At 37.7% G+C, this 72,089-nt stretch overlaps 2 long non-coding RNA genes across 2 annotated transcripts; both read right to left on the bottom strand.

Moving 5' to 3' along the window:
* Positions 1-29,661: 29,661 nt before the first annotated feature.
* LOC129050660 (uncharacterized) lies at positions 29,662-34,274 on the bottom strand. Its single transcript, XR_008514350.1, has 3 exons — positions 34,061-34,274; positions 33,729-33,893; positions 29,662-29,966 (listed from the first exon to the last, which is right to left on the bottom strand). It is a non-coding gene; the product is annotated as an uncharacterized LOC129050660 (long non-coding RNA).
* A 7,727-nt stretch (positions 34,275-42,001) lies between these two features.
* Positions 42,002-58,369, bottom strand: LOC129050659 (uncharacterized). Its single transcript, XR_008514349.1, has 4 exons — positions 58,263-58,369; positions 57,361-57,497; positions 43,209-43,344; positions 42,002-42,183 (listed from the first exon to the last, which is right to left on the bottom strand). It is a non-coding gene; the product is annotated as an uncharacterized LOC129050659 (long non-coding RNA).
* Positions 58,370-72,089: the final 13,720 nt, after the last annotated feature.

Below are 72,089 nucleotides of genomic sequence, written 5' to 3'. Positions count from 1 at the left end.
TAACACTCACCGCATGGCCCAAGGTTTCATTCCTTGGAATCTGTGAGGCCAAGAACCCCAGATCAGAGAACAAAAGGCTTGCTGCCATCTGGGAGTGGCTGCCACCATGTTGGGAGCGGCCCACCCCCATCTTGGGAGCTCTAAGAACATAGACCCACCCATAACATTACAGTGTACTCTTTCATTTATGCCATCTACAGGCAGCTTGTGCTTATCAGCTCAATCAGACCCTCTGCCTTATTGCAAGGGCAGGGGGATTTCTGTATCCTAAGTTGTTGCCCTAGTGTACCAGAAAAAATCAGGTCACACCTGGGCTTGGAGGATAGGTGCAAGGTTTTATTGAATGGTGGAAGTTGCTCTCAGTGAGGTGGATGGGGAGACACAAGGGGGACAGAGTGGGAATGTTGTCTTCTGGAGTTGGGCCACCCAGTATCCAGACTCTCCTCTGATTGCCCTCGACTGAATTCCACATTGTCCCACTGTTGATGGCTTGCCGGCATCTGCTGGTGTCTGCTCTTCGGCTCCTCTTGACATCTAGTCACTTGTGTGTGTATGCCTGCTAAGTTCTCTCGGGTTTATATGGGCACAGGATGGGGGGTGTGGCAGGCCAGAGTGATCCTGAAACATGTAACATTTGGGCCCAAAAACAGGAGTGCCTGTTCTCACTTAGGTCCAAGGGCACAAGCCCAAGGGTGGAGCCCTTGGCAGGGACCCCATCCTTCTCTACCCTTCCCATATCATCAAGGCCAGGATATTAATTTATTTTGTATTTATTTATTCATTAATTCATCCATTCAGCAAACATTAGATATTAAGCAGACTGGAAACAAAATTAAATGTATTATTGAGCACCACTGTATAACATGTACTGTTCTAAATATTATAGATTCGTTAGTGAGTCAAAAACAAACATGAGGGCTCTTTAAGCACTCTTTGAAGACCATCACTCACTTTCATTTATGTCCCCCCAAAATTCTTACATAGATCTATTAGAGGTAGAAAAAAGGATGTTCATGCCAGGTTATTTGTGTCTGCAGAGAGTTGGAGGAAATGCAGAGAATTACAGAGAAATACAGAGGCTTACAACATGGAGAATGGAGAGGTAAAATACAATGAATGAACATTATGACGAACCATGCAAGTGTTACAAACAGCAGATTGGCACACAGAGTAATGTAGACAGATGACAAAGGCACAGTGCTGAGTGAAAAGAATGAACTATTTAATAAAATAACTTTTATGTGATTTTTTTTTTTTCACTCTGTTGCCCAGGCAGGAGTGCAGTGGCACAATCTCGGCTCACTGCAACCTCTGCCTCCTGGGTTCAAGCAATTCCCCTGTCTCAGCCTCCCAAGTAGTTGGGATTACAGGTGCGTGCCACCATGCCCGGCTTATTTTTGTATTTTTAGTAGAGACGAGGTTTTGCCATGTTGGCCAGGCTGGTCTTGAACTCCTGTGTTCAGGTGATCCACCTACCTTGGCCTCCCAAAGTGCTGGGATTACAGGCATGAGCCACTGTGGCTGGCCCTTTTATGTGAATTTAAAATATGTAAGGACAAAACACCAATATTTTCTTGAAAAGAATACTTTTTTTTTCCACTGGGAATTAAAGTCTTTACTTAAAGGAAATCAATATGTATTAATAGGATTTTTTTCTTTTTTTTATTATTATTATACTTTAAGTTTTAGGGTACATGTGCACAACGTGCAGGTTTGTTACATATGTATGCATGTGCCATGTTCGTGTGCTGCACCCATTAACTCATCATTTAGCATTAGGTATATCGCCTAATGCTATCCCTCCCCTGTCCCCCCACCCCACAACAGTCCCCAGTGTGTGATGTTCCCCTTCCTGTGTCCACGTGTTCTCATTGTTCAATTCCCTCCTATCAGTGAGAACATGCGGTGTTTGGTTTTTTGTCCTTGTGATAGTTTACTGAGAATGATAGTTTCCAGCTTCATCCCTGTCCCTACAAAGGAAATGAACTCATCATTTTTTATGGCTGCATAGTATTCCATGGTGTACATGTGCCACATTTTCTTAATCCAGTCTATCATTGTTGGACATCTGGGTTGGTTCCAAGTCTTTGCTATTGTGAATAGTGCTGCAATAAACATACGTGTGCATGTGTCTTTATAGCAGCATGATTTATAATCCTTTGGGTATATAGAACACTATTTAAAAAATAGACAAATACATTAAAATGCTGCCTTGGTAGGAAGGACATGAAATGGAGAATGAGAAAAAGGCAATGAAATGAAGCAGTGAGTGTGTAAGTGAGCAAGTGAGACCTAAAAGAGCAGTGTTCAGTGGACCGATGATGCTAACATTTTATGTTTAACTTAATCAATGACCCAAGTTTTCTCATACCCAGGGTGAGTAGAGCTTTTTGAGCAGCTTTTTGTGTGTTACAATTTTTAGAATCTGCGGCATCTTAGATCATTTCTTCTGAGTGCATCTAATTCTGTCTCCAGTTTTCTGATATCCGTATATGTTTTCCTGTAACCATATGTGGAACAATACAAGCATACCTTGGAGATACTGAGAGTTTGGTTCTAGAACACTGCAATACAGTGAATATCACAATGAAGCAAATCAGGCAAATTTTTTGGGTTCCCAGTGCATATAAAAGTTATATTTACACCATACGGTATTCAATTAAGTGTACAATGGGATTATGTATAAAAAACCAATGTACATACTTGAATTAAAAATACTTCATTGCTAAAAAAAATGCTAACAATCATCAGAGACTTAAGTGAATTGTAACCATTTTACTAGTAGAGGGTCTTGCCTCCATGTTGATGGCTGCTAACTGATTAGGGTGGTGGTAGGTGAAGGCTGGGGTGGCTGTGACAATTTTTTTAAGACAACAGTGAATTTTGCTGCATTGATTGACTCTTCATTTCACTAAAGGTTTCTCTGTAGCACATACTGCTGTTTGATAGTATTTTAGCCAAAGTAGAACTTCTTTCAACACTGGGGTCAATTGTCTCAAATTCTGCTACTGCTTTATCAATTAGTTTATGTAATATTCTAAATCCTTTCTTGTCATTTCAACAATGTTCACAGCATCTTCAACATGAGTGCATTCCAACTCAAGAAGCCACTTTCCTTGCTTATGAATAAGGAGCAACTCTCTCTGTTCAAGTTTTATCATGAGAGTGAAGCATTTCAGTCACATCTTCAGGCTCTGTTTCTAATTCTAGTTTTTTTTTTTTTTTGCTATGTCCAATACATCTGCAGTCAGTTCCTCCACTGTAGTCTTGACTTCCCCAATTCATAAGGGTTGGAATCAATTTGTTGCAAACTCTCCTTAATGTTGATTTTTTTTCTTTTTTTGAGATGGGTCCTCACTCAGTTGCTCAGGCTGGAGTAGAGTTGCATGATCTTGGCTCATTGCAACCTCCACCCACTGAGCTCAAGCAATTTTTTCACCTGAGACTTCCAAGTAGCTGGGACTACAAATGTGTGCCACCACACTTGGCTAATTTTTTTTATATATTTGGTAGACACAGGGTTTCACTGTTTCTCCCAGGCTGTTCTTGAACTCTTGAGTTCAAGCAATTCACCTGCCTTGGCCTCCTAAAGTGCTGGGATTACAGGCATGAGCCACCATGCCTGGCCTAATGTTGATATTTTGACCTCCACCCATGAATCACAAATATTTTTAATGCCTAGAGTGGTGAATTTTTTCAGAAGATTTTCAATGTACTTTGCCCAGATCAATTAGATGAATAATTACCTATGACAACTATAGCTTCAAGAAGTGTATTTCTGAAAAGTCAGCATTACTCCTTGATTCATGGGCTTCAGAATGGATGTTGTGTTGGCAGGCATGGAAATAACATTCATCTCCTTGTACATCTTCATCAGAGGTCTTGGGTGACAAGACATATGTCAATGAGCAGTCATATTTGGAAAGAAATCCTTTATTCTGAGCAGTAGGTCTCAACAGTGTGCTTAAAATATTCAGTAAATCATGCTGCAAGCAGATGTGCCATCATCCAAGCTTTGTTGTTTCATTTCTAAAACACAGTCAGGGAATATGTAACATAATTCTCAAGGATCCTACCATTTTGGGAATGGTAAATGAACATTGGCCTCAACTTAAAGTCACCAGCTAAGTTCACCCCTAACAAGAGGATCAGCCTGTACTTTGAAGGTCTGAATTGGGCAATAGTTTCTCTTCTCTAGCTCTGAGAGTCCTAGGGACATATTTTTCCAATAGAAGGCTGTTTTGTCTGCATTGAAAATTTGTAATTTGGTTTAGCCAGCTTCATCAATGTTCTTAGCTAGATCATCTTGATAACTGCTGCAGCTTCTCTATTAGCACTTGCTGTATCACCTTGCAGTTTTACATTATGGAGATAGCTTTTTTTCCTCAAACCTCATGAACTAACTTCTGTTAGCTTCCAATTTTTCTCCTGTCACTTCCTCACTTCTCTCAGCCTTCATAGAATTGAAGAGTTAGGGCCTTTCTCTGGATTATGTTTTGGCTTAAAGGAATGTTGTGGCTAGTTTGATCTATTCAGACCACTCAAACTTTCTCCACATAAAAGTAATAAGACTGTTTTGTTTTCTTGTCATTGTTTGTTCACTGGAACAGTACTTTTAATTTCCTTCAGGAATTTTCCCTTTGCATTCACCATTTGGCTTAATGTTTGGTGCAAGAGGCCTAGCTTTTGACCTATCTCAGTTCATCATGCCTTCCTCACTTAATCACTTCTAGCTCTTGATTTTAAGGGAGAAATATAAGACTCTTTCTTTCACTTAAGAGGCCATTGTGGAGTTATTAATTGGACTAATTTTAATATTGTTGTGTCTCGGGCAATAATGAGGCCTGAAGAGAGAGAGACAAGAAACTGCTGGTGGGAGGAGCAGGCAGAACACATGCAACATTTATTAATTAAGTTTGCTGTCTTTTATGGGTGTTGTTTGGGGTGTCCCAAAACAATTACAATAGTAACATCAAAAGTGACTGATAAAAGATCACCATAGCAGATGTAATAATAATTAAAAAGTTTGAAGTATTGTGAGAATTACCATAACATGACACAGAGACATAATGTGAGCACATGCTGTTAGCAAAATAATGTCAATCGCCTTACTTCACACTGAGTTGCCACAAACCTTCAATTTATGAAAAAATCCAATATCCATGAAGCACAATAAAATGAGTTATGCCTAGGCTGGGTGTGGTGGCTCATGCCTGTAATCCCAGCACTTTGGGATTGATTATCTGCCGAAGAAGGCAGATAATATGAGGTCAGGATTTTGAGACCAGCCTAGCCAACATGGTGAAACCCCGTTTCTACTAAAAATACAAAAATTAGCAGGGCATGATGGCATGCCCCTGTAATCCCAGCTACTCAGGAGGCTGAGGCAAGAGAATCACTTGAACTTGGGAGGTAAATGTTGCAGTGAGCCATGACCACACCACTGTACTCCAGCTTGGGTGACAGAAAGACTCCATCTCAAAAAAAAAAAAAAAAAGTTATGCCTATATATGTGTGTTTCTGTGTGTATGAGTTTGTACACATATACATTTCTCTATTGTCATTTATTCAGCTCTTTTGATTAGAAATCCCATGGAGAAAAGGAGGAAATTACCAGGGGGAAAGAATTCACCTTTGATTTCTTTTTTTTTCTATGAACAATGATGATACCTATTATTTATTCACTATTTGCTATGTGACAATGTGCTAAACAATTTTACACCCACCACTGCATTAAAGTCTTCAAACTTTTCCACACAAAGCTACCATTGTACCAATTTTATGGATGGAAAGACTAAAAGCAAGATTAAGACTGAGTTTATGTAACTTAACATTTACTATAACATTGGTCAGTGGGGATTCTGATCCTGGTTGTACATAAAAATCATTTGGGAAACTTGAAAAAAGGCCATGTCAGCACCTCAAGATACTTTAATTTAAATAACCTACTTATTGCACATACTGGCATTTTTTTTTCTTCATGGGTTTTTTTTTTCTTTAAATTCTGGGGTACATGTGCAGAACATGCAGTTTTGTTACATAGGTATACACGTGCCATGGTGGTCGTGCCATGGTGGTTTGCTGCACCCATCAACCCATCACCTACATTAGGTATTTCTCCTAATGTTATCCCTCCCCTAGCCCCCCACCACCCAACAGACCCCAGTGTGTGATGTCCCCCTCCCTATGTCCATGTGTTCTCATTGTTCCACTGCTCAAGGAAATAAGAGAGGACACAAACAAATGGAAAAACATTCCATGCTCATGGATAGGAAGAATCAATGTCGTGAAAATGGTCACACCATCCAAAGTAGATTATAGATTCAATGCTAACCCCATCAACTTAACCACTGACTTTCTTCACAGAATTGGGAAAAACTACTTTAAACTTCATATGGAACCAAAAAAGAGCCTTCATAGCCAAGACAATCCTGGGCAAGAAGAACAAAGCTGGAGGCATCACACTACCTGACTTCAAACTATACTACAAGGCTACAGTAACCAAAACAGCATGGTACTGGTACCAAAACAGATAAATAGACCAATGGAACAGAATAGAGCCCTCAGAAATAACACCACACATCTACAACCATCTGATCTTTGACAAATCTGACACAAACAAGCAATGGGGAAAAGATTCCCTACTTAATAAATGTGTTGGGAAAACTGGCTAGCCATATGCAGAAAACTGAAATTGGACCCCTTCCTTACATCTTATACAAAAATTAACTCAAGATGGATTAAAGAGTTAAATGTAAGACCTAGGACCATAAAATTCCTAGAAGAAAACTTTGGCAGTACCATTCAGGACATAGGCATGGGCAAAGACTTCATGTCTAAAACACCAAAAGCAATGGCAACAAAAGCCAAAATTGACAAATGGGATCTAATTAAACTAAAGAGCTTCTGCACAGAAAAATAAACTATTATCAGAGTGAACAGGCAACCTACAGAATGGGAGAAAATTTTTGCAACCTACCCATCTGACAAAGGGCTAATATCCAGAATCTACAAAGAACTTAAAGAAATTTACAAGAAAAAAACAAACAATCCCATCAAAAAGTGGGCAAAGGATATGAGCAGACTCTTCTCAAAAGAAGACATTTATGCAGCCAACAGACATATGTAGAAATGCTCATCATCACTGGTTATTAGAGAAATGAAAATCAAAGCCACGATGAAATACCGTCTCATGCCAGTTAGAATGGTGATCATTAAAAAGTCAGGAAACAACAGGTGCTGGAGAGGATGTGGAGAAATAGGGACACTTTTACACTGTTGGTGGGAATGTAAATTAGTTCAACTATTGTGGAAGACAGTGTGGTGATTCTTCAAGAATCTAGAACTAGAAATACCATTTGACCCAGCAATTCCATTACTGGGTATGTGCCCAAAGGATTATAAGTCACCTTTGATTTCTAGCTGTTAGCAAAATAATGCCAGTCACCTTGCTTCACACTGAGTTGCCACGAATCAGGAAGGAATCTAGTTTTTGTGAGTCCAGTTGTTTGTGTAAAGTGAGGGATTCTTGTTATGAAAATAAAATTATAAACACATAATTATGATAAATTATAAATTTTTTATAGCTAACAAACAACACAACTATAAAAAAAATCCAGACAATTAACATTTTTAATTAACTAATGTCCTGAAAAACCTTTTTAATACATATTTATCTAAATTTTAAGGCTGTAAAATTTTTTTTATCATTTTTCTCATGTGCAATTATGTTTAATACTTTCTGTAGAATAACAATGTTATTCTGAATTTCCTCTGGCATTGTTAATCTAGGTTTGTTTCTTGTTGACAGAGTAGAAGAATTTTTTTCAGTTTCAAGACTCAGTTTTTGGTAGTATTCATCTGTAATTTTCTTTTTGGTTCTACTCAAATGCATTTCTGGCTCAGCAACAAGCCTACAAAGAACTCCAGTCATTCGCTCTCCCTATGTCCAGCAGAGCACAGAGAGATCTTTGCTTGCCTCAGCACCACCTGCCACTCTCATACTGTTCCACCATCACGATCCTGGGAATCTGAGGGACCAATTTGCCATAAGCTAGATGGTAGTGGCCCCATGATGATGCACAGCAGCATGTTATTGTTTTGTTGAAATCTAAGGTAGGGTTGGGATGATTGTTGAGGTACAATGGGGGCAGGCTGCTGATGGAACCAGACATAGATAGAAGTAGTAATGGAAGCCTGTCAGCCCACCTACAGTATCAGCACTGCCACCAGGAGCAGGTCTCCTGTTTTTCTGTTTATTTCTACTGCCTTGGAGAATAACACATGGAGAAATGGAAGATGCATATCTAAGTTGTAGGTTCTGAAACTTATGCTTCATCTGCTACATGGTAGATCTGCCTCTGTATAAACCTTTTTTGGATGGTTCTTTTTCAGGCTTTGTTTCTTTTGCCTTGAAGTCTTTCCTCCCTTTGAGGCACATTCCTGCTTATAGTTCTATACACAGCTAAACTGTTACATCATCTCTGGACACTCCTGCCAGAGTTAAGTGTAACATCCTGCAGTATTTTACTCATTTTTTAATCAAAACATTCACCATGGCATATTGTAATTTGTGTAATTGTATGTATCTCTCTTACTATATCGAGATGTTATTAAGGTTGGGAACCATCTCTATTAATTTTATATCTTCTGCCTCTACTACAAGTTTTGTCACATAGTAAGATTTTAACAAATAATCATTAAATGAATAATTAAAAGTTTTACCTCTAAGCACCACCACCTCTAAAGCATTTAACTCCTTTTCAAAGAATTATTCCAGTGTTTTGTAGTATCAAATTCTTAACAAACTGTACAGCAGAAATTAGTGTGTATTTTTTATTGTATTCACTAGATTATTAGCACATCATAGAAAAAAATCTAGTGCTTGATTTTTGTTCTCAGAATCTAACACAGCACCTGACATGGTTGGATAAAGGAATGATTTACTTTGTTAAGATAGAAAAAGTTAACATTTACTGAGTATGCATTGGGTACTAGGCACTGTTTTAGGTGCTTTACATGAAATATTGCACTTAATTCTTACAGTAACCTTGTAAGCAGGGATGTTATCCTCCCTTTCAAAATAGAAATACGGGGGCTCTCTAAAGCTATATGCACCAATCCTGTTGTCAGCAAGTAGAAAAAACAGAATACAACCACTAGCCAGCTGAATCCAGAAACCCTGATTATAATCAATTCACTACACTGCCTTTCAAGAAATCAATATTCAGTGGTTTGGGTCACTACGTGACTCACTTTTACTGCTGCCAGTGATGGCTACATATGCCTTATAACTTTATGTAAGTCACATCCAATAAAATATCTGTCAACTGGAAAGCTCAGAGCATCTAGTTAATTGAATTTTTAAATTAAAATTTAGTAACCATTACCTTGCCTTAATAAGTAGAGAAAACATAACATAATTGAATGCTTATTTTCAAATTTATAATCACTTAAGTTCTCAAGGACAGAATTTTGACTCTTAGTACTTTCAGGTATGCCTCTTTTTATTGTACTTCATTATATTGTGCTTTGCAGATATTTTTTATAAATTGAAGATTGTGGCAACTCATCAAGGAACAAGTACATTGGCACCATTTTTCCAATGGCATGTGCTCACTTTGTGTCTCTGTGTTATATTTTGGTAACTCTCACAATATTTCAAACTTTGTAATATTTGGTTATTAAAAATTAACTGTTATGATCTGTGATTAGTGATCTTTGATGTTGTTATTGTAATGGTTTGGGACACCCTGGACTGCACCCATAAAAGATGGCAAACTTAATCAACAAAGGTAGTGTGTGTTCTGACTGCTCTGATGACTGTTCTTCATCTCGTTCCTTCTCCTCAGGCCTCCTTATTCTCTGAGAAACAACAGCATTGAAATTGGGCCAATTAATAACGTTACAATGGTCTCTAAGTGTTTAAGTGAAAGGAAGTTTCCCACATGTCTCACATTTAATCAAAAATCAGAAATGATTATACTTAGTGTGAAAGACATGTCGAAAGACCACATAGGCCAAAGGCTCGGTCTCTTGTGTCAAACAACCAAGTTATGAATGCAAAGGGAAAGTTCTTGAAGGAAATTAAAAGTGATAATTCAGTGAACACATAAATGATAAGAAAGCAAAATAGCCTTATTGCCAATATGGAGGAAGTTTGAGTGTATAAATAGAAAATCACACCAGCCACAACATTCCGTTAAGCCAAAGCCTAATTCAGAGACACGTGCTCTTTAATTCTATGAAGGCTGAGAGAGGTGAGGATGTGACAAGAAACTCTGGAAGCTAGCAAAAGTTGGTTCATGAGATTTAAGGAAATAAGCCATCTTCATAATGTAAAAGTGCAAGGTGAAGCAGCAAGTACTGATGGAGAAGCTGCAGCAACTTATCAAGAAGATCTATCCAAGAACATTGATAAAACTGGCTAAACTAAACAATGGATTTTCAATGCAGACAAAAGAGCCTTCTATTGGAAGAAGATGCCACTGAGCACTTGCGTAGTTAGAGAAGAGAAATCATTGCCTGGCTTCAAAGCTTTAAAGTACAGGCTGACCCCTCTTGCTAGGGGTGAATTCAACTGGTGACTTTAAGTTGAATCCAATGCCCATTTACCATTCTCAAAATCCTAGGGTCCTTAATAATTATGTTAAATCTTCACCACCTGTGCTGTATACATAGAAAAACAAAGTTTGGATGACAGCACATCTCTTTGATGCATGGTTTACTGAATATTTTAAGCCCACTGTTGAGACCTACTGCTCAGAAATAAAGGATTCCTTTCCAAATATTACTGCTCACTGACAATGACACTGATCACCCAAGAGCTCTGATAAAGATGTACAGGACGTGATGTCATTTTCATGCCTGCTAACATAACATCCATTCTGCAGGCCATAGATCAGGAGTAATTTTGATTTTCAAGTTTTATGATTTCAGAAATATATTTCTTAAAGCTATAGCTGTCATAGGTAGTGACTCTAATTCATCTGGGTAAAGTAGATATAAAATCTTCTGGAAAAAATTCACCATTCTCAATGCCATTAAAAACATTTGTGATTCATGGGAGAAGGTCAAAATATCAACATTAACAGGAGTTTGGAAGAAGTTGACTGTAAACCTCATAAATGACTTTGAAGAGTTAAATACTTCAGTAGAGGAAGTACCTGTAAATGTGGTATAAATAGCAAGAGACCTGTAATGAGAAGTGGAGCCTGAAGATGTAAGTGAATTGCTTCAATTGAATGATAAAATTTGAATGGATCAGGAATTATTTTTTATGGATGATCAAAGAAAGTAGTTTTTTGAGATAGAATCCACTCTTGGTGAAAATGATATGAACATTGTCAGAATGACAACAAAGTATTTGGAGTAATACATAAACCTAATTAATAAAACAGCAGCAGGGTTTGAGAAGATGAACTCCAATTTTGAAAGAAATTATACTGTGGCTAAAATGTTGTCAAACAGCATATCATGCTACAGAGAAAACTTTTATGAAAGGAAGAGTCAATAGTTGTAGAAAAATTTTTGTTATTTAATTTTAAGAAATTATGACAGCCACCTCAACCTTCAGTAGCCACCACCCTGATCAGTCCAGCAGACATCAACAATGAGGTAAGACCCAGCATCAGCTAAAGATTACAGCTTGCTGAAGGCTCTGATGATTGTTAGCATTTTTTTTTTGCAATAAAGTGGTTTTAAATTAAGGCATGTATATTGTTGTTTAGACATAGTGCTCTTGCACACTCAATGGACAATGGCATAGTGTAAACATAACTTTTACATGCCCTGGGAAACTAAAAACTACACTGGACTCATTTTATTGCAATATTTGCTTTATTGTGGTGGTTTCGAACCACACTTGCATATCGCTGAGCTATGCCAGTGTTTTTAAAGAAGATAATTTTGGAATCAGTAGATTAGATAAATAGAAGTAAAAGGGAATATTCAGAGAAGTAGTTTCCATATATCAGGAAAAAGGTAAAGATCTGGACAGAGACAATTACAGAAAGGATGAGAAAAAGAGTAAGAATTTACAGGCTTTCCTAAGGGACATTTGAATGTAGTAGATGACTAGTTTCTTTCTGGAACTATAAGATGAGGAGGGTTAACGTTTTCTTTATACTTGGGGAGTTGATAACTTGTGGCATTGTGGAGACAGAATGATCACCCAAAAGAATGGATTTTATGAGAAAAATTGTGAGCTCAGTAGGTAGAAAGAAATATGGATTTAGAGACTTGGTGAGATATCAGGAGTGTAGATAAAGATGTAGATGTTATCAACATATGGATGGTAGTTGCAGCATTGCAAAAGGAGAAGATATATAAGAATAGTAAAGAACAAAGAGGGAAAATTCTAAAAAAAAAAAAAAAAGAAGAAGAAGAGAACAATTAAGGAATTCAGGGGGGAAATAAATAAAGCCAATGAATAAGTAAAGAAAAGTTGCCATAGAAGTTGAAACCGGAAATATTGTGTCACTTGAAGACTAAGGGGGGAGAGAGTTTCAAGTAGTGGATGGTTAATTTGAAAGATTTTAAACAAGGATCGAATATAATCAATTTTGCTTTTTAGAAACTGAACTAAATGAAAAAAAAATAAGAGAGAAAAGGAGCTGAATGCTATCATATGCTGAGAGAAAGGAATTGACCTCCACCAAGCTATAGAATTGAGGATATGAAGAAAAAAGAGGCAGAGAAGAGGTCACTTGGCTGGAGACTGATGGTGGCTAGATATAAAGACCAGAGAAGACAAGAGTCAAAGCTGATTTTTTGTTTCTGCCTTGGTGAATGGTTTTCTGTTAACTGAGATGGGGAATGGCAGAGAAGCTGGTTTGGGGAAATTTGGGAAGAAATAATGAGGTTTCATTCAAATTCATTGAATGTGACATACATGTCTTAAGACACTCAGGTGGGAACCTCCTGACAAAGACTCAGGAGGGAGTTTTGAGCTGGAGTTATAATTGAGAGTGGGAAGAACACAGGTTCTGGTAAACCGCGAGAGAGACTAGAGATTGCTTATTAAGAGCACATGAATGCTTGAGATAGAAAACTGACAGCTGTGTGAAAGAAGCGGAGCCAATGGGTAACCTTGAATAAACATTTTTCTAAATACCTTCATAAAAGGCAACCGGCAGGGTCACAGTGAAGCCATTTGACTTGGAATGTGTGGTGCTTATTAGTAACATATAAACTGAGGTAAGGAGAAGAAAGAATGTGGGCTGAAGAATGTTCCAAAGTTGGATTCAAATCCTGGACGTTTTCGTTGCGTGTTGTGGAACTTAGGGAAATTTACTTAATCTTGTTGACTTACAGTTTCTTTATGTGTAAGGTTATGATAAGAAGTTCTAGTAAGGCACAGATCTGCACAATGTAGGTGCTCAGTAAGGCTAACTTCCTCCATCTCTCACTTTCATTATAATACTTCTCTTGCTTTCTTTTTTTCTCTTTCTTCCCTGTTGCGTTTTCAATCATTTGCAATGAACACTGCTTTAGCTTATAATCTCAAATTGAAACACACTTTTTCTGTAGTTAAGGAATTATATCTTAGTCAGGATATGCAACCATAAATTGAAATAACTCTTCGGATACTCAGGTTAGCAGCACTCATTTGAGGACATCAATTGAATAGGCTCTGACACTAAGATGGGTCACCTAAAACACGAGGGAATGAGAGAGAGAGAAGGAGAGAAGAAAGGGAGAGAAAAATATTATGACAGGCTAATATGGTTTGGCTGTGTCCCCACCCAAATCTCATCTTGAATTCCCACATGTTATGGAAGGCACCCGGTGGGAGGTGATTGAATCATGGGGACAAGTCTTTCCTATGTGGTTCTTGTGATAGTGAATAAGTCTCATGAGACCTGATGGTTTTAGGAAGAGGAGTTCCCCTGCACAAGTTCTTTCTTTTGCCTGCCGCCATCCACGTAAGATATGACTTACTCTTCCTTGCCTTCCACCATGATTGTGAGGCTTCCCCAGCCACATGAAACTGTAAATCCAATTAAACTTCTTTCTTTTGCAAATTGCCCAGTCTCAGGTATATTTTTATCAGCAGCATGAAAACAGACTAATACACAAGCTAAATAAGTTCTGTTTTGTTATTTCCAAATAAGGACAATTTTAAAATGCTCTGAATACTATGTCCAGGGACATATTATAGAATCATTGAAAGAGCTAGTAAGGATCTTAGAGATTATGGAATCTGATATTTCTCATTTTGCTTTCTTTTGCAGCAGAACCTTCTTCTGGCAGATAAAATCTTATGCAAATTGTTAACAGAATTTCTCACATTGATGCAGGGATGGAAGCCACTGAGCCTTACTTTCTCAGCCTCCTTCAGCCCTCTACTTTGGATGGTCACTGAGGTACCATAGTGAAACCCTAGGGCTCTGAAGCATGAAATATGAAGTACATAATCATGCTTTTAGTCCAACTGCCTTAAGGAAGGAAACTGAGTCATATGAAGGTAAGTAGCTTGCACTAGATCCTGGCAGAGCAGTCTTCACTTCTCCCCCAGGGCTTTTGTTGGAGTGGCCTTTTAAAGCCTGCATTTTGAGCAAATCACCACCTTACCACTTTATTTTTGCAACCAGTGCTCCATAAAAATAAGAAAATATTCATAATGGAACTGCAGCCCCTCCATCTACAGGAAGAGTCCCAGGAGGATGACAATCATATGGGAAAAATACATAAAGTTTTCATTCAGGGGACTAACTAACCACCTGCCAAGTTCAACTAAGTAGGAGTGGTAGTTGGCCAGGGAGGTGGGCCTGAATGAGTAGAGTCCTTGAGGGCAAGCAAGAAGTAGAAGTCTCTCACGTGAAGATGTAGCACAGAATCCAACTGGGACTAAACTGCATGTCTGGAAGCCAGGACTTAATGGGCACACATTCATCTCTGGTACTTAGACAAGGAGACCGCTGTTGTTGGGCTTTCCAAAAGCCATCTGTGTGTGTGTGTGTGTGTGTGTGTGTGTGTGTGTGTGTGTCAAGGGAATAAGAGGTCTGAGCTATGCATAGTCAGGAGGCACCAAAGAGACATCGGGGACTTTGAGGATGTTTGAGGATGAGGTTTGCTGGTTTTAGGAGGAAGGAAATGATGTAACAACCAATCTTTTCTGGGTAAAATCTCAGATTTTATCCCAGTGGAATATTCAACTGATTTAAAATAATTTTCTGAGCATCTACTATGTCCAAAAAGTTGTATGATGAGCTTCGGATGATCAAAATAAGTTATTTTCTTTAAGAATTAGATACAGTGAGAGAAGTAAGCATGCAAGTAAAAACTGAAATAGTGGCTTATTCATTTGTTCTTCATTGTCTCATATGGTGCTTAGCTCAGTGTATTTACTTATCGAATGCATTTATAGCCCGTCTACATCTGAAAAAGATTTGAATCAGTCACAAAACACTTTTTAAAAGTATATTAATAGAAAGAAAAATCAGGAGCAGAACAGAAAGAGTAATATAATTTTGGGCTGCAAAAGAGGATTGCATTAAATTGGTTTCAGGTCATGAGTCTACCACTTATTACCTGTGTGAACACTTGGAAGTTATATAAACATTCTCTCCTTCAGTCTCTTCAGCTATAAAGTTCAGTCTTTTCAGCTTATGGATTGTTGTGAGGATTAAATGACAACACATCTAAAGTTGTGATCAATAAAGTTTAATTATTTTGCTTTGCTTTCTGGGAAATTTCTTCTATATTTCCTTCCTCCTGTTTTATGAAGTTCTAAATTGCTATTGAATCTTGATGCTTCTACTTAACTTCCAAGGACTATTTTGGGTATTAAAAGTGTTCCTTTTTTGTGTGTAATGTACTTCATTAATATCATTATAGTTTTTCTGAATATAGTAAGGGTCTTTCATTCATAATTCATTTTAGTTTTCTTCTATCTGCATAGACTGATTTTTCCAAGATTTTACAATCAATTTTTTGGTGGTTATTATCAATGAAATTATAGCATGGACTTTTAAACACATTTGACTGTACAGTAAAAAGTATTTTTTATTTCTGTACCCACTACACATCTCACTCATACGCACACACACATGAAAAGACAGGGCAGGAGAGAGAGAAATACACATTTGCACATCATTGGGGATTAGAACTTCATGTAACAGTATTTCCCTTACTATATGAACTATTAGACATCTGATCATCCATGACTAAAAATACTAATTGAAGGCTCTAAATGTGCTGATAGGCATTATTGACTGTGAGTTTCACTAAATTGACCTGGCTGGGTCATGCAGTTGATGATACATCAATGTTAATATTGTTAAGACTTTTCTCTTAGGCTCAGCACATTCTCAGGGAGGTTGCTACTAATTTCCTGCCTAGGTGGTCAAGGACTGGTTGCCAGAAGTTTGGAAGCACAGTGGGGAAAAATGCTCAGGATTTCAGCGTCCAAATGCACTTCCTTTATTCAATGCAATGTATCAAGTCTCAATTCTATTTGGTGAGCCACATCACAAAGACTGTTTTTACATTTTCAGAAAATAAATCTTCTGATTCTTGCCAGAGGAGGGAAGAAGTAGTTACCTGATTGTGTGGATTGTATGGAGTACTGTCTGATCTTTTTTAATTTTTGAGACAGAATCTCACTCTGTTGTCCAGGCTGAAGTGCAGTGGAGCAATCTTGGCTCACTGCGACCTACTTCCTGGGCTCAAGCGATCCTCCCACTTTAGCCTGCTGAATAGCTGGGACTACAGGCATGTGCCTCCATGCCTAGTTAATTTTTGTGTTTTTTATAGAGATGGAGTTTTGTCATGTTGCCCAGGCTGGTCTGAAACTTCTAGGCTTAAGCAATCCACCCACCTCAGCCCCGCAAAGTGCTGGGATTACAGGCATGAGCTACTGTGTGTGGACGTAATCTGATTTTTGTAGTTGATTCCTACCCAGATATTCAACTAATCTTTGTAATTTTAGCCCTATTCATTCCCTCTTTCAGAGTACTGATGTTACCAATTCCTGAACCTACTGGGAATTCCGCAGCCTCAAATTGATTTGGTTTTTAACTTTCACCCCATCAGCCTATGGTTTAGTATTTTCAAATCTCCCAAATATTGACCTCTCATCCATTTGTTTTTTAGACTTTATGAGTTTGCTTCTGATGTCCTCTCTGTCTGTCTCCCTATCCTTTGTGATTATGCCTAAAAACTTCTTTACTATCAGTTTAATGGAGTTTTGGAAGGGGTTGAAAGTAAATATGTACATTCAGTGCACATCTTTAACTGAAAATCCTTTTCCATCTATATGCTTAAGTAGCTGTGTGTCTTTGAGCAAGAATACGACAATAGTAAGATCTTATAAAATGATAAGATACTTTCCTTGGGTATGAAAAGTACCTTGCATAGTTTCTGCAACATTAAAAGCAGAAGTGACATTCAAAATATTTAACAAACATTACAGCATGAGCACTGGCCACCTAGATTCATCATGATTTTCGTTTCATTTCAAGACTATTAGAGTCTCAGGAGAAAGAAGCCTATTTCATGTTTCTTATTTTTTCTCCTTTTCCATGGCCTATTATTAGGAGCCAATCATTGTTTCTACTAATCTTGCAGATATAGGCAGTGGCTTTTCATTACACTTACTGATAATTCTTATAGATTTGTACTTTAAAAAACTGTTACTCTAATTTAATTTGGGCTTTATATCACTGTGGATATGCCTTTTTGAAAATGTCATTCTCTTATCCTGCTACCTGGTTAGGATGGGATAAGTCATGTAGAAAAAAAGCAAGGGGACTGGGTGTGGTGGCACATGCCTGTAATTCCAGCACTTTTGGAGGCTGAGGCAGGTGGATCACCCAAGGTCAGGAGTTCGAGACCAGCCTGACCAACAAGGTGAAACCCTATTGTTGGGAATAGGCCCCCAAAATCTGGTCATAAACTGGCCCCAAAATGGGTCAGAAACAAAATTTCTGCAGCACTGTGACATGTTCGTGGTGGCCATGACACCCACACTGGAAGGTTGTGGGTTTACCGGAATGAGGGCAAGGAACACCTGTCCCACCCAGGGCAGAAAACCACTTAAAGGCGTTCTTAAACCGGAAACAATAGCATCAGTGATGTGTGCCTTAAGGACATTCTCCTGCTGCAGGTAACTAGCCAGAGCCCATCCCTTTACTTTGGCCCATCCCTTTGTTTCCTGTAAGGAATACTTTTAGTTAATCTATAATCTATAGAAACAATGCTTATCACTGGCTTGCTATCAATAAATATGTGGGTAAATCTCCGTTCAAGGCTCTCAGCTCTGAAGGCTGAGAGACCCCTGATTTCCCTGATTTCTTCTAGAGCCGCTGGGTTAGGGTCTCCCCGACTCGGCACCATATCTCTACTAAAAATACAAAAAATTAGCCAGGCTTGGTTGCAGGCACCTGTAGTCCCAGTTACTCAGGAGGCTGAGATAGGAGAAATGCTTGAACTGGGAGAAAGAGGTTGCAATGAGCCGAGATTGCACCTCTGCACTCCAGCCTGGGCAACAGAGTGAGACTCTGTATCAAAAAAATAAATAAATAAATAAATAAAGCAAAGGGAACATTCATTTTGGGATCACTGAGCTATTGTCTCCCCAGCCAGAGCCTTGAGAGTGAGAATCTCCACTGGTGGAGTACATGGCGGTTACTCTTTCTCCAAATGGAGTGAAGAAGTGGATGAATTTGAGGACAAGGAATAAATGTTAGAATTTGGTAGGCACTTCACTACTTCTCCAAAGTGTAAGCTCTGAAAGAGTGTTAAGGAGAAATAAGAAAAGGAAAAACATCTTATACAATGTAATTTACACAACAGCATTGGGTTTTTCCTCACATTTTCTGGCTAGAACAGAATGCTATGTCCCCTTCAAGAGGTATTTTCTCTCTGGCCTAGTTACATGTTTCTTTTTCTTCACTACATTAACAGTTGTACAAGTACCTTATGCAATTTCAGTGAATTGTTGCTCAGATCAATCAATAAAGTTCCAGTACTGACAATTTCTCAAAGTACATACCCCTTAAAAGCCACCTTGTGAACAATTCTGTATAAGCCTCGTTTAAGGCTCCCTTGGAATTTAAGTACTCTGTAGGAACGATGATGCCTAATCGATTTTCCACAGCAAATTGACCCCCTCAGACCTTGGGCAAGCATTGGAGCTTGCCATAATAAACTGAAATGGGAGCCTTTAGGATAAATGGTTGTGGGGTTTGGGAGAGAAGATTCAGAGGTGCCGACCTGCATTGGAGAATGCTGACTCATTCATCCTCCCAAATAGCCAGTTAGCATAGAAGCTCTCATAGTGGTAAAAGAGATAACCAAAATGCCTGTATTCCTACTTTTGCTGAAAACTACAGGCCCTTTAATTCACATTTTCTTGATATTTTGCCCTTAAGATGGAGAATACAACTAGGTATGCTGATCATATTTTTAAATAAAATGTAAGATTTTTTTTTTTCCCATTACAAGAGGAACATACTCATCTAAAAAATTATAATATACAGAAAGGCCAAAACAAGCAGGGAACATTCTGCCATATTCTTAACATAGAGAAATAATTATTGTTTCTGTATATTTTGGGGAGTCCTTTTTCTCCCTAGAAGTAAATTTTTGAATATATATGAAAAAATACAGTTTTAAGCCTATTGTTCCTAGAATTTAATTGCTTGCTTTCCTCCAGCATAAGAAGAAGCTAATGAAAATTCATTATAAACATTGTATTTAATTACAGCCCAATACTTTATTGAATAGTTTGATTTAATTATCTTTTACTGTGGGATATTCAAGTTATTTCCAGTTATTTCAAATTTAGAATCTGATAAAGATAGTATTTCAAAGTAGTGGGCAAATGAAGATAATGTTCTGAACACCATCACCCCAAAATAAGCGCAAATTAGATTACCCTTCTTAACTTTTTTCTAAATAAATTCTAGATGGATTGATCATTTAATATTTAAAATGGTATCTAAAAGGGCTAGCAGAATATAAGGGTGAATTATTATATAATCTTGGTATAGAAGGGAATTTCTGAGAAACAAAGCAGAAGTCACAAAGAAAATATTTAGTATATTTAAATGCACAGAATTTAAAAGCTGCTTTTAATTATGGATACATACATACATAATGTTGAAGGAAATGTGACAAACCAAACTATCTAAAAAGCTCTTAGAAATCAATAATTAAAAATACAAAAAAAGACAAAAATGGTCTAAGCTTGATGCATAGATGATACACTACAGAAAAGATGACAAACATTTAAAATGTTCATATAGTAACAAAAGACATGTACTTAAAATATGTTGTTTTATCTAAACACTAGTAACATCTTATGCTGTCAGAACTGTGGGGAAATAGATATTTCCAAGGACTTATAGGAGTTGATATAACTTCCCTATAAGATACTTTAACAGTATATATATCAAAGACCCTAAATATTGGGTACTTTAAAGAAATTGGGCCAGGCATAGTGACTCACACCTATAATCCTAGCACTCTGAGAGCCTAAGATGAAAGGGTTGCTTGAGGCCAGGAGTTGGAAACCAGTCTGGTCAGCATAGCGAACCCTGTCTCCACAAAAGAAAAATTTCAAAATCAGCTGGGTCTGGTGGTGCGCTTATGCAGTCCTAGCTACTCAGGAGGCTGAAGCAGGAGGATTGCTTGACCCTAGGAGGTCGAGGCTGCAGTGAGCCATGATCGTGCCACTGCACTCCAGCCTGGTGACAGAGCAAGACCCTGTCTCAAAAAAATTGAGATAAAAATAAAAAAAGAAAGAAAAAAGTAATTGAATTCCTTGTATTTATTCTAAGCATGGAATTAAAGAAGTATCCATAGGTATGTACAGATAGATATTCATCTCCGTGTTGTATATAAACCATGAACAGTGGAAAGCAACCTAAATGTCTAGCAATACTAGATTGTTAGAAAACATATTGGCATGGTCTCATAATAGAAAGCCATGTGGTTCCTAAGTAAAACGATGTACATTTATATATTATGGTATTACAGAATTGAGGAGAATTATTATTTGTAAATGGGAAAAAACATTATTAAAGAAAATGTTATTTTATGGTTATCTATTTTTTGCATATATTTATGTTTCTGATCACTTGGAAAACAACTGGAAGAATCAGCCAGAAAATGTTAACAATGATTATTTCTGGGGAATGAGATTTTGGCTGATGTAACTTTACATACCTCCCCCAATCTATATTTTCTATTTTTTGTTTTATTAGAATCATGTATTTCTTAGTCTGTACTTGTTTAAGTAATGAAAATATGTAGTAATATTTCAACAAATACTGAAATCCATATGTTCTTAAGTATAATTATATTTATTATTTTTTACCTTAGGACACATAATTAGAATTGGGAAGTTCAGTTCAAAAGGTGGGAACATTCTTGAAATTCTTCACATATGTTGCAAATTGTCCTGTGTCAGCATAGCAACTCCAGAAACAGCAACACAAAAGTGCCCATTTTTACCATACTCTTGTCATCACTGGTGAAGTGATTATTAGTAAGAGTACATTTTCACATTTTAAAATGTTTGTTAACCAGTAGAATTTTCACTGTTGAAAATTATTTCTTGGAAGGCATATTTGAAAAAACCATATAAAGAGAGCTTATATTGTAGACAGTAGGTTTTTAGGTCATCTTAAAAGGCCACATTAATTCCTTGGCCTATGGGGTAATAGTTATTCTAGGAGGCAAAGCAAATTGGAAGGCTCAGGAACTCCCTCACTCCAAGAAAGATAATTAAAACAAAACAACAACCACCTCATCCTAAGGAAGAGTTCTTGAGTGCAGTGGAGTAATCTCGGCTCACTGCAACCCCTGCCTCCCGGGTTCAAGCGATTCTCCTGCCTCAGCCTCCCAAGTAGCTGGGATTATAGGCGCCCACCACCACACCCAGCTAATTTTTTGCATTTTTGGTAGAGACGGGGTTTCACTATGTTGGCCAGGCTGGTCTCAAACTCCTGACCTCGTGATCCACACTCCTTGGCCTCCCAAAGTGCTGGGATTACAGGCATGAGCCACCGCACCCGGCCGGGGATGATCCTGTTAATCCACCATTTAACACACCATGATTGCCCTGGAAAAGCAGACAGGTCTTGGAGGGTGACAGTGGACTCTCATAAACTTGAACAAGTACTTGTTCCGATTGCAGCTGTTGTGCCAGATGTGGTATCTTTGCTAGAGCAGGTTAATGCTGCCTCGGGACATTAAATGTGTCCACTGATCCTGCGAATACATTCTTTTCCATTTCTATCAGGAGGAAGGAACAGAAGCAATTTTCATTCACATGGGATGGAGCACATTTTACATTCATGATTTTGCCCCAGGGCTATGCTAACTCACTGGGCTTGTCATAATATAATCCAAAGGGATCTGGATTGTCTGAACATTCCACAGAATATCAATGTAGTTCAATGAATCAGAGGCATCATGTTTATGGGATCAAATAAGAAAGAAGTGGAAAGTACCTTAGAGGTACTTCAGAGAGTGGAAGAGAAATCTTAGGAAGCGTCCTGCCAAATTAATGACAGTTTTAGAGGTTCAGGATTTGAGGGTATGCCACAAAATCCCCTCACATTAAAGAACAAATTATTTCATTTTGAAATTTTCACAACTAAGAGGGAATCACAACATTGGGTAGACATTTCTGGGTTCTAGAAGCACATATTCCACACGAGAATATGGCTCTATTAATGAGCTCAGAGCAATAAAGCCCTCAGCACTTGATACAGGCTACAATGTAGGCAGCCCTGACATTGGGCAGTATGTCTGGATAGTTCATATAGCATTATAGATATCTATGATGAGAAAAAATGCTATGTGGAATTTATAGCAAGCTGTGGTTTAAAAAACTACAATACAGACCTTGAGTGTTCTAAATAAAAAAGTCATGTCATCTGCTGCAATGGATTACAAACCATTTGATAGAGAACTCGTAACATGCTACTGCACCCTGATAAAGACAGAGCTTGCCATCATGAGCCATTAAGCACCATTTGAACAGAACAGCTCATAAGAAGCTGGATTCTGTCAGGCCCACAAGTAAGGCATGTATCTGGGCAGATACAGCCGGAATAAGGTCACTGTGAGGAGCACCACACAAGACCTCAGGAGTCATATGGGAATGGAGGACTGAGACTGACCAGAACTGGCCAGCCTACTGATTAAGAATGAACACTTTTGCCTAGCAACAAAAAAAGTCCAGGACCAGACTGATTCACGGCCGAATCCTACCAGAGGTACAAAGAGGAGCTGGTACCATTCCTTCTGAAACTATTCCAATCAATAGAAAAAGAGGCAATCCTCCCTAACTCATTTTATGAGGCCAGCATCATCCTGATACCAAAGCCTGGTAGAGACACGACAAAAAAAGAGAATTTTAGACCAATAACCATGATGAATATCAATGCAAAAATCCTCAATAAAATACTGGCAAACCAAATCCAGCAGCACATCAAAAAGCTTATCCACCGTGATCAAGTGAACTTCATCCCTGGGATGCAAGGCTGGTTCAACATATGCAAATCAATAAACGTAATCCATCACGTAAACAGAAACAATGACAAAAACCACATGATTACCTCAATAGATGCAGAAAAGGCCTTCAACAATATTCAACAGCCCTTCATGCTAAAAACTCTCAATAAATTAGGTATTGATGGGACGTATCTTAAAATAATCAGAGCTATTTCTGACAAACCCACAGCCAATATCATACTGAATGGGCAAAAACTGGAAGCATTCCCTTTGAAAACTGGCACGAGACAGGGATACCCTCTCTTACCACTCCTATTCAACATAGTGTTGGAAGTTCTGGCCAGGGCAATCAGGCAGGAGAAGGAAATAAAGGGTATTCAATTAGGAAAAGAGGAAGTCAAATTGTCCCTGTTTGCAGATGACATGATTGTATACCTAGAAAACCCCATCATCTCAGTCCAAAATCTCCTTAAGCTGCTAAGCAACTTCAGCAAAGTCTCAGGATACAAAATCAATGTGCAAAAATTACAAACATTCCTATACACCAATAACAGACAGAGAGCCAAATCATGAGTGAACTCCCATTCACAATTGCTTCAAAGAGAATAAAATACCTAGGAATCCAACTTAAAAGGGATGTGAAGGACCTCTTCAAGGCGAATTACAAACCACTGCTTAATGAAATAAAAGAGTATACAAACAAATAGAAGAATATTCCATGCTCATGGGTAGGACGAATCAATATAGTGAAAATGGCCATACTGCCCAAGAATCAATGCCATCCGCATCAAAATACTAATGACTTTCTTCACAGAATTGGAAAAAGCTGCTTTAAAGTTCCTTATGGAACCAAAAAAGATCCCACATTACCAAGACAATCCTAAACCAAAAGAACAAAGCTGGAGGCATCACCCTACCCAACTTTAAACTATACTACAAGGCTGTAGTAACCAAAACAGCATGGTACTGGTACCAAAACAGAGATATAGATCAATGGAACAGAACAGAGCCCTCAGAAATAACACCACACATCTACAACCATCTGATCTTTAACAAACCTGACAAAAACAAGCAATGGGGAAAGGATTCCCTATTTAATAAATGGTGCTGGGAAAACTGGCTAGCCATATGTAGAAAGCTGAAACTGGATCCCTTCCTTACACCTTATACAAAAATTAATTCAAGATGGATTAAAGACTTAAATGTCAGACCTAAAACCATAAAAACCCTAGAAGAAAACCTAGGCATTACCATTCAGGACATAGGCATGGCCAAGGACTTCATGTCTAAAACACCAAAAGCAATGGCAACAAAAGCCAAAATTGACAAATGGGATCTAATTAAACTGAAGAGCTTCTGCACAGCAAAAGAAACTACCATCAGAATGAACAGGCAACCTACAGAATGGGAGAAAATTTTTGCAATCTACCCATCTGACAAAGGGCTAGTATACAGAATCTACAAAGAACTTAAACAAATTTACAAAAAAAAAAAAAAAAAAAAAAACAACCCCATCAAAAAGTGGGTGAAGGATATGAACAGACACTTCTCAAAAGAAGACATTTATGCAGCCAACAGACATGTGAAAAAATGCTCATCATCACTGGCCATCAGAGAAATGCAAATCAAAACCACAATGAGATACCATCTCACACCAGTTAGAATGGCGATCATTAAAAAGTCAGGAAACAACAGGTGCTGGAGAGGATGTGGAGAAATAGGAACACTTTTACACTGTTGGTGGGACTGTAAACTAGTTCAACCATTGTGGAAGACAGTGTGGCAAGTCCTCAAGTATCTAGAACTAGAAATACCATTTGACCCAGCCATCCCATTACTGGGTGTATACCCAAAGGACTATAAATCATGCTGTTATAAAGACACATGCACACGTATGTTTATTGTGGCACTAGTCACAATAGCAAAGACTTGGAACCAACCCAAATGTCCATCAATGATAGACTGGATTAAGAAAGTGTGGAACATATAGATCATGGAATACTATGCAGCCATAAAAAAGAATGAGTTCATGTCCTTTGTAGGGACATGGATGAAGCTGGAAACCATCATTCTGAACAAACTGTCGCAAGGACAGAAAACCAAACACGGCATGTTCTCACTCACAGGTGGGAAATGAACAATGAGAACACTTGGACACAGGGTGGGAACATTACACACCGGGGCCTGTTGTGGGGTGGGCAGAGAGGGGAGGGATAGCATTAGGAGATATACCTAATGTAAATGATGAGTTAATGGGTGCAGCACACCAACATGGCACGTGTGTACATATGTAACAAACCTTCATGTTGTGCACATGTACCCTAGAACTTAAAGTATAATAAAAAAATTCTAATTCAGTCAAAAATAAAAAAAATTTAAAAAAAGAACACTTTTTAGTCTTAATCCAAGACCCTGTCATCTATCACTAAAGATAGAATTACATCATTAAATAAGCCAGTACATGGTCCTGAAAATTCTTATGAATTAATTGTCAAACTTCTACTATTCAAATGAGTGGAGTCATTTTTGTAAGGCTTGATATATTAATTGTTTATATCATGAGAATGACTCTCAGTTAAATCTCAAGAGCTTTCATAAACCTTAGGGTGACACTGGCATTTAATAAGATGTTGGATATACTCCCTAACTTTAATATTCTTTATATACCTTCTTGTTTGATTCCTCCACCACAGTTATCATCTAACATATTATATATTATTTATCTTATTTATCATCTCTTTCTCCCACCAGAATGTAAGCTCAACAGGAGGAGTGATTTCTGTCTGTTTTGGTAACTGAAACTAAGACTGTACTTAGCATACAACAGTTGCTCAATAAATATTTTCTGAATGAATGAAAGATATATAGGAGTCTAGTGCAGTATCCTACTTCTGTCTGGTTAATAGGGTTATATTAGTACACGGAACCTGGAGGGAAATAAAATGAGTACTCCAGTTATAGCAATAACTGTGAGTTACAGCAAAAACTGGGAGAAGGGGAGAAGCTGCCTTATGAAGGTGTTAACTATTTTCTGACTCTTTTATTTATTTATTTTTTCTTAGAGACAGGGACTCGTTCTGTTGCCAAAGTTGGAGGGCAGTGGCATGATCATAACTCACTGCAGCCTCCAACTCCTGGGCTCAAGTGATCCTCCCACCTCAGTCTGCCTGGTAGCTGGGACTATAGGCATGCCACCATGCCCAGATTTTTTTAAATTTTTTGTAGAGACAGAGTCTTTCTATGTTGCCCACGCAGGTCTCAAACTCCTGGGCTTATGTAATCCTTCTGCCTTGGCCTCCCAAAGTGCTGGGATTACAGGTGTGAGCCACTGTGCCCAGCTGGCTTTCTGGCTATTTGTTTATGTCCTTTCTTGAGGGGACAACAGTGGTCCTGGTTAACCACAGACCCAGCTTTCAGCTACTTTATTTAATAACAGGAAAAACCAAAAGTAGGAACATTCTGACCTTTCAGGTGATTTTGAAGTTCTCCCTTTGGTGAAGGAACGCAGGTGCAGAAGCTGTTCCTACTAATTTGAGGTTGCAACCTTTGAAAGCCATGGATGTGAAGCCTGGACTAGCTTTACTCTGGATATTGGGAAATGCCCTTTCACTTTTGCTTTTTCTTCTCTGGTGTCTCTTCTTTGAACTGGTATATCTTTGCCCTCAGAGTGAGAGATACGTATTTGGTAGTAGAGAGATAGGTAGTGAGAGATAGGCTCAGGGGTGAACAAAGGGGAAGTTACAGTTTGGTCAGCACATAAATATGACAAAAATGGTGTGTGGATTCAGCCCAACTTGTTAACAGATGCAAGGCAGAATGGCAAAAAGGAAATTATTTATTATGTCCAACAGCATACCTAAAGGCAAAATAATTTATGGTGATGAAGAGACTATACATGTCTCAAACAATAGGAAATTAATAATGATGCTTCTGTACTCCTGGAATCAGACGTGAATTCAGCGATTCCTGGGAATTCCAACAGCTACTTCTTATCCACATTCAAATTAAATTTATATCAGCATTAAGCTAAGAGAAACTGTATCTGTCAATTTATTCTTACAAAGGGTCACATATCTACTATCTATCTTAGGAAATTCCTTGCCACGAGAAAGCAGTGGAAACATATTTAGGCGAGAATATTTTATTTAAGATTTTAAGAACTTGTTGAGGCTTGTTTTATTGATCCAGTCTGGAAAATCTTAGGCCGTGGCTCCGGAATGGCTCTTTTTAATTATATATATATATATATATACCCATATATATATACCCATATATATATATACCACACACACATATTGTTGGTGTCATGTCATGCAGTGTGAAAAGACAGCTAGAATTTGAATAGAATAGCATGCGGTTCAGAACATCCCACACTTCCTTCAAGGTAAAATTCACAGAATCCAAAAGTCAGTATTTTTGTGCTAGATCAACTCCCTCAAGTGGCAGGCTACAAATTCTTGAATTTTGACAAATTTGAAAAAAAACCTTATTTTTTAAAATACATATTCATATACATATACACACACATATGATATATACACATATATGTGTATATGTAGATATATACACATATATGTGTATATGTAGATATATACACATATATGTGTATATGTAGATATGTACACATATATGTGTATATGTAGATATGTACACATATATGTGTATATGTAGATATGTACACATATATGTGTATATGTAGATATGTACACATATATGTGTATATGTAGATATGTACACATATATGTGTATATGTAGATATGTACACATATATGTGTATATGTAGATATGTACACATATATGTGTATATGTAGATATGTACACATATATGTGTATATGTAGATATGTACACATACATATATACGTATTTTTTAAAATTAAATTTAATTCTATTAAATTCTGTTAAATTAAATTAAATTCTATTAAATTAAATTAAATCCTATTTTAAGTTCTTGGATACGTGTACAGCACGTGCAGTTCTGTTGCGTAGGTAAATGGGTGCTATGGTGGTTTGCTGCACCTATCAACCTATCACCTAGGTATTAAACCCCACGTGCATTAGCCATTTATCCTGATGCTCTCCCTCCCTACCAACTCCCTGACAGTGTGTGTTGTTCCCTTCCCTGTGTCCATGTGTTCTGATTGTTCAGCTCCTACTTATAAGTGAGTGCATGCAGTGTTTGGTTTCCTGTTTCTGTGTTAGTTTGCTGAGGATAATGGCTTCCGGCTCCATCCATGACCCTGCAAAGCACATTATCTTATTACTTTTTATGGCTGCATAGTATTTCCTGGTGTATATGCCCCACATTTTCTTTACCCAGTCTATCATTTATGGGCATTTGGGTTGATACCATGTCTTTGCTATTGTGAATAGTGCTTTAATGAACATATGCGTGCATGTATCTTTATAATAGAGTAATTTATATTCCTTTGGGTATATACCCAGTAATGGGATTGCTGGGTCAAATGGTATTTCTGGTTCTAAGCCTCTGGGGAATCACCACACTGTCTTCCACAATGGTTGAACCAATTTACATTCCCTAGGTGAGAATTTTTAGATAATATTGCATTCCATTTCCAAATAAAAAGATAGCAAAATAAATCTAAATTGATCCAAGCTCTTGATAACCTCTTCAATATGGTTATATAAACTGCCATGTTATTCCATTAGAATATAATCACTTTAAATTCATTTTCTACTGAGGATTCATTACGAATGATGAAATTCTTCCAAAGTACTATCACTAGAGTGAATCAAAGTGAATATTTGAAACTTCAGTGTCTAAAATAAGTTTTTTTTTCAAATTTGTCAAAATTCAGGAATTTGTAGCATGACACTTGAGGGAGATGATCTAGCACAAAAATACTGACTTTTGGATCCTGTGAATTTTACCTTGAAGGAAGTGTGGGATGTTCTGAACTGCATGCTATTCTATTCAAATTCTAGCTGTCTTTTCACACTGCATGACATGACACCAACAGTATCTGCCACTGATTGACCACTAGTAAACATCAGGAACTTAATGAGGTGACTATTATATAATAGTCACTATTATAATGAGGTGACTATATATATATATACACATATGTATACGTATATGTATATATACATGAATAAATTAAAACTATGTATATATTTATGATATATACTTTAATTTATCCCTCATAAATTCCACAGTGAATGCAACTATGAACAGTTCATGTTATTATTCCCATTTTATGGATGAGGAAACTGAAGATCAAATAATTTACATAATTGTATCCGAAGATTACATGACAAGCAAGTGTGATCGGTCACATTATTCCAAAGCCAGTTTGTCCAACAATAAAGCCTGTCTTCACCAATATTATGCTTGGCTGCTTGTTACTATAATAGTGTCATTTTCTGATATCCATACCATTGTTTAATGTTTACCTGGAAGTATCTGGAAAGGTGCCAGCAAGGTATCCCATCATTTTTTTGTCCCCTTTTTAACACAGTCTCTTCATCCTATGAGCTAGTTTTTTTAAAAAGTAGAAACAAGGAAAAAATTAAGATATACTACATACAAAAAAAAGAGTTACGTTCACTTGAAGGACACTAGAGCATTTTTTAAAAGTCAAGGTGTACATGTGTCTTCTAAGTATAAAGACCTGAGTTTCAATCACAGGTTTGCCACTTATGGCTGTGAGTCCCTGTTTGATATTCTGGTCAATAGCCTAGTTGCTCTTCGATCTTTTCCTTGTACTTTCTCTGCTCTATTCTGTATTGCAGGGCACTGACTTCATCAAACTGCATTTCACAAGCTCTTTTGCCAATTGTATTCTAGCTAGGACCAGCCAATGGAGGGCACTGGAAGAGAACTGAAAGGTGAAACAAGAAGAAAACTGGTTTCTTTCTCTCCCACTCTTTCTGTTACAGGGAGTCCTTGGGCAGTGGAGTCCATCTTCTTTGTAGTTTATAGTTCTTGCACTGTAGTGATTGTAGCTTACACCAGGCCACTCTAGCACTTGGAGTCTGGTAATACCACCTACTCCTTGGCCCTTCAGTCCCAGGGCTGATGATGGCTTTTTGCTATTCCTGAGTTCTGAGTTGCTTCACTACCTCTTACTTGCTTTTTCAGCTCTGCCAACTGCTTTGAGAATAGTTCTCCATATTAAATATTTTCTACTGAGCTACTCACTGTGGATTCAATTTTGCTAACTGAAAGTCACATAGCATGGCCAGATATTGAACTTTACTGAGACTCAGTTTCCTTATTTACAAAATAAGAATGATAGTAACTACTTGCAAGTTACTTGAATCCTTAGCTAGAATAACTAAGAAAAAAAGATTTAGTAAAATCAAAAATTAAAAGGAAGATATTTCAACAGATGCCTTAGATATAAAAAGGATCATAAGACTATTATAAATAATTATATGCCATAAATTATATAATCATGAAGAAATGGATAAATTCCTAGAAACATACACTCTATCAAGACTGCTCAAGAAGAAATAGGAGCCCTGAACAGACTAATAACTTATTTGTTATTAAGCTTTAAGCTGCAAACAAAACCTCTCAACAAAGAAAAACCCAGAACTTGATACTTTTAACAGCTGAATCTTGTAAAACATTTAAAGAACTAATAATAATTCTTCTTAAACTCTTCTATAAAACAGTGAAAGACAAAACACTTCCCAACTCATTTTATGAGGCCAACATCACTCTGGTAACAAAGCCAAAGACACCACAAGAGAACCATATATCTAATGAACATAGATGCACAATTTCTCGACAAAATACTACTAGCAAATTAAATTCAACAGCACATGAAAAAAATTATACACCATGACCAATTGTGATTTATCCCTGGGATTCAAGTTTGTTTTAACACATGGAAATTAATCAATATGACACACCACATTAACAAAATGAAAAATAACCACATGACCATCTCAAAAGACACAGAAAAAGTATTAGCAAAGCTCAATATTTACTCATGATAAAAACTCTCAACAAAAAGGGTGTATAAAGAACATATCCCAACACAATAAGGGCCATTTATGGAAAACTGCAGCTAACATAATCAGTGGGTAAATACTGAAAGCTTTTCTTTTAATTAGTAACAAGGTAAGGATGCCCTCTCCTACCACTTCTATTTGACATTGTACTGGAAGTCCTAGCCAGAGCAATTAGACAAGAAAAATAAATAAAAGGCATCTAAAAAAGAAAGAAAAAAGTAAAATTATCTGTTTATAGATAAGACCTTATATATAGAAAACTCTAAAGACACCATTAAAAACTATTAGAACTAATAAATAAATTGAGTAAAGTTGCAAGAAACAAAATCAACATGCAGAAATCAATAGCATTTTTTACACTACCACCAAACTATTCAAAAAAGGAAATTAAAACAAACCTCACTTACAACAATATCAAAAAGAAAAACATACTTAGGAATAAATTTAACCAAAGACACAAAAGATATGTTCATGAAAAACTAGAAAACATTAATGAAAATAATTGAAGAAGACACCAATTAATGGAAAGATATCTTTTGTTCATGGATTGGAAGAAATAATATTGTTAAAATACCTTTAACACCCAAAGAAATCTATAGAACAGATTCAGTGAAATCCATATCAAAAATCCAGTGGCATTTTTCGCAGAAATGGGGGAAATAATTTTTGAATCCTAACTCAAAGTCTGGGTCAGTGAGAGCGATCACTTCTGGTATTAGGGGCAGAAAAGCACGAAAAGGTTTCACCCCAGGTGAGTCCCTTGGCAAGACTCTTCTCAGCACCTGGAGAATGGCAAAGCTAAGTCAACAGAGCATGCTTGGTGTGGCCAGCACAGGAAGTTTGAGAAAAGGACATTAGAGAAAAAAGAAATAGTATATAGAGGAATTTTTCTGGAAATCTGCCTGTATGTTGAGCTAAAGAGAATCCTGACTTGAATTCTCCAGATGACCCATTCCAACCAGAATTTTATATAAAGTAGGAAGATGGGGAAAGAATGACAATGACTATATAACTCATGTAGTATTCTGGTAAAAGTCACATAGCAAGAATGAACTGCACCCTTGTTCCAACTCTATTACTGGCTTACTTGGTGATACTCTATTTATTTCTCCATCTGCAAATACTTCCTGACCCACAGAGCTAGACTTTGGTAAGGTGAAATTTGATAAATATTTATTAACATTTATTGTGTGTCTGGTAGTGGTATACATCTAGGGATGCAACAAAGTGATTTCATTCCAGCAGGAGAGTCAGACAATTAAAAAAAAAAACGTACTTGAGTAGCATGGATAGTATGTTAGATGGTGGTAAATTACAGAAAGAATGAAGTAGGGAGTGTGGAGAAAGGGGCATATTTTAAATAAAATGATGAGGGGAGGCCTCAATAAAGAATATTAAATATGGGTAAAGACTAAGCAAATGAAGAAACAAGCAATTGTCTTTCTAGGGATAGATCATTTAAACAGAGGAGAGATGAAGCAAATGTTCTGACACAGGAATGCTCAGTGGGTTTATGAACTAACAAGATAGCCAGCATGTGGATGAAAGAAGGATGACAGAAGATTCAGAGAAGTAACAGCATGGGGTAGGGTATAATAATCTATAGGATCTTGGAGGCTACTTTGGCTTTAGTCAGAATGAACAGCAAAGCCATTCAAGTCTTTTGAGCAGAGAAGTTATATTATCTAATTTATGTTTTAACATGATGCCTGCAGTTTCCGTTGTTGGCAGGATGAAGCAAGGCAAGAGTGGGAGAGGGGAGACTGGTTAAGAAAGCCCACCTTCCACTTGCTTCTTTCTGTGTCCTTAGCCTTTCCTTGCGGGTCGTATACTTCCTTCCCAACCCCTACTCCCACTGCTCTTTTACTGCAAGTCCTCTTATAATGCTCTTTCTAATTTTCTCAGGAAAAGAGACAATAAACGCATTCACTTTGAATTATAAGTGACATATAAGCTTTGTTGAATAAGCAGAGTGTGTAGCTTAAACAAAAAGAATGGAGCTCTAAAAAAAAAAAGAATGGAGCTCTAATTGTAGAATTTCAGATATAAGTGGACAATATTTTATTTGGGTCAGAGGGTCTTCTGAAAATACCTAAATGACTTTATACAGATACTCAGATACTCAGAGTAATGAGGCTAGCTTCAGTTCAAATCTTTTGTAATAAAAGGCAAGTTGTACACACAGAAATGCAAACAGAAGACCAGGCTTCCTTACAAATCTCACAGGATAATAGAATATTACATTTACACTAACAACCTTAATCCAGTTACTTACTATGTCTTTTATGGGTTCCATCTCCTTAATCTGTCTCCAATCAATCTCTTCCTATTGTTAGGACATTCAACTTCGATTTTGAGAACTGATTTAGTCTCCTAATTTGTTTTCAGTGCTCCAGGCTTGATCCCCAACCAAACCAATTTTCACACCAGAATGATCTTCCTAAAATTCAATAAATAAATAAATAAATAAATAAATAAATATATAAATAAAAATTAAAAGTTGCAATGGCTCTCCCTTGCCTTAGGATAGTCCAGTCTCTTTTTCTGATGCATGAGTTCCATTAGGAACCCAACTATCCCACTGCCATATTAATACCTCCCACACACATTTTCTGCTCCAGCCACACTCCATGCTGTCTCTTTCCTCTGGGGTTTGGTGCTCTCTATTTTGTTTTCCTGGTAAATATTCTTGTTCTCTTTATCTCCCTACTTTCCACCAACTTCTCTAACAGCTCATTTCTATTCATTCTTCAGGGTTTGGTATAGACATCTACTCCTACGAAAAGCCTTCCCTGATGCCTATGACTCAGATTCCTCTTCCAAGGGTTCCCATAGCAACCTTCTCTGGCATTCTCACACTTACATAGCAAAGGGATTTTATGTTAGTTACTGGTTTGTCCTCCCCATTAGATTTTGAGTGCTTAAGGGCAGGAATCTTGCTTTATTTGAGTGTCTATGGTGCCTAAGAGGACGTCTAATATATAATAAAACTCAATAGATGACTGGGTATATAAATGAAATGATTGGGTATATAAATGAAAGCTGTATATGGAACTTCTTATGAAAGTTCCAAATAAGAAAGAAGAGAAAATGATACTATTATTCTCCAAACAAACCAGTTGCTTAGGAGAAATATAACTATCCCTGATGCTGAGACAAAAGGGAAGTTTCTACCTTCGATCTTCATAGAATGTACTAACAGTATATAACAGGCTTAAATACTATGTAAAAAGTAGTAAACAATTACCCCATTAGTTACTATAAATTGGTGCCAGTAATCTTTAATTTACTGAAGTTAGTGAGGCTAGACATGATGATGACTTTAGTCTTTTTCCAGTTTTAAGTAGTGTTTAAATAGCGATGATTATTGCAGTGTAATTCCCTGCAAAAAGTTCACATATTCATTTGTGGGTGATTTTCTTAAACTGAAACATATGCTAAAAACCTTTTTAAACAGAACATTTGTCTAATTTAACACTACTTTAGGTAAATAATTCTTCAGTGTAAAATAGAGAATTATTATATGTGATAGTCTAAAGAAATATCTTATGATTATAAAAATGCAGTATAAAAAGCCCAATTACAGCATAATGTTAAATTGCAATTTTTTTCAAGGCCATTAAACAATGAAATTATGTTTTTCTTTCAATTAAGCTACAAATTCTTTAGTTCTAAAAATAAAAATGAAAATGAATATGTATCTCTTTTTTCATTTTTAAAAACTTTATTGGAAAATAGCAATCATTGGCCAATTGATTATTATTATTATTTCCTTTTGGGTTAAGAGTAGGTTACTTAAATCACTTCGGGTTCCCATTAGGTTCTAGGGATTAATTACAGTTTTTCAAACCCTGAAATTTCTTGTCCACATTGTGACCCCAGCCTGCCTGCTTTGAAGATCTATTTTCATGTTCTCGAGGCTCTAGAGGGAAACTTTCTGAACTCACGACAGCTCCCTCCTGAGATCCATGCCTTAGCAATAACAGACAATGAACTAAGTACTTCATCTGTATTCTCTCAATAAATTAAAAAGAAAAAACTGAGGAAAAATTAATATAAGTAGAGTTCATTTGGACCCTGCTTTGGACAGCAATCTGGGAGGATAAAGTCAAGTTGTCCTAAATATATACTCTAATTAACAGAAGTTATCAATGGATTTTCTTTTCTTTTTGTTTTTCAAAGTTCAGCTTTCTGATATATCGAAAGGATTTCTAATGAAAAAGAAGAGGCGGTTCCAGAACTGTTTACCAATAATTTACATTAAAATAGCATAATCTATTGATGAGCTATACATTATTCTTTGTGTCACAAATTCCGTGGCCAGGCACAGTTGCTCATGCCTATAATTCCAGCATTTTGGGAGGCCAAAGCAGGAGGATCACTTGAGTCCAGAAGTTTGAGATCAGCCTGGGCAACACAGCAAGACCTCATCTCTATTGAAAATAAAAAAATAAAATAAAATAAATTAGCCTGGTGAGATGGTACACACCTGTAGTCCCAGCTACTCGGGAGGCTGAGGTGGGAAGATTGCTTAAGTCTGGGAGCTTGAGGCTGCAGTGAGTTATGATCACGTCACTGCACTCCAGCCTGGGCAATAGAGCAAGACTTTGTCTCAAAAAAAAAAAAAAGAAAAAGAAAAAAGAAAAAAGAACAGGCAAAGAAAGAAAAGAAAAGAAAAAGAAAAAACAAACTGAAATTCCAGAAATATGAAGATAATGGGTGAGACAGCTAGTCAGGAGCAAAATTACTTTAAACAATTGCCCTCAGGCATGGGGGAGGAGGTGACATGACTGAAGTCCCACACTCCTGTCTCTCTGGGCCTGATACATTTTACGTACTTCACACAGCTCAGATTGCTCTGAACGATTTTTCTTTTTTCAAGTTTTCAGTCCAAATCATCCTCTAAATTGCTGTGTAAATCTGGTCAAGGAACATCATGCCTGTAGTTCTACTAAAGGAGGTATTTGAATAAAAGGTTCCCTAAATTTCATTTCATCTTTACTGTCCTAAGTTTTGGGACTATTATTGTACAGGGAATTTTAATTGTTTCTGTAAATTTTCCAGCCAGACAAGTGCTGATCTGGATGCCTCAGGCAATGTGTACCTCTTTGAACCCCTAGACTGATGTTATCAGTACTTGGACCTCCTTTTTAGGATTTAGCCCTTCGGGTGTCCTAGGACGCTATAAAAGAACACACACACTTTTTTTCACCATAAAAAATGTTTACTGCCTCATTGTCACCCACCTTACCATGGAAGTAAGGTAATGTCTTAGTCCAATCTTGCTCAGAGAGAGATACTTTCATGAAGAAATCAGCTCAATAATGACAGCATTTTCTATATCTGGTCATCATAGTAATCTTCACTACAAAGGGGATAAAAGGAGACGTCTGCTGAGATTTCAAGTGCCACACAGACTAGATTCCAAGTTTAGAACACCTGTCAATTTAGAATTCAGCATTAAAGATTCCAGGGTATTTTACGTTTCATTGGAGCTAGTGAGAACAAAAATCAAAGGAGGAAAAAAAAGTGAAAGTCAGTATGCAAACCAGTTGCCGTTTAAAACCCTTTGGCTTTGAGGACATGAGACAGAGTAAATGCAGGAAGGAGAAATATGAACTATCTAACTTCTGGGGTCCTGCAAACCCTGGTTCCAGCTGTATCTGAAATCAGTAAAGCAAAACCAGAACTGAAGAACTTACATGGAAATTTAAATGGTGGTTGGTGATGACATCATTTGTGGTTGGACTGGATGCGAAGTGTGAAAGAAAGAGAAAAGTCAAGAATTACTCTGTTTCTGACCTAAGCAACTAGGACAGAGTTACCATCAATTATAATGAGGAAGACTATTGACACAGTGTGCATTTGGTCTAAGCTTGTTTTGTGAGATAAATTGTTCGTGTTTCCATCTCCATTGATGGCCCAGAATAGTTGCAGAATCATCAGATTTATCTTCTTAATTGTTCCCTCCAACTTGGCTTTTTCAAACCGTTGTCATTGTTGCCATTTATAAAGGACAAAGCACTCTTGGAGATGGAGAACCAGCCAAACCACCTGAAGTAAGGGACTGTCATCACAAGAAAAATATTCAAGTGCTAGTGTTTGATGAGAAATTTCAGAATAATGACAAGGCTGCTCCTATGAAAATCCAACATATCTTCTCCCTTAATATATACCTCAATTTGATTAATTCTCCAAAAGAACCATGACATTTTGCAGACATTTATACATAAAGTAAGACAACAGTTTGGTTCCGTGGAATCAGGCTGTAACCTCTTCCAGAGACAGTGTTGGTGCCCTCAGAATACACTATTTGAACAGATTACAGTACCCACCGAAGTTGTGCAATGCACTGGCCTTGACCTCATCATTCTAATTCCACTGAGAAGAGTTACGGAGAGGGTGAATTATAAATTTGTGCAGGTGCTGATTGTAATAAAGAGCCACAGTGTGTACACTTTACTTAAAACCGAGTGAATAATGGAGTGAATAAATAAAATTTTCCAAAATAACATTTCCAGAAATGTCTAGCATGTTTCGTTTCTTTTCTTTTTGGGGGGGCCAAAACTGTGTAACATGGACACCTCTAATTGCAAGGAAGGCTGGGATTTTGTTTGTTGTTTGTTTGTTTTGTAGCCTGGGAACACTGATGCTCCAGATGGATAAGTCTCTTAGTAACACAGAAGAGAATGAATAATTTGGTAGGCAGCCAGCACTAGTAGTGTCTGCCATATATACCCCTTTCTTTGTTTATATAAATTAACTTGGTTAACCATTTGTTTTCTTTGCAAAAAGCTCTTGGATACGTGCAAAAAATTCCAGCTAGCATTTGAGAAATTGCCCAATGATGACATTTTATATAAAATGCACTTTGTTGCAATAAGAAGTAACAAAGAGAAAGACCACTGAGTTTGTTTCTTGGTTTTCTTTTTAATATAGAATGGGTTATGATAACATTATCTTGAAAACTAATGTCTTATCCTAATCTTTGATTTTACTAGTTTAGTTATTAATTTATGGAAAATAAACTCAAAGACATACTCAGAAAACACATTTATTCTTTATTAACGCAAAAAAATTAGTGACCAGAATTGTTATTATCTAAGTACCCTTAGACACGGTAGTGCAAACAAAATACTTAGAACAGTATTTTGATATTTGTTAAACAATCAATTATGCCACTTGAACTTTTTCATTCTTACCATATCCTGCAATACTTGAAAAGCCAGATTCAAAATATGAATGTTCTGGGCAACATAGCAAGACCTTATCTCTACCAAAAAAATTAAAAATTAGCAAAGCCTGGTGGTGCGGGCCTGTAGTCTTAGCTACTCAGGAGGCTGAAGGTGGGTGGATCACTTGAGACCAGAAGGTTGAGATTGCAGTAAGTCATGACTACACCACTACACTCCAGCCTGCATGACAGAGCAATAGCCTGTCTCTAAATAAATAAACAAATAAATAGAAATACAACAGTTTTTGGAAAATATGAAATCAGAGCAAAATAAATTAGTTAGAAATGAATAAAATAGGCCATGTGAAACCCAGAGAACTGTCATTATTCCAGAGTACACCACTTTGTTGAGCAAAATGCTTATTTTCCACATAGTCTCTGTCCCTTTTTCTGTTTCTGTGCTTCCCACCTGCCTCTCCTTCTCTGTCTCTTCTCTCTTTCCATGTGAGGATAAGATTTGATAAATGATGCTTCCTGGTCTCTGGTGTATCATTTCTGAAATCACGTTGATAAGGACAGAAGGCAGGAAAATACTGGGTAGAAAAGGACTGTACCCTGCAAAGGCCCCACCCTCAAGCCTGGAAACACACAGCCCTAAATGGAAACAGGCATTCCTAGTTTTCCTGTCCAAATGTTGCCTTTTCCAAGGCACTCTGGCCTCTCATGCCCCTATCCTCTGCTCATATAGATCCCAAGCTCCACAAGCAGAGTAACAGAGGAGCAGAAGAGTGGCAGAGTGGTAGAGCAGTGCAGGAGAGAAGGAGAGATGAGAAGGAGCACCTGAATGTTGAGAGAAGTTTGGCTAGGGACGGTTGGAGGGGAATTGACCATAGACAGCCAAACCCCAGTGGAAGGTCATCTTCCCACTCCATCCCCTTTCCAGCTCCCCATCCATCTCACTGAAAGCCACCTCCACCACTCAATAAAAGCCCCTCAGTCACCATCCTTCAAGTCCGAGTGACCTGATTCTTCCTGGACACCAGACAAGGACCTGGGTACCAAGTAGTCAGGGTGTAAAAGGCTGTTACCCCGACTCTCCACTGAGCTGGTTTAACACTTAGCCATCCGTGGATGGCAACTGCTAAAAGGGCATTAATTGTGACACACCCCTAGATGCTACCATGGGACTGGAGCCCAAAAACACTTGCCTCAGCTCCTGTACTTGCCCGTCTGCATGCTCCCCCCCATAAGGGGCTTGAGTGAGTGATGTTGAACAAATGAGTCACACCCCTGTCACAAGTCCCATGAGGGGGTCAGGGAACTCTCCCATTTCAACATGCTAATCAACAACTTATATCTACCTACAACATTTCTTTAAGACAGTCATTTTAAGGTTTTTATATTTGTTTCTTTTTAGATGGTTGCTTTCCATTTTAGGGGCACTTCTTTTTCTCCTTGCCAAACTGATGAAAATATCCCAACCTGTTAGAATACTTTTTTATCTTACTTCTTTGAAAGCCATCAATTTTTCTTGCATTATATTAGCTTACATTCAGAAAATGACATTTCTATCTTTTCTTTTGATTCTAGGAGTTTTTTTTTTATTACAGTCCTGCCACACTATATTCCCTGCCTAAAATACTCTATTCTTTGGAAACCATCTAATGTGAATCTCAGAAAAGGCCCACTAATGAGCTAAAGATTGACACAGTAATTGTTGTTTCAATGGGAAAAACATTCAGAGGGTGAGGAGTGTGCATTTCTCTTATTTCATTTCAATAGTAGCAATCAAACTTCTAATTAAAATTAGGCCTGCAATTATTTCTAAATGATTTTGATGACTTCATTAATCTGAAGTGATGAGTTACCTCTCTAATATTTAATATCCTAAAAGGGCAAGCCACGTATTATCAAGCACAATTCAAATTTCAGTCAGACCTCTATTTCTGGACACTAAGAATCCATTGCTTCTCTTGTATGGTGAGGGGCATATTTTCAGACAGTTCCTGTCCTAAATAGACTGAACATTTGTCTCACATTGTAAACTTCCAGAGGGCAGACAACAGTGGCAGTTGTAATGCATTTTAGCTCCCTGAAAGGAGCACTAAGGGGAGGCGAAGAAGCTGCTCATCAACTCTCCGGGCCACTCGGCTGGAACTCCTTGGTTTTGAGGTTGAAGTAGCTGCTCTCAGAAGCTAGTGGGACCTCTTTTATTCCTTTTGTAAGAATAAAAGTTGCCCTTTTGTAAGAATCATGTCTTTAAAGAACAATTTTATTGTAACATGCTCAGAGGTTGCTTTTGTCATAGTCCTGTCCTTGGGGAATCTCATCTGTGATCTCATGATGCTCCTAATCTTTACCTCCAATCCTATCTTCTCTTTTGTGATCTGGACTCAACTGAAACCATCCTTATAAATTTTATAAAATTTATCATAGAAGAAGGGAGGGGGAGAAACCAAAATAAACCAAGCTTCCAGCACATTCAGCATTAATCATTAGGTCAGCTTGTTCTCTGATCTGCGTCCTCGTGGTTGTTCACAGCCTACTGCCTCAGAATCACATAAGCCCTGTCACAGATTATAGCTCCCCTTAACTGCTTTGTAGTCACAACCTACACATTATGAAATATTAAATTTACCCATCTGAGGTATTCTTTCAAGGCCTGCATACCAGTGAAATTACTGACATCAGCTGGTCTGAAGGACCCCAGGAGAAGCTGACTTACCAAAACAATGCAGTTTCCACATCCTGATGATTTCATCCCTCTTGCCCCAACCAATGAATGGCCTCAATTTTTAATTCCCTTGCCCTCCATAAATCCCTTTAAAACCCCGGCCCAGCCGGGCGCGGTGGCTCACGCCTCTAATCCCAGCACTTTGGGAGGCCGAGGCGGGCGGATCACGAGGTCAGGAGATCGAGACCATCCTGGCTAACACGGTGAAACCCCGTCTCTACTAAAAATACAAGAAATTAGCCGGGTGTGCCGGCACGTGTCCCAGCTACTCGCGAGGCTGAGGCAGGAGAATGGCGTGAACCCGGGAGGCGGAACTTGCAGTGAGCCGAGATGGCGCCACTGCACTCCAGCATGGGTGACAGAGTGAGATTCCGTCTCAAAAAAAAAAAATAAATAAATAATAATGATAATAATAATAAATAAAGCCTCAGCCCAAAACTCCTTGGAGAGATGGATTTGAGGGTCTCCTTCCATCTCCTCAGCTACCTTGAGATCATTAATCACTTTCTCTGATGTAAACCCAGCTGCCTCAGTGTTTAGGTCTGTTATTATGCAGCGGGCATATGAACTTGTTGGTCCTCTAACACAACCATTCAGCTTATTTCTAAACCTCACTTGAATAACGAAGAATCAGGGCTTTGTCAACTCATTTTCTTTACTTTAAAATATGTTCATTATTGAGGAATCCCAGTTATCCATGTCAGACAGTTGAGGGTCCTTTCTCAATTTCTTTATTTTTTTAACCTCTCATAATTAATCAATGACCATCTCTCAATTCTTCCATCCTTTTAACATTTATCTATCCTCTCCATTACTTCATTCCTGAAATTTAAAAAAAAAAAAAATGGACCATTATCATTCAAAGTACCTCTTGATAGCTGTCTCCCAAGCACTCCTTTCCTGTTCCCAATAGTAATCTAAATGTTGTTCCCATATACACCTTTCCCATATATGACCTGGATAATTCAGAAAAACCTAATCCAACCCCCAACTTCAGGGATAGGTCTGATTGATTGAATGGCAATTCTACCATCCTTATCCCAAAGAGTGGCTCCTAAACCTAGCTTTTCATATTCCTGTGAATGAAAGATTAGATGAAGAGCACATAATCCATTTCACCAATGAGACGCAAGGGGACAACTGCTGGAAATTTTCTGAAGACTTAAAACCTGAATTAATTCACCACATGAGGAAAACCAGCCAGAAGATAAAGTATAGCCTAGGAACAAAAGAGAAATGGATCTGAGACAAGTGCATTAATCCATCTTCAAAGCCCACCCTACTTCACTACTTTCATTGCATGAGCCAATAAGCTTACTTATTTATTAACAGAATTTGACTTGGAATGTCTCTCATTTGCAACAAAGAAATCTTAACTATTGGTTTTCTCTCACCATGGTTATCACAGCAGTCTCCCAAGTTATTTCTCTATCTATGGTATAACCCCCTAATGTTGATCATTCATTCTCTTGACAGTGATCTTTTGAAAAACTTTTAAAATCTATCCATGTGTTCCCTGCTTAATCTCCTACCATGATACCCTATCATCTTTAAAATAAATTAAACCTCATCAACCTGACACACAAGATATCAATTATTGAATTTTTTTCTGTCTCCCCAGCCTCATATCTCCCTTCTTCTGAATGTAAATTCTATGCTACAACCCTGGTCAAATGATTATGGCTCCCAGAACACAAGGTTATCATTCACCTCTTTGCCTTTGACATGCAGGTTTCTCATTGTAGAATTCAATTTAGCTCCATTCTCTTCAGCAACCACCTATTTTGAACCTACATTGTATCCAAATGTGTGCAATGTGCTGGCAAAGTTGTTTTCTCCTTGCTTACCTGATGCCACCCTGTTGTAAAGCCTGTCTCCTCCTTGGAGAACTGTCCTTTGTCCTCTGTTTCATGCTTCCTTTCTTGTTAACACATATCCACTGTTTCAATGGTTTGTTATAATTGGCCTCTGTTTAGTGTCTGTCTTAAAGGCAAGATACATTTATTATTTATCTCTGTATTTCCAAATTCCTAAGGTTGAGGTTGGTATATTGATTTATTCACACAATTAAGCAAACAGAAAACCAGACCATTAAAATTGAGAGTCACATTAGGTATGAGCTAATACTAAGGGTGAATGAGTGAGGTGACCTACTGCCTGCTGAAAAATGGCCCCTGATACTTGGCTTCCATGTAAGGGGGGCCATAGCAAGTGAAGTGGCTGATGGTGATTGGAGAGCATGTGCAGATGCCGGAGGCATGCACATCTCTGCTCAGATCATTGCTGGGAGGTAAATAGGCTCCATGTTGCCAGCACATCTGATGTTCATTCAAAAAAAGAAAAGAAAAACCCACCACACAGGGCCAATATGTTTGGCCTCCCTTCTATGGACTAAATATGTCCAGGACCCGATAGCATCCTCCAATTTATTCCAGTCTCATTTTGCAAGTGAGGAAACCAAAACCAGAACCAAAACACAGTTTCCCCTAAGAGATCACTTGATTGAAAGTACATGCCTCTCCTTCACACTCTTATGGACCCTGCATATTTAACAATTTGGAGCAGTTTATCTGTATCCCTCCTCCATCACAGTGCACGTTCTATGAGTGTAGAGAGTGCCCTTATCTTTCTCCTTTCATAGGACCAGGAACACAGTGCTCTGGAAATACTCCTTGAATGGATATTAAATGGAAATCATCCTCCTGGAAGACAGTATTTGACTCTTGGCATCATCACCACCTTTAACATATAGATTTGTAGATCCACTCAATAGGACATTTAATAAAACTTTCTATGCTGAACTCTTGAAAGTTGGGAGTGGAATGGATGGCGGATCTTAAAGTACTGGGAGAGTTATGTGGATAAGTCTCTTCTACAAGGCATAAAGGTGACATAGAAGAATAACGGCTTGTGTTAGGCAAAGAGGGAGAAGCATCAGTTATAGAGGTGGATATGGAGAGCTTCCTTAACTGAGTGACCAAGTGTATGTAGGGTTCTGACAAATAGAGAATGAACTGTTGGCCTGAGGAGTTGGTGTGCCACCTCAGTGAATGCTGGGCATACTTTCACAGTGTCTTGCTGCATTCATTTTTGCCTCCATGAGCATCTCTGTACTAAGTAAATGTGTAACAGAGTTTTCCTAGCTGTAAAAGGCAGAATAATGGCCTGCTACATATCCATAGCCTAATCCTCAGAACCTGTGACTATGTTAGGTTACATGGCAAAGAGTAACTAAGGTAATACATGGAATTATTGTGGCTAATCAGCTGACCTTAAAATAGAGAGATTATTCTGGATTATCCAGATAAAACCAATGTAATAATAGAGTCCTTATAAGTGCAAGACAGAGACAAAAGAGCCAGAGTCAGGTGTAAACTAAAAATAAAATTCTAAGCCCCAACCAACTGTACAAACCCCCTCTTGGCTAAGAAGACACCAGAAAAAAACTTGAAAACTAACAGGATGGGAGGTCAAACACACCTGGTTATACTCCCTCCCTTTTGGAGTTTAGAGAAAACAATGTTAAACTGGAGATCATAAGACTGACAGGACAGACTTTGTGGCAGTCAGATACCAAATTACAAACAAGACAAAAGGCCATGCCAGGCAAGGGTTAAGTCATCCACCCCTACACTTAAAGAATAAATTATGTTCTAATTGTCACAAATTTTTCCTTTTTCTCTAGCAAGAGGCTAAACAAATACTGGCCTTGAAATAAGCAATGTTGAAACTTTCCACTTTACCAATCATTAAACACTGACTAACTGAGGGCCCCCTGTCCCACCAGCCCTAACTAAAGCTTTGATTGGACAAGAGACTGATTTCAGCAACTTTCTCCCTATTAGAAGACCGCTGACCATGGATAGGTTTTGGTCAGTTTACAGAGGCTGCACACTTGAGTGCCTTTGTGTTCTGAGAAGACATTTAGACATACAGGATCTAATTGTCATGTATCTAAGTGTTAAGTCTCCACGTCAAAGTGAACATAGACTGTATGTTACATGCATGTTTATTCAGCGCGCATTGTGTCAGGACCACCTTCCTGAATATTCAGAGCTTCTCCCACATCCTGTTAAATATGTATGTGTAGCCAATCTGTTCATCATAAAGCTCCTAGCCTAACCTCTCCTCCTTTGAAGTGCCGTCTCTTCTCTTTGCCAGAGACTATGCTTCCGACTCTGTGAAATGGTCATGTGTAGGCTGCAACCCTTTACAAGAAATAACATCTCCTTTTCTAAATGTGTGGATCTTGTGGTTTTTAAATTGACAGAGTCTGTGATATGTGACCATGAAGGCAGAGGTTAGAGTGATGAAGTTGTGAGCTTTGAAGATTGAGGAAGGCAACCATGAGCCAGGCTATGTAGGCAGCCTCTAGTAGATGGGAAAGGCAAGGAAACAGGGTCTCTAGAGTCTCCAGAAAGAAACACTCCCTTATTTTTGGCCTAGTAAGAGTCATTTTGGACTTCTGATTCCAGAATTGTAAGAAAAGTAATTAGCATTGTTTTAAGCCGCTGTTTGTGGAAATTTGTTGCAGCAGCCATAGGAAATTCGTATATTAGCTGTTTGACCTTGACAAATCACCACGACTGTTGGAGCCTTGCCTGTGTGACACAGTATATAAAATCAACCCTAAAAACTAGCTTTACTCTTATGATTAATATTGCATAGACAATACTATTGAACTAACAATAGTTTTAAAGGAGTGTAGGCCTCTGCCTTTATCATAATTGTGTTCAACCTACATGCTTAATTTTTCTGTTTACATGGTGCTATCAACCCTGAACAGCTCTGGGCAGAGAAATCTGGCTGACTCATTGCAAGCTTCACTGAATTCCCACTGCATATTGCCATGTTCACTGACTGAGGTTTTTGCTGGAAATATCTGTTGCCTAGTTAAGGGAGTGTTCCCTGCTTTGAAGCCTAGGCAACTGCATATGTGAAAGTTTCTGGTTTCCTGGGATTACAAATTAAATGTCAGGGAAGATAAAAATGCTGTGAAAGGATTCCAAGAAGCAGTGCAGTGAATTAGGTAAGGAGAAGAATCCCTGCTTGGCTTGGGAAGCACTTTCATTGAAGCCACTAATAGATAAGTCTTAGATGATGGCATTCCCCTCATCCACAGCTCCTCACCTATTATAATAAAATTGGATGTTGCGCTGGTTGAAAATCATGCACCCTTTCTCTCCCGAGTAAGATCAGGAATCAGAATAGGCTGTGTTTTTACCATTAGCAAGTTATATTTACATTCTCTTTGATTCTATTTCCTCATCTGTAATATGATACTAAAAGAGTAATAAAAGACACTGCAAAATTTAAACATGATAAGGCTAACATTTTTGACTGCTTACTATGTGCAAGGAATTGTTCCAAGTACTTTTAATGTAATATTTATTCTTCACAACATTATGAAACATTCTAGTTTTATAGATGAGAAAATTGAGGGATAGGGAGATACATTTCTCTAGGACTCAGAGGTACTAAGTGCTGAAAATTTTACTAATGTGCTTAAATGCCTCTCTAAGATTTGGTACTTGGCATGGTAAGGGTTCAATACTGTGAACTGATGTTATTATATATCTGCCTTGCAGTGTAGTGTAGTTGTTAGGATTAAGGAGAATGTCCTTCGAAAATAAAACAATAGCATGTAAGTAGCATTTCTACAAGGGAAATGCTATCACTCCTTCCTCTTTGTGCATTCTTAGCTTGCCTGGCATTTGCAACCACATCCTAATTCTTCTTCCTCCAGTATGTTCCCTGACCTCACAATGCTGTGAGAATGATATTCTAAAATGCAAACCAGAAGGTGGCATTCCATGACTGAAAGCAAATATGCAATATATTCAACTCCTATAATGTACTATAAAGGCCTTTCAACATGCCGTGGTTAACACCCACCTCTCCAATCCCTCTGGGGCTCCATGTTCACTAATATACTTTATTCAAGCTCTGTTAAAATACTTACTTCATTAACTATGGCACACTAACCGTATCACATTACTTTTTGGCTGGACACATTTGCACATGTTATTTCTTGGATGTAGAATATCCTTACACCATTTTCATGCCAGGTCAAGCCATGCTCACCTTCTAAACTACGTGCCTGATGTGGTGCAATATTTTTAGTGAACATTAGATAATGTGCAAAGTGACGGGTCTACAAATAACATTTTTGCAAAAGGAAATATCTTATCTTTTGTTCAGTGTTTTTATTTCCTGGGTTGAATTCCCTCACTCCATTCCTTGTTTCTTGTTTTATTCACACAAGCCCCCTGGTTGTTTTCTACTTGACTTTTATCCTTCTGTTTGGTACACAGTTCAGGTTCTCCTAACTCCAGGATTCAGCTTCCTTCCCAGCTACATCATTGTTCCCCTTATTCACAGACAACCATCATGGTAATACCTCTTTGGGCTCCCACCACTTTCAGGACCTCCCCTTACTGGAGATTAAGGCCTGGGATTTTAGATCAAAGGTCAACTTCTTTTGAGAAGTCTTTTCTGATCTCTCCAGGAAAAGCTGTGCTCTCCTCCTATGGAGTTGGTTCGTTGTTTTACCACAGCATCCATCTTGTTGGGTGACTAATATGTACTGATTCTGTATCTAGAGTAGAGTGGGCCTCTCTAGAAAGCAGCAATAATGTTCTAACTATTCCTCTTGCAGGCCTTACCACTTAGGTTTGGATGAACCATTTAACCTTCTTTTAATTTCACTTTCCTAAACTATGAATGGGTATAATACTTTTCTATAGAGCTATAAGAATTAGGCACCATGTAAAAACATAGAATAGTGTCTGCACATAGTAAGAACTAATATTTGTTAGCCAATACTATTATCTAAATTCAAAGAGACACTGGACAATTTCCTCAAGACTGAAGGTGAAGAGGAGGAAGAGGGTTGGCTTTGCCTTCTCAACTTATTCAGAGGCCACAACTGATCAATCATTAACTATGGCATCAGCCTTAACCATCAGAGTGAAGGGTAAAGAACCAGAGTTATGAATTTGTTTCATTGCCATTGCATCAGTACCCAGTGCATCTGGAGTAGATCCTAGGCACCTATGACATCAGTGATGTCCAGCCTTCCATAGCCCATCTTTGTGGGGTTGGCTGTTCACTTTGCTGTTTGATTGTCTCCATAGGCCTTCTACCAGGGCTGCCTATGTCAAAGGATATACCCCTTTTGACCCATGACCTGGGCTTTGCCAAATCTCTTCTCTGAAGGCCAGATCTGGTCTTTTCTACATCATGGCTGAATGCTCCCAAAAGCCTGTTTATTCTACTGCTTGAGCACTATCAATTGGACTACTGTCTGGGGAGGACACAGCCCTATAGCCCAATTTGTGTTCTCAGCCCTGGCTTGTCCTCCTTATTCCCCTAGTGACACTTCTAAGTTTCCAGAATTTCTTGCTACTCAGAGTTCATATGAGTTATGTGAGAGGATGACTCATATTTTTGTAAGAGTCGAAAGACTGATGACAAGTAACTAGATTCTGATATTCCATCCCTTCCTTCCCAAGCCAATTTATAAATTCTGATGATGCATTTATTGGCAAAGGCTCTCCCTTCACTTCCTATTTCTATGTGCTTCAAGACCATCACTACATCTCACAAAAAAGAGAGTTGTTTGATCAAGCTCCTCATATTGTTTGGTTCGTTCAACTGCCTTTAAAAAAAATGGAGAAGAAAACGTGTTTTCTCTTAAACCTGGATATCAGTACAGGCTATCAGTTTGAAAGTAACTTGTAGCAAGTACTGCTTATTAATATTATCCATAAAGTCCATCTGGTACCCAAATTCCTATCATAAAATGAGATTTTGTGGTAGGAACATTTCAAAAAGAGCCTTTGTGTAATGCAAAGGGGTGTAACTACTAAATCAAAACCAATGAATGTTCACCCAGGCCCATCTTTCATATTCTTTCTAAAGATACCTTTGAATGCAGTGGGATGAATTCATCTTTTGGCATAACTTTTAATACCTAGATTGCCTCTTTGCACTATGCCAAATAGAAAACCTTCAGTCAGGGACAAAATCTCATCTGTAGAAATTATAATTTTGTGAGTTTGTTGAAAACTCAAAGGAAAATTTTCTCTAAGCACTGGTTTCCCAAAAGATCTTAAAAGGTACATTTTTGGAATTTTTCCTGGTGAATTAAATTGTGAACTGGACTATGTGACTTACTGCTTGAACAGTTTAGCTTGTGCTCTTCTTGATAAGAACTGAAGGAAATATGAATCATAAAAAATGACTTCAGAATTAAGTAACCAAACATAAGGATTGGGATGGGTAATAATGGAGTCCTATAATGGACTTATAAAAGTACATGACAGAGCTCTTCTATATATGTCTATTCACTTTTATTCTGGGCTTTAGAAATTATCGGATGCTATTTTCCATGTGAAACTCACTTTTTTGGACTTTGAATTCATGTTATTATTCTTGACTTTTAAACTAATTAATCTTCTTTGGTTTTATGAAATCAGGATTATCTTCAGCTATTCCTTTTCTAATTCTTCATAGTTTGTCAGTCAACAAGTCCTGCCAGTTTTGTCATTGAAATGTTTCTCTAGTTCTCACTCACTTCCACCACAGCATAACACAAGACTGTCAAAACACATACCCTCCAGTTACATTACCAGTATTCTATTTCAGGGTCAGCAAACAACTGCCTGTGGGGGAGTATGCCAACTGTTTTTGCTAAGAAAGTTTTATTGGAACACATCCATGTTCATATGTTTATGCATTGTCTGTGGCTTTTTTGGCATTACAATGACTGAGTTGAGTAGTTGCAAAGTCTAAAATATTTGTTATCAATCAGGCTTTCCACAAAAAAGTGTTTCATGACTCCTGTTCTAGTTAGTACTTGCATCACTTGGGTAATTGTAGACAGTCTTCCCATTGGTTTCCTTGGTGCTACTCACTCTAAAACTAATCAATTAATCATACTGATGTCAAAATCACTTTCTTTCTCAGATTCTAGCAAATTCCATCTAATTCTTCAAGGTCCAGATTACCTTCAACCATAAATTTAGGAACTAAAGATACACAGGTGAGCAAAATAAGCCAGATTCTTTTTCTTACAGCTTTTGTTCTCTACTTTAGAGCAGATAGGCCATCAATCAGCAATGATATAACTGTGTAATCTGTACCTCGACAGGTATGATAATCTAGACAAACTGTCTAGATTTAAATACTAGCTCCATTCTATGCCATCTGTGTAACTACGAGACATTTACCAACTTTTAACCTCAGTTTTCTTATCTCTGCTATGGTTTTAGTCATTAAATGAGATCATTAATGTCAAACATATGATATTATGTCTGGCACATACAAAATAGATTTAAGCAATAATTATAGAGAAATTATAACTTTGGAAATAATGAGCAGAAATATTTAGGTTTGCCTTCAGTGTTGTGGAATAACTGGTATGACTGATGTTTACACTGAAATCCAAGGGTAGGCTATCAATAAGAAAAGGAACAGTGTTCTGGGAACTGGGATAAGTACATGCAAAAATTTGGAGGAAGAAAATTTTCTAATTCCCTGAATGCTAAATAATTGCTGTCATCTCTGTGCTCCCTATAGTACTATATTTATACTGCTAATATACCTGTTAACACATCATGTTACAGTTGTGCTTTTGAGGATATGGCCTGGTCTTACATTTTCATCTTTGTATTCCCAGCACTTATAAGAAGCTTAACACATAACACAAATGCTCAAAAAAATTTGTTTCGTAAAAGCCCGCAAAAGTCAAACAGCATGATCTTTCGAATCAAAAAAAGCCTAGGCTTAATATCAGGTCTGCCATTAAAAGGTGGATGACTTTGAACACATTGAATGACTTCTCTGACCCATGAGTGACTCAGCTCTCAAATGTGGAAAGGAACACCTGCTACACAGATTCGTAAGACTTAATTACAGAGCACAGGAAAAACTTTTGTTGTGTCTGCACATAATAGGTATTATTGATAATGAAGCTTTTATTAATTTGGACTCAGGGTAATAGCACAAACTCTTTTAGAGGTAAACTGAGCAACTGAGAGATACCAGCTGACTTCACAAACATGCAGTCCAGGTAAACGGACTAAATATCCAGGTTTTATGCCTACTTCTTTTCATTTTATCCAACAAATATTTATGGAGTGTTTACTCTGTGGTGGGTACCTGAGAAGGTGCCAGGAAATTTATATTGAACAAGACATGTCCAACCCCTGCCTTCTTGGAGCATACAGTTTAACACAACATGATTGTCAAGCATATCATGCATTTTGTCCGAGATAATTTTTTAAGCAATGTGTAAGTAGCCTGTGTAGACCCTTACTTAGGGTAAGTGAACTCTGAGTGTCTTTAATTGAGAAGGTACTGAGTAGAGCCAGAAGTGGCATATTTAATTTAACTGGGCCAACAAGAATGAGTATTTGTTTTGTTTTTGTATTTTTTTCTGCTTATATTCCCAGGAAGTAGCCAATACAAATACAGTGATTACTCACTCTGGCATCAATCCTACCACATAAGGCCTTAACCTTATTGAAATCACCTTCCCTTCTACTATGCAGGTTTCTCTGTACCTCCTGCTCACTATTCTCTACATGTGATAATCTGATAATAAACTAATTAATAAATATCATTTGAATAATATATGTCATAAAAAAGTAAAGATCAAATAAAAATAGATAAGAATGATAATGGCCACTCTTAACTTTCTTTTTACCACAATCTAGGCATTTTATATTACTCCTAGTCCTCAAAAACTATCACAATTTAGAAATTATTTAATTCATTTTGCAAATAGAAAACTAAGTCTCAGAGAGGTTATCTGGCTAAACTCATTTACTGGGTGAGAGAGTGCACTTGGATTGTAGTATAGATTCACCTGAGCCTGAAACCCATGCACTCTCCATGGTGCAACATCTCCTGTGAGAGGCAGAATAATGGTCCCCAAAATGTTCACATCCCAATTTCCAGAACCTGTGAATATGTTACCTTACATGGCAAAGCGGAATTAAGTTTTCATGTGGAATTATATTGGATGATCTGGGTAGCCTAATGTAATCACAGAAGCCATTAAAAGTGGGTGAGGGAAGTAGAAGAGTAGGTAAGAGTACACTTCCACCAATCGTATCTAAGAGTATTATTTTGCTGTAGTCTTTTTAATGTGATGGGTAGGATCAACCTTGTTTATCACTGTTAATCCGTCAGGAATAGAATGGATACTAGTTACTTTAACATGTATTTATTTAATTAGACATTAATTCTTTCAACAAGTGCTTGTCAACAAATATATTTTTCAATAAAAGCAATTTTTATGAGATAAGATGTGATGTGGGGACTCAGCCCACTTTTGCTAGCTTTGAAGTTGGAGAAAAAGGCCACAGGCTAAGGAATGCAGGCAACCTCCAGAAGCTGGAAAAAGAAAATAAATAGATTCTTCCCTAGAGTTTCCTGAAAGGAACACAGCCCTACTGACACGGTGATTTTAGCCCAGTGTGAAGGTTAATTTTATTTGTGTCTCTAGACAATACAGACTAACACACACTGTGAGACCTATGTCAGGCTTCTGGTCTACAGGTATTATAAGATAATAAATTTATATGGTTTAAGTAGCTAAGTTTAAGTTAATCTGTTATGGCAGCAATAGAAAACTAGTACACCACCTTTGTAGGCACAAAATGATTTAAAAATATATGCCAGAAAGTGATAGAGTTACATCTTATCATCCTGTTGGAAAGTACTTTAGAGGATCAGAACTTAGAAAAAAGATGCATTCAGTATCAATTTTGGTATATGAGTAAGACTTCATGTAGAAATAAAGAATTCTAAGGATGAATTTAAATCAAGTCTTATTAAAATAGAATGTGATTGCATATTATAGCTGGGAGTTATAACTGAAAGGAGAGAAGAGAAGGAAGGAGAAAGAAACTAAAAACAGGAAAGGAAAGGAAAAAAATTTCAACTGTGTTTCTTTAAAAAAGAAAGCAGATTCGAGTAACTTATTTTTTGTAATTATTAAGAAGGAAGCAGCATGAAAACAAAAATAATAGAGCAAGAAACATCTTTTATCATTGCTTTCAGTTCTGGATCTTTGCATTACATTAATTCAATAGGGAAGTTTTTCTTCCCTCTATGCCTTATCCAAGCAATCATTTTACCTTTTTGAAAAATAAATAATACAAATAGGCTTTGTGGAGATCTTGCATTTACTCATGAAAATAATAGACAGATCTGAATTATTTATAAAGCCAATTATTTTTACAAAGACACTGAATGGCAGGTAATGGCGAAGGAGGGATTTGCTGGTAATTTAATTTTAAAAAAATTGTGAAGAAATCTGTGCCAGGTTTTAAAGCTTAATTAATCTGTGGTGCATTAATAGAAATGCTTGAAAATAAGCCCGTCTGGTGGTAACTTTGATTAGAGTGGGAAAGCTGCAGGCAAATCTAGTATCACAATGCTGCCTGCAAGTCCTTTTGGGCTTTTGCTTGCAAACAAATGTAAAGATGTGTGGTTATATGAACATTATTCTGAATTATATTCCAGGAAAAAAAAACTGAGCCTCAAAAGTTAAGAGCTAGACTAAGGCTTGAAATAAGGTTGCAAAACTCTTAAGGTTTACTAATTTTCCAGAATTCTAGAGAGAAATAGTTTCTTCTCACTTGAAACATTCCTTAGCTTGTCTATTCTTTGTTAGAGATGACTGTTGTGAGTTTAAGAAAACATCTATCATGATGTCTTTGCAATAACAGCTTTTTGTACTCTCATGTATCAGTTGATAATTTTGATTAATAAGGTGCTGGAGTCCTTCTAAATTGAAACAGCAAAATAAGCATATGTGGAAAAAGAACTAACAGTACCAATGTGTGCTCAGTGAAAAGTAAATTTTCCACTATTCCAGACCCCTGCTCCACCTCCCAATGACAATCAATGTCACCAGTTTCTTAATCAGCTTCCTAAAAATAGTGTGCTTATACACAAACCACTTATCCATTTATTTTACACATTTTTTTACAATGAGTAGTATTCTGCATCTTGCTTTTCTCATTTAACAATGCATTTCAGAGATAATTTGCTATCAGTACTTATAGGTTTTACTTCACACTTATCAATAAAGGGAAATTCTTCCATTTAATAGATATATCATAATCTATGTAAGTAGTCTTCTATTGATAGGCATTTATATTATTTCCAGGATTTTACCATCACAAAAACTCCATAGGGAATGTACTTGAGCATGTGTTTCTGCACTCATATGAGTATGTCTGTGGGGTACCTTCCTAGAAGTAGACTAGCATGACTAAAGCAAATAGATGTTTGGCCTTCTAACAGAGATTTCTAAATTGTTCTCCAAGAGGTTGTTCCAATTTACATTTCTGCCAATGATATCTAAGAATATTATTTTTCTGTAGTCTTTTTAATGTGATAGATATGATCAACCTTGCTTATCATTGCTAATCTGTCAGGAATAGAATGGACACTCATTACTTTAATATGTATCTATTTAATTGGAAATTCATTTATTCAACCAGTGCTTGCCAACAAATAAATTTTTCAATCAAAACAATTATTACAGGTAGATTTTTCCAGTTATCTATTGCTGTAGACAACTATCCCAAAACTTAGTAGCTTGAAACATTTTATTACTATTTTATCTCATGATTCTGTGGGTTGGGATTTCAGAAAGAATGCAGTGGGAACAGCTGGTACCTGTACACAAAGTAAAAATACAAACTGTGTTAAGTGCTATAAAATGTATACATGAAGATCCTCATCCGGTCTCTGGGATTAGGGCAAGGTTTCCTTGAGGAATTGAAATTTGAAATGAGATCAGAAAAAAAGGGGAGGAATGGAGTATGTAAAGAGCACCAGTGCAGACAGCAGGGCTTTAGAGAAAAGGTGGAGTGGGAAGAGAGGGGACTGATAGGTAAGGCATGTATTTCAGTGAAAGGCTAGAGCATTTACAAATTCTTTAAAATGGGAGATGACATGATGGTTCAAGGACCCAAAACAAAGTCAAGTGGCTACAGAGCACAGAGCTAGGAAAGAAGGCACAAAGGCTTTTCTTATGGGCCATCTTAAGGATTTAAGTCTTTATCCAAAAATCAGTAGGTACTAAATAACTAGGAATTGCCTTCCCACTCCAGGCTCTTGGTTTATTACTGTGTCCTCTCTCAACAATCCAGACTCTGCCCATGATTCAGGCTCCTGTGACAATGTCTTCCTCCCATCCTTTCCAGTCTCCTGGTTTATTTATGGAAATAAATCAGGCAAAGGATTTGAGATGCTGGAAGGTTTCTCTTTCCGATGGTTACCCTATTAGGAGTTAGTGCAGGGAAAAGAAACAATTCCATGTCTTTCTAGAAGTAAGGGTTTTAATGTAAGGAATTAGGTGCTTATAAAATGATTGGAGGGTCTATGGAGAAGCAAAGTCAGGAGGTCTACTAGTGAACTACTGATTGCAAGATCTAGCTCCTGTAGGTGAAAACCATCAAGACACTACTGGTGCTGCAGTCACAGTCACAGCTGCCTCACACCCATGGAACACCAGAGCAAAGAGTACAGTCATCTCCATCATGGACATTTGTTGGAACTTTGGGGAAATGACTCCCACATGCTTTCCACCTCCCAAATCTTGAAGGAGTACATTTCGTTGAAAGAAACCTAATTGTATACACAATCCTATTTGCAAGACAGCCAGTGCTAAGTGGTTTTCTAGCTTGTAATTGCTGAACAACATGAAAGGCAGTGGGAATAAATGCTGAGAACCAACAGATAAGGTCCAGTACATTCACTGAACCTCTCTTTCCTGAGAGAAACGTTGAGAAATAAGCAAGGGATGAGAAATAAGGAATGAACCATAGTAAATGCTCAATGATTTTCAGTAATAATTGAGGCTGTGGTCCGGGGAGATAAAAATTCAAAATGCCTGATACTGTGTTGGTCATTGTATGTACTTTTCGGATGAATGTCCCCAACAGATAGCACCTTGTTTCTCTAATCTGTTTGCAAAGAAGTTGAAAAATATTACAAAAAGTAAACATGGAGATCAAAATGTTTCATTCACAATTCACTGAAAGTTGAACTTTTATGTGTAGGATTATGTTACAGGTGTGTTATGTATGATAGTCTTTTCCATTATAACCAGAACTTTGATTCTTTTTCCAGTATATGTAATTATTAAAGTAATGTATCTAATTACTTTACCAGGTTTTGAGAAATAGTGTAATTGCCTGCAACTGAATATATCATATAATGAGAAAATGTGAGTTATCATTCTTGTCACTTTCTTGAAAAGTCACAACCTTTTGGTACTTCAATTTCCTCACATGTGAAAATAGAATTTTGGGGTAAAAAAATTTCCCAGGTACATCCTCTAAAAGTCTACTTTATTATTTTGTAATTTTATGAATTCAGTAAATTGAGTTGGATGCAGGCATAACCATACTGAATCTTCCATTTTGGTTTGAAGTCTAGAAGCTGCTTAGAAACTTTGAACTACTCTTCTCTTGTTGCTTTAAAGAAAACAAACCTATAAAGGTTTCTTTAGGTTTCTCTTTATAGGTTTCTCTCCACATCTCACTACATAGATTCTTTTTCATCCCTGAGGTAAAAAAACAATCAGTACATTATACTTGTTTTTCAAGAGGAAAGTTTGCAGTATTGGAAACATCCCTTTAAATCACCCTATGTAAACTTTCCCAGTGAGCAGAATGTCCAGTAATTCAGCATCCATAGCATAGACTTCTTATAATTCGGCATCCATAGCATAGACTTCTTAAAATCTGTCACTGGTAGTTAGCAAATACCATGAGAGCAGTTGAGGTCCAAGTCCTCATTCAAGACAATGTAACCATTTTGACCTACGAGGACTCCATCTACATACATTCATTCAACTTTCTCTGAAGACTCTTGTGTCACAAACAAGAGACCTCTATGCAGCGTGAGGCTTCTTATTTGAAAAACCAATTTCATGAACAATAAAATTTCACATTTTTTGGTTCTTACCAATTACAGTTGCTTGAAATGGATGCTGGGTTTTCATGAGCTGCTTTTTTAAAATACAAAGAACGAAGGCTTCCCAGGCATTGCTAGAGGTACCAGCTGTGGTCCTGCTGTGAGGACTTGTATAGGGCTGTCTTGTTCTATAAAAGACAGTAAAAAAATTTGAATTTGTATTGGGCATTTTTCCCTTCCAGCTGCAGAGTTTTTTTTTTTTCTGAATGCAATTTTTTATGTTGATGCTTCTTCTATCTTTATATCCTTTTTTGACCACTGGAGCAATTTATTGAATGTGATCTTTCTGGAAAGATTTTTGTCTTTCTAGAATTAACATGCTGAGTCAGAAGCTGTCCTATATATCCACCAAGCATAAACATCAAGATGCCTGACTATGTCAAGCTTACTCTGTAAGACGAAGCTATGAGTCCAAATGCCTATCAATATTTTTATCTCTTTTCTAATGGGATATCTTATTTTTCTGCTGTATTAATTTTCCTTTTCAGATGTCTGAGGTTGTATGACATTACTAATTCTACCTATTATAACTCAGTGTGGCTGTTTATCTGTAATGTCATTGCAAGTTTACCTGTAATGTTACCCAATATGATGGTATTTGAAGATGGGGCTTTTAGGAGATAACTAGGTTATGAGGGTGGAACCTCATTAAGGGGATTAGTGTCCTTACAAGAAGAGGCAAGGAACTACCTCAGTCTCCTTCCACCGTGCAATGATAGAAGAAGTCAGCTATGTGCAACCTGAAAGAGATCTCTCACCAGAACCTGACCATAGTATCACCATGATCTCTTACTTCCAGCCTCCAGAACTGTAAAAAATACATTTCTGTTGTTGACCAGCCACCTATGCTATGGTATTTTGTTATAGCTGCCCAAGCTGACTAAGATACTGACTTTAAAAAAGGTTCAAAAGTAACTGGAAGGTTGAAGGGGAACCTGAAGGAGTCATGCAGACTGATGGCTGCTGAAAATATTTCCTGGGGACTGTTCATTTATTGAGCCTGTGCTCCATGTCATGCACTGTGCCACAAGCTGAGACACAACAATTAAGTCTGTGACCTCAAAAAGCTCACACCTAATGGACAAATGAACAAGCTGCTTCAGTAGAGTGAGACGAGTGCGGCATTGGTGAGGGATATATGCCAGGTGGTTGGAATAAGCAATAGTTGGCTTCAATGTCACCAAGTAATTGGTGACATTTGTGCTGAATATTCAAATAGGATGTGGTGGCTTATCAAGAGGTCCAAAGCACAACAAAGGAAATATTCAATCAGTGGGGCCAGGGATGCAGAATTCTGCTCAGGAGAATAGCATATGCAAAACTATGGAGAAATTTATCCTTAGAAAGCTATTAATGTTTTGGCATCGTTGGATACCAAGTTGAAGAACTACTTAAAGAGTTATAGGACTAAATAGATACATATCAGAACAGTGAGATTTCTCCTCATTACTTTAGGGACCACACTGCTTCTTTTCTAATTGAGGGTTTTCCCTTTCTTCGGCTGATTTTCCTTCTCAAATCACTGATGTAATCATTACATTCTTAGAATTCCTCATGTTAAACTTTGATTTTCAAGTAAATGTTCAAAACCCTGGCTTAATAAGGTGGATACAGAAATGACAGTTACTTTTTTGGGAAAGACAACACATGTCATTGTGACACTGTAGGGAGAGAGGCCTGGGGAGGGGTGAGGAATATTGAGAAAGAGTGGCTCAGAGGCAGCCAGAAACGACTCTTCATGGAGAGAATGGAAGTCTCCTAGAAGTGCCCAAAATGAATATAAGAACTAATAGGAAAACAAACTAAGATCTCCTTTTTCTAATGGAATGGTGGTGTTCTGCTGTTGGAACTGAAGAGACAGAATAGGAAAAATTGCAAGTTGATAGAGTCTTGGAGTAAAATAGTATTCCATGCCTTCATGGAATCAAGGAAATGGAGAAAATAGTTAACATTAGGGATAGAGTGATGAGGAAGACTCAAGGAAATATTGAGGCTGAGGAAGAGGTAAAGGTTGAGGTAAAGCTCAAAGTTGGCTCAATGCTTGGATATAGAATGAGGGATTGGCATAATAATAGGAGATATCTGTTGCACTAATATTTTAGCACTAATATGGCTATTATGGTTCCAAAGAAAAAATACTACCTTCAGATATTGCATCTGAATATTCCTTGAGCTAAGAAATCAGTGCTGAAGCAGATATCAGTGAGGGTTTTCTGCCCAGAATCAAAATTCAGTATATGTTCTTTTGTGGGAAAGGAACACATTAAGTAAAATATTCCAGAAATTTTCTCATTCAGAAATCTGGCAAAAGAAAGAATTTAGCGTCTGTACTGGAGTCCTGGGAACCACAGCAAGTAGATTCCAAATTTCCAGCCAGGAAAGCAGAAGTGTTTTCAGGTAAAGTGATGAGCTTTACAGAGTAGAGGTCATCAGGAGTTTTCAACATGTAAAGGTGGTCTATATACTGAGTGTTAATAAATGTGCTTTGTAGCATTTCTGTTAATTATACTCCCTAATATAAATTTATGTTCAGAGTGCTTATCTAATATTTCAGGTTTTCGCAGGAGTACTGGCAAACTATGGGGTAGATTTCCAACCCCATTTTTTTCATGAAAGTGATTACATAAGAATTCATGAACAATTTCATTGTTGAAAATACTATATAATTTTATTTCCGTTGTGAGCAAGTATACCATACTGATAGAGATGTGAATAGGCAAGCATTTTGAAGAACCAGGAAATCATGGAGTAAGAATTTCAGAAAATTTATGTTTAATCCTAAGAGATTTAGCAGAGCTCTAGGGCAATGAGTTAGTAATGGAAATTCTGACGAGGAGTTAGCACAATGGTTTACGAGAGGTAGTACGAAAACCAGAGTTCTGGACAGGACTGTTTATAACCCAATAGGGCAAGAGAACGTCTGAAGTTAGGAAAAGGAAGTTGGTTAAAAATCTGAAAGTGATTGTCATGGTTTTGAGCAGATTTAAGATTCAAAGATATTTATAATAAAATTGGAGCCATAAACTAACAGTCCTTGTAGAGAACAAAACAAGAGAAAGGATGAGCTCAGATGCATTCCTGAAAATTTGCTATTATGATTCTAGCTTGATGTTAATGTCTTTGAGGGAAACTGAGATGCAGCACAGAGCTTTGTAACCAAAACTATTCACTCCTTTAAGAAGCCTTCTCAAAATGTTTATTCAACTGTATCTTTACCAAAAAGAAGTAGCCTCAGACAGGTTCTTCATGGGTACTCCTCAAGATGTCTCCGTGGACAATATGAAGCCAAGGTAAAAGATCTCTTTGTTAGAAGACAATAGGTGACTAGTCACATGGGCAAAGTGGCATAGGGCGTGGAGGAGGACTAGGGAGAATGGGTACCTCCTTTGATTCTTGCTGCAACCTGTCAATAACAGATGAGACAGATGAACCAAGAACTTCCATTTAACATTTCGTGGAGGTCATTATGGGAGTGAAATAAGCCAGGCACAGAAAGACAAACATCACATGTTCTCATTCATACATGGGAGCTAAAAAAGTGTATCTCATGGAGGTAGAGAGTAGAATGGTGGTTACCTTAGGCTGAGAATGGGAGTGGGAAGGGAAGAATGAAGAGAAGTTGGTTAAGGGTTACAAAGATACAATTAGAGAGAAAAAATAGGTACTAGTATTGGTAGGACAGTAGGGAAATCATAGTTAACAATAACTTATTGTATATTTTAAAATATCTAGAAGAAAAGAATTGTAATGTTCCCAATGCACACAAAAAAGATAAATATTTGAGGTAATAGATACCTCAGTTACCCTGATTTGCTCATTACACATTGTATCAAAATAGCACCTGTATCTCAAAAGTGTGTACAACTATTATATGTCAATTTTAATTTTTAAAAAATTCACAGACATAATGTGCAGCGATTCACATTTTATTTATTTTTGAAATGTTGTGCCATCACATGTTTATAAGAAGGAAAAATATCTTAAATATAGTAAACAGTAAAAGCCTGACAGGCTCTTGAAGACATTAGCCAGAGTCACATAGCAATGGATCTTCCATGTTAACACTGAAAATGCCTGGCCAGAAAGTCCTTCACTACTGAGAGGAAGATTTTAAACTCAGCATCTCCACCAACACTTTACTTTGATTAGAGAGCCTGTCAATAGGTTTGATCAATGTTCTGCTTGCCTGGTGGTACCACCTAAATTCTCATTTGCAGCTGTCACTTTTTAGGGAATTGCAAACTCTCAGATCATTAAAGTGGCATGCCATGTGACTCACATTTGACAGACAATCGCTTACTAAAAATATCTGTCCTGATCAGTGCTGATGTTCTAAAAGGGTATTTTCAGCTTCTTGTTCTCTCTGCCTTTCTGTGATGACACTGTACCCGGTGAGTTAAAAGCAACAGAAGAAAGAGCATTATTAAAGGCAGCAGATTATTGTAGAACATGGCCTGCCAATGGGGATTTGGGTCGGAAGCAGGAGCTCATGCAGCCCTGTAAAGGTAATATCTCTGCTGATCCTTGTAGCACATGGACCTGTCACTGCATACTCCCACGCTTCTCAGACAGCCATAACTCTTCTCTCCAAATGGCCTTTAATTAGAACTGCTGTCGCTGTTGCTTGGTTGGGTAGGTTTGATCTCACTTTGTTCAAGGCCATTATAATCTCTCCAGGTTCATGTTCAATTGGTGTGTCAGAGATCAGGGCCTTGCATGATTTCTCAAATTGACAAGTAGTGATGGTTATGGGCTGGGATGCCTAGATACATTGTGAGAAGTGGGTCTCAAGACGTCATTACGAGGTTAATCTATGGTGTTCTCAACTCCTCTATTACATATGTCCTGGGATTTAAACAGGATGGGTAACAAATGGCAGGGTAGAAATTGGCATTATAAGCTGCCTTCTTTTGTGAATCCTACTTACATGACTTGCCCACTCTGGGATTTGGAATTTTAACTGTAATTGTCATTGTGACTTACCCATTCCAGTGTCTACCTTTAGCTATTGCTGAAAGAGTCGCTTTACAAACATTCTTGATATTTCTGTTGAGAAGTATCTATTTCCAAACTGAATACCACATCAATAATAACTACCCACTCAATAGAAATAAGTTGTTATTTCTCCTTATGTCATGTTTTCAAAGATCATTTCTTTACTCTAAATCTAGAAGCCCAAGATCGTGCTGTTTAAATATTTCACCCTCACTATATACAGGCTATTTTTGCTGACACTTGGTGTTACTACTTTGTTGTAAGTGAATGCAGTGAAAATGTAACTGACATTTTTTCCTTCTGCCATGACTGTTCAGTCCTCTAGAATTGCATTGAATGATGAACTCAATCAATAAGTCAGGGCCCAGTGTCTACCCAGATTTTGAGCTAACTGAGGCAGGGACAGAGAACATGGTTCTCCAATATGGTTAGTATTGGATTGAAGATTTATTTTTAACTATCTGATGAGTTAAAGATAAGGCCTATGGCTCTGTGTAATCTCTTGAGTTATAGAATCCTACTTGCATTTCCTCTCTTCTGGTCCATTTCATAGGAGTGTATTTTTAAACTGGGTTCTTTGCCCAGCACTCCACATGAACTGGAACTCTTCCTGAAATCTCACATCTTCTCATGGGAACTGTGACCACCGGGTCGCTCCCACATACTTCCTCTCTTAAGGATCTGTATTCCATTCTAAGTGACTCTGTAATTAGTCGGAATCTTTCCACAAAGAGTCTGGAATTTCTCTCCACAATATTCTCTTATAAAATTAAGTTCTTCTAACTCTCTTCTCCCATTGATGAGGGCCCCCAACACCTGGCTTTGTAAAACTGCCATTCCTCTCACCAGCCTCACAGCCTGATTTTTCCAGCCCATGCAACAATCTGGAGTGACTGAGGCTACATCTAATCCTAGAATGCTGTGGTCACCATTGGTGAGTTTGTGCTAAGGTTCTAGAACACTTCATACCCAAACCTCCTCTCAGCATAATTCATTACTGATAACACCACCAATGCTATAGGACTAGGGGAAGAGGGAAGGGTAATTTAGTTACATTCTGTAAAGGCTTCTTAAAATTTTTCTGCAGAGCTATATTAAATCACAATTTCTTTTTCTTTTTGTTTGTTGAAACTTTTAACTTGCTTTAAATTTTTATTTCAGTTATACATGTATATTGTCCAAAATGTTAGTTAGTGCTTCTAGGCTGATCATGGAAAAGCAGGAGTTTCTGTCTCTAAATATCCTTTCATCTGATTCTCACTCCATGAGGACAGTCTCTTTATGCACATTTCACTGTTTCTTCTGGTATTTAATACCATATTTCTAAAATTAGCTATCTATTGCTGTTTCTTGCTTTTTCCAGTTTTGAGGTTATTTATGCATTTTGAACTCATGGAAGATGAGCCTTAGGGTTCTCACTACCCTCCAGTCACCATAGTCTCACCCAAGTTTTATTCCACCCCTCCTCTGAGCATATTTCTATCACCATTTAGATTGAACAAAAATGTAATATGTTTATTATTCTGACTCTCAACTCTGTTCATACCTCAACTAAGGGGTGTACTATCATTATACTTTCTTTCTTCAACTTTTAATTTTTCCTGAAATGGCTAATTGTTTCTTTTCTTTGTTTGTTCAGTTTTCTTTTTATGTACCATGAATTCATCACCAAACTCTCCAATACAACAATGAAACGCCTCTCAATTATGTCAAAGTGGTAGGGTAATCTATTGCCCTATTTCTTTTAATATTACTATCCCTCCTGGAGCACTCTCTTTTTCTTTTCTAATCCAGACAATCTGCATGCTGGTTTTACTGCACAGCTGCCACCCTGGGATTTCCTTTCACTTTCCTTCTAGGATTCCTCTAACTTATACACTGTTTCCTGCATCCTGTATCTTCATCTTTCTTGGTTTACTACATTCATTTTGGTAGAACATATCCATGGTAGAGAGATTCTAAGTTACTGCCATTATTCCTACATCCTGATATTCATGCCCTTGCATTGGTGGGGACATAGAAGCTTGCTTTTATCTAATATAATATGGCAAAGATGATGGATTGTCAGTTCCATGATTATATTACATAAGATTGTAATGCATAATGCTCATCTTACTAGAAGGCTCTCTTTCTTACTGGCTTGAAAAAAAAAAAAAAGCTTCCATACTGTGAGATGTACTATGGAGAGGGTCACATAGTGAGGTGGTGAGGGCAGCCTCTGGCTGACACTCAGCAAGAAACTGATGTCCTCAGTTTGACATCCTGCAGGAACTGAATGCTGCCAACAAACATGAGAATGTGGGAGCAAATCCTTCCCAGTCGGATCTTCAGATGAGAGCAAAGTCCCAGTTATCATCTTGGCTATAGCCTTGCAGAGAACCCAGCTAAGTCATGCCCAAGCTTCAGCTCCAAAGAATGTATTGAATAGTTAAAATATACAGTTTTAAGTCACTAAGTTTGTGGTAATATTATTACACAGCAAAAGATACGAATATAGACTTCAGAACCTGGAAGTAAATATTAAAAATTGTGGAAAGGACTTTGGAACTTGGCAGTGGATGGAGGCTGGAAGAATTTTGAGAAGAATAACAGAAAAATATTGATAGATTGTTATAAATTTGGACTTTAAGGATCCTGCCAGTGAGGACTCAGAGGCAGCGAGTAACACATTATTGGAAATTGGATAAAGGAGCATCCCTCTTATGTAGTGGCAGAAAGCTTAGTGAAATTGTGACCTGCAGTCATCTGGGAAGGAGAGCATGTAAGTAATAGACTTATTTAGCTAAGAAGATTTCCAAACAAAGTGTTGAAGTTTCAACCTAGTATCTTCATGCTGCTTATGGTAAAATGTGTGAGGAGAGACATACTGTGAGGGAAGACAGTAAATAAAAAAGAAACAGAAATTGATTATTCTGAAAAATTTTAGCTTCTCCATATGTCAAAAGACATTAAAATTAAGAGATGGCTTCCAAGCACTGTTAGAAAAGTATAGTCTTGACAAAAATCCAAGTGTATGCCTATACAATTTTTTATTAAAACTTCAGATCAAAGGATCATAGTAGTACTCAATCACACAAGGAGCCCTTGAAAGAGACTAAGAGTATGCTTCTTGGAATCTCTCAATCAAACCATATGGCATTTAGAAATATTAAGGGTATTGTTCTTCACCTATCTCAGAAGGAATCCGAAGTGCAGAAGAACTTGAAAAAAATGTGACTTTTGCCTGATGGAGTGGACCACAGAAGATTTAAACATTTTTGAAAATGTTATTTCAGCAAAACCACTGCCAGCTTGAACTGAAAGGTAGAGGGACAGTGTCAAACACAAAGAGGCTATCAACCACTTAAATTCTATTGGCAAGATGCAGGCTAATATAACTGCTGAGTAACAAATGCTTGTTATACTTTTCTTGACTCAGAGGGTAGAACTAAAAGTCCAGAACCAGGGAAAATAATTCCTAGATCTTCAAAGCTAATCAAGAAACTCCCAACATTTGTGAAGCTGGCTTTTAGAATTGCTGTGATTCAGTGATTCTTGCATACTATTTATCCTCCTTTTTAAAATGAAAATGTCTATAGCTGTTATCCTATGCCTGTCCCATCACCATAATTGGAGTGTGTGGGGGGAAGGTAACTTGTCTGTTTGGTTTTAAAGATCCATGCATCAAGAGGAGCTACACCCAAGAAAACTCATCCATGCCTGGACTTAATTTATATAAGGAAATTCTGAACTTTCAATAGATGCTGTAATAGGATGAGAGTTTTGGAGATCTTGGGAGGGAATGAATGTATTTCGCATGGGGAAGGGACATGAATCACTGAGGCCCAGATGATGGACAATGGCAGACAGACTCTAAAAATGTCCCCATGATCTCCACCTCCTGGTATCCATATCTTCTACAATCCCTTCCCCTTATTCAATAGAGTACATAAGAAGGACAGGATTTCACTTCTGTTATTACATTACATACAATTGTAGTACCTGTCTTGCTGGAAGACTTCCCCTTTCCTGGCTTTAAAGAAAAAGTTACAAATTGTGAACAGCGGCCCCATGTAGAAGCCATGTTACAATGAACTGAGGAAAGCCACCAGACAACATCCAGCAAGAATCTGAGGCCCTCAGTCCGCATTCCTCAAGAAACTGAATGCTGCTGACAAAAATACAAGAGGAAGTGGATCCATCCCCAGTCAAGCCTCCAGAAAAGAACCCAGTCTTGGCCAAAACCTTGGTGGTAACCTTGGAGAAGACTCAGCTAAGTTGTGCCTGGACTTCTGACTCACTGAAACTGTGGGATAATAAATGTGTGTTATTTTAAGCCAATAAATTTGCAATAATATTATTATGCAGCAAAAGTTAACTAATTTAGTATCTTTCAGTACCTTATCCTTGATTGATGTTTGTTCTATATAAAATTGCATACTTAAAATATATAATTTTTACTCAAAATTTTGAAAAATAATAGTGTCTTCTAACCCATAATGTTGATATTTAGAAATCTGATACATTATAATTTTTGAACCCTTGTATCTAGTCTCTCTTTTTTTTTCCTATTATAAGCTTCTAGGATTTTTGCTTGATGCCAAATGTTTAAAAAGATAATGTTCATTGATGCAGGTCATTTGGGTGGCCTCTGCCAATTTAGAAGCAGATGTCCACCAGTTCTGAGAAATTTCTTTTTTTAAACGCTAATTTCGTCTTTTTTTTCTAATTTTCTGTTTCTAGATAGCCTATTAACCACCTTCCTGAATCAATCTTCAGACTTTTGTATTTTTTCTCTATTTTCCAAAGTTTTAATCTTTTTATTTTCTTGGACCTTTTCTTAACTTTATCTGCCAACTCATTTGTGAAATGTCTTATTTCTGTTGTCATGCCTTTAATTTCCAAGTATTCTTTTTATTTTTATTTTTTTCATTTTATTCTAGGTGTTATGCCTGGCTCACCAGGCAATGAAATAATGACTGGTCCAGTGGGGTTTGTACTTGAGCAACGCAAATTAAAAGATGGCCTATCACAGCACTACTCCTCAGAACTATAAAGTTCTCACATACTTTATTATTTTTGACCTCATTTGATCATAACACACCTTCTTCCAGGTCACCAAGGATAAAATTCCTGGTGACTGTAGACACGGAGTTTGGAGTCAATGAGATCTGGGCTTGCGTCCTGGTATTGCAACTTAATAGCTATGGCATCTTGGGCAAATTCTTTAAATTCCCTAATGTTCCAGTTTCCTCATCCATAAAATGAGACCAGTGATTTTGGAGGCCAAGATGGGTGGATCACGAGGTCAGGAGTTTGAGACCAGCCTGGCCAACCTGGTGAAACCCCATCCTTACTAAAGATACAAAATTTAGCAGGGCGTGGTGGCTTGCACCTGTAATCCCAGCTACTCGGGAGGCTGAGGCAGGAGAATCGCTTGAACCTGGGAGGTGAAGTTTGCAGTAAGCTGAGATGATGCCTTTGCACTCTAGCCTGGGCGACAGAGTGAGACTCTATCTCAAAAAAAAAAAAAAAAAGAAAGAAAAAAAAGAAAATGAGACCAGTGACTTCAACTGGCTAGTGTTAGGTTGAATCAATATAATTCCTACCAAGTTCTTAATATATTGCAGGGTAAGTGAACCATAAATGTGTCTCTTGCTGTTGGTGGTGTTGCAGCCCTTCTTTAGAGTCAGCTGGAGAAATACTTCACAAAGCTCTCCTTGACTGTCTTTATTACATATTTAGTTTCTGTTTCTCTATGTTTCTACTTCACTAGTTCATGCTTCCCTTATATAACCCTTTTTGTCTTCTAGTTTCATACTCTAAGCTCCTTGAAGGAAGGCCTTATGCCTTTTCATTCACATAATTTCAATGCCTAATACAGTGTCGGCATCGCACTAATGCTCAGTAAATGATTTTTGAATGAATCCTCAAATGAATTTTACATTTTGTGCAGTGGAATTTGTTCTTAGTCAATTTTTGCTCTGTATCTGCATCCACACTTGCATCTGAGGCTGTAGAGGCATTGTTGATATAAATAGCTTTTAGCAGCTTAATACGCCATAAGCCGCAAGGGAGATAACTCTGAAGCAGAATCGCCTACAAGCACAAATTTCACTAAAAAATTTGTTCAACTCAAGGACATAATTTATTTCTATTCTTTGTATATACAAAGATGTAAATGAAGCACCAGAATAACCCTTTGTATTAAAGAAAAATCATTCTTTTAGACCTAACTGAAGCCCCACCTCTCCCAAAATGACTTTCTGGGCAAAGCAGACCCAACCAGATTTTCTTTCCTCCTTCTCTTCCCTGTCTATGTTCTTCCTTTCTCATATATTTATTGCCCCATTACACACAGCATCCCAGGTATTATGGCAGGTGCTAAATATTAAGTCATAAACTCAATAGACATAATGTCTGCCTCTGCAGAGCTCACTTTATAGTGAGGGTCTCAGGCAATTGTCCACATGTGGGTCAGATTGGACTTTTGATAGACAGACCTGTGAGTAAACTATCACACTCACTAGGGTCTTGAGTGTGCTCTGGGAACCAGCCTTCCAACAGTCGGAGAAAATTTGCAGATACTGAGAAAGATGCCCATCTTTGGGGTTCACATGGGACTCCAAAGACCTGACAGAATGTGACTCTGACCAGCAATGGGGTTCAGGCATATAGAGAAAGAGATAATGATGAAGGAAAATCATATGAAGGAAAATAACTGTTAGAGCTTTCCCTGTCCCCTTGCAATCTCTCCCTGCCAGAATCCATGAAACTCAAGGCCTTGATGCAGCTGTGTGAAGCTGATGGTCCTCTGAAACTCAGGGATAGACTAAGACAGTACAGTTATATCCAATTTACTCAGTGTCCAAGTGTCCTATGAAGGAGAGGACAGTGGTACAAGACAAACATCATCATTATGTTAGATTAGATTCTTGCCCAAATGATCTGCTCCTCTCCAGAAGCAGAAGACTTGTTGCTTTCTGGAGAGGGAGAAGAGCACCAAGGTCAGCAGTCCAGACAAGGTCTTCAAGGGAACCAGCAGTGGCCTCTTTTCTTCAGTGAGCAGAGGAATCTCCGAAGGAGCAGTCATCGGAGCAGAAGGGCCACAGAACTGTAAGCAGCAGAGGAGGTTCTTTGTGAGGGTCACATTTCTCCCCGTGCCCAAGGACTCTCGGTGAGTAGAATTAGGGAGAAAGACAATATTTCCTATTAGTCAAGAGTATAAAATCTTGGACGATTGCACTTTGGGATATTTTTGTAATTTTCACATAGTTATACTTACTGGCAGGTGAGACATGGGGATATATGGGTTACATTATTAAATACACAATTGCAATACAATGTTAATGTAGTAATACCTAATATCTGCTGATGCTTACCATATGGTAACATTCTAAGCATGGCATGTGGATTATCTCATTTAATAATCATAACAAACATATGAAATAAGAACTTGCTATGGTTTAAATGTATGAGTCCTTCCAAATTTTATTGTTGAAACTTAAACTTCAAGGTGATGGTATTAAGAGGTGGGGCCTGTGGGAGGTAATTAGGCCATGAGAGCTTGATAAGGGATGAGATTAATGCCTTTATAAAAGGGTTTGAGGGAGATTCATCTCACATGTTCTATCATGTGAGAACACAGCAAGAAGATGCCATCCTGAAAGCAGAAAGTGAGCCCCTACCAGACAGAGAATTGTCTGGTGCCTTGATCTTGGTGTTTTCAACCTTCAGAACTGTGAGAAATATATTTCTAGTACTTACACATTACCCAGCTGGAGGTATTAGGTTACAGCAGCAGGGATAGACTAAGACAGTACAATTATATTTAATTTACACATGAGGAAATCTCACTTTAATAAATGAGATTAAATTACTTGCCCAAGGTCACACAGAATTCACCACTTCTCTGATTATCATGTCAATGAAACCTTGTCTTCTAACTATATATAAGCTTTTCAAGGGCTGAGACTGTGTCTTCTGTCTATTTAAAGCAACTCCACAGATATGTAACATAATCCTGGGCATGGGGCCCCCCTGTACTCAAGGCTTCCAACAAGTAACCTGTACTCCATTAGCCCAATGTTCTACCTGCTGTGTTCCTTCTTCACCCCTCATTTACACCTATCCATGCATCTCAAATATCTGGCAGGTTACATTGCTAAGTACTTTTCCAAACTACCTGTCCTGGGTAGTCTTCCACCTAGCCTGGTCATAATTGCCTCACATTATAACTTGCTCCTTCTTCCCTCAGTAGGAGACTCCTTTATTTTAACATAACAGATCTTTCTCAGGTGAATCAAGGAAAGCAGTTCAATTAGGATAACTCAAGTAAGCCTGAAGTCATTCGGTAATCATTTATTGAATGTTTTTATTGTTCCAAGCACTACGATGAATAATGTACTCCAGGAGATGTAGTGTTTGCAATAAGAGCTATAAAATTAGGTGAAATGAATTAGGTATCCAATTTGTGGTATGACAGGAGAATTTGGAAAAGGGAGAAATCACATTGGACTTGAGATGCCAACGCCTCCTGAAAGTGGCATTTGAGCTAGTCCTTGCAGTGTTGACATAGATAAGAAAAAATGTTTATTTTCAGGAGGCAGCAGAGGACACTCCAATAAGGGAGCCCTTTATCCCTCTAAGAATTATTTGAATTTTTAAAATGAATGTCAAGTCAAATGAATCTCTAATGAGTGAAACTGCTGCCTGTGGGAAAAGGGAATGGAAAGATAACTGTCACTAATGGGGTTCTTATTCAGCACCCTGTCCTATGCTAGTTGCTTTGCCTATTTTACTGCATTTAAGTTCACAGCTCAATGCACTGACCATTATTATCTGCATTTATAGAAGAGGATATTGAGACTTAGAAGTTAAGGAACTTACCTACATTCCAAGTTAATAGATGGCTGAGCTGGAAGGAAGATTCGATTCGATTCTGCCTGGGTACACAACTGGACTTCCCCCTGCCTAGCTGTTTTGAAGTGTATGCTATGGTACATTACCTAGAAATAAGAAAAAGCGAAAAAATAAGGGGGAAGGAAGAGTTCTACAGGCAAATAAAATGGAAAACTACACTAAAGTTAAACAGATCCCATTATTTCAGGCATTCTGGGAGTCTTACTGTTAGTCAACATTAAGAATCTTCAAGAGTAGGTATAGGCTGAATTATTTCCCAAACTGGACCATGAAAGTGAAATTTTTGAGCATCTCTGAGATCTGTTTATCAAATACATCTTGGAAAATGCTGCTTTATAGCCAGAAAGACAGAGCAGAGTGGTAGGTGACATTGGTCAAGAGGAGAATGAGGTGGTGACTATTTAGGACACAGAAACTTTCCTATTTCTAGTTGAAGCATAGCAATCAGCTTCCCTAGCTTCAAGATAGGTCAGCCTTGGCTGAGCACATCTTAGGAGCTCAATCAATACTTAGAAAATTGAACCGAATTAGGGAATGCAGCATACCTTCTCATTTCACCAGAGTTGTTGCCAACAGCAGGACTATTTAGAGAGAGTAGCTGTGTGAGGGACTGCTCTGGCAATGCTTTGATACAGCTGCTCTGGAGGCAGCAGCAGGTCATTTTGTGGGGGTCCTCCCTCTCTGCACAAGCCAATAGGAAATTCCGGAGTTTCTCCTTCTACTCAGGATCAGCTTCTGTCTTTATCCCCAGCCTCAAAATGTGACCTAAAGTCCTAGGGTGTGTGTTTTTAATGTTGTGCATTCTTAATATTTCAAAGGGAGAA

The sequence above is a fragment of the Pongo abelii genome, chromosome 1 (genome assembly GCF_028885655.2).
Source record: "Pongo abelii isolate AG06213 chromosome 1, NHGRI_mPonAbe1-v2.0_pri, whole genome shotgun sequence".
Taxonomy (NCBI): Eukaryota; Metazoa; Chordata; class Mammalia; order Primates; family Hominidae; genus Pongo; species Pongo abelii.
Note: the sequence above shows the minus strand (reverse complement) of the source record. Positions and strands in the feature narration are given on the sequence as shown.